Here is a 70,456-nt window from a genome sequence, read left to right as displayed (position 1 = left end):
GTGTCCGAATGCATCCCACCGGGCCAAGATGAGAAGGCCGAACAGTTCTGGTTTTCCAGAAATTAGTGGGAGATCTCCACCCAAACATCATCAGTAAAGTTCATCAGTGCTTCCACCACGTGTATGGCTCGCTATGAGTGTCAGGGCTTCAGCCTCCTGCGGAACAGGGGATCCAAAAAGGATTAAATAACTGCTTTAAACCTGGGCTGTTTGTGACAGCAGGCTTAGCACGAAGGCATGTGGTCACCTCGGGAGCAGGTTTCTGACTTGCGTTTTGCTCTTGACATAAGAATCCCAGAATGGATTAGGTCGGAAGGGACCTTAAAGCTCGTCCCATCCCACCCTCTGCCATGGGTGGGGGCACCTTCCACTATTTGCACCGAGCCCTGTCCAAACTGGCCTGGAACTCTTCACTGATGAGGCGACCACAGCTTCTCTGAGCAACCTGTGCCAGGGCCTCGCTACCCTCACAGACATAAATTTCATCTCAATACCCAATCTAAACCTACTCACTGTCAGTTTAAAACCACTGCAGGTCATTGCAGTTTGAAGACACCTGCAGGCCCTGAACCAAGCTCAGCCCATGGGATGCTGCAGGACACAGAGGAATGCAATGCTGGCCTTGCTCTTCCCAGTTTTTGTGGCTCAAGGGTTTTCATGCTTGCAGCCTGATATCATTCCTCATCTCTGCCCTTCACAACACTTTCATCCTGTCCCAATATCTCATTCCTGGCCACAGACATCAACTGGTCAGAGAAATCCTAACTTTCCCAGCTTTCTGTCCCTTTGAGGTTACCTGACACCTTTTCAGTGAAGGAATTTTTCCTAATATCCAATCTAAACTTCCCCTGGTGCAGCTTGAAGCTGTTTCCTATGGTCCTGGGTATGTGTTGACACATGTTGCTGCATCAGCCACCTTGGCATTACTTAAACTTCATGCTGAGAACTCCGCATGCCTCCTCACCTGTTTCTCCAGAAATATACCTAAATACTCCAGAGTATTTAAGTGGTGACACCCACATTACCATGTCCCTTCAGTCCCCAGCACAGACTCCAGGTGCAGCACTGAGTGTCTCGTGGCTTCTTCTTTCTCTCCCGGTTCCTGGTGGGGTAAAGATCCATGCAGGCGTTCACAGGGAGGGGAAAGAGGACCAGCACAAAGCCAGTGCTGGAAACAACAACCTATTTTTATACTTCCTTCTCTCAGGCACAGCCCTTCGCCTCTGCCCTGCTCAGGAGCAGCAGCACCAATGGTCAGGCAGCTTCTGGCTGCTGATGCACCTCTGGGAATGACTGTGTTTCCTTATCCTATTTTATACTCAGGGAATTTAACACTAATTACTGCATTTTTCCCCTGCCTTAGGATCAGCAGTGAAGCCACGAAACAAAACTACTTTCCTCAGTTCCACCTCTGTGCCAAAGTGGTTGTTTCCCACCAGGATGTTGGGAAAATCACTGCTGGACACAATCCATGTGCTCTGGGATGACCCTGCCTGAGCTGGGAGGTTGGACCAGGTGACCCATTGTGGCTCCTTTCAACCTGACCCTGAAATGTGGCAGGGACAAGGGTGGGTCCAAGGCTCCTTATCCCGCTCAATGGCAGACCCAGCTCCACCATGGATTTGCTGGCTCCCTGCCACTGTGGAATCAAAGGGGCTCTCTCCCCAAACAGCGCTGGCTTTGCTGAGCCGAGCCACAATGACTCAGTTGCTGGTGCTTATGAAACATCACAGTTTTCCCAGTAATTCAAACTTTGGTGTGTGGGTTGTTTTTTTTTATTGGTTGGGGTTTTTTTCTGCTTGGTTTGTTTTATGTAAACCCACTTTAATAAATGGATGGCTCTTTAACAATGTTTTTTTTCATCAAGGGCCTGCAAAATTGGAACTGTTAGGCAGTCACTCATAGAAGTGAGCATGGCGCATTTCAAACACCACAAGTCAAAAGCAGCTTCACGGTTTCCACACTCAGGCAGCGATTTTCCACCTCAGGGAAACATGACTTGCAAACTGGTCTTGCTCCTCAAGGTCCCCTCATGTGCTGGTCCTGGTGCACAGTTCCACAGTAAGGATTCTCCATCCCATATGCACCATACTGGAGACACACCTTGCATCCAGCACGCCAGTTCATATAGACCTACTTTTAGAGTCCTTAAGCTCACCTGAGGATGTGGTGGATGTACTGCCAGACCCAGCACCTCCTCCACCATTCTGTGCCACCAACCCAACAGAAGCTGCATCCCTGAAAAGCCCTGGCAGCAGATCCAAGCTTAGTAGTTTCTCCCTGCTGTCGCCATATGATCCTCAGCGGGGCAGCTGCCAAGCCTGGGGAACCTGTTTCCAAATCCATGCTGCAAAAAGTAGGAGGGAGGATGTTTAACCCGTTCCATGCAGAGTGGCAAGCTGGCAGTCCTGTGGAAGGACAATGGCATCCTCACTGGGGTGGTGGCTGCTGCTGTAGGGCAACTGGGGAGCGTAGCTGCCTAATCAACGATTCAGCTCCTTCACAGATGGTCTGTAACATTAATTTCTTAAGGCCAGTACATGCTTCAAGGCAGCTTGGCAGCTCCTCCTGCAGTAAGCTGCTTGTGTAGACCCCTGAACAATGCCAAGGTGTGTCCTCATGCCTACGAGGTGTCCTGAGCTGGGTCTACAGGCAGGGTGGTGATGCCAGACTGCCTGTGAGCAAACAGACCAGATGATAGCCAAGCAGAGTGCCTCACCTGATGTCATCCAGGGGAAGAGCTGGATCAGGGCAGCCCCAAGACAGACAGGCCCCCACATTGGGGTGGGAACACATCCTAAAGACAGGGAACTCCATCCACAGGGAACTCCATCCTTGGGGTTGGAGGAAGAGTGACATCCAATGCAATTTCACACAAGCACCAATGGTCCTGGTCTTTTCACCCCACCTGCAGGGACCCCACTGCAATACAGGGCAGAGGAAGGACTCTGGCTCCCCCTCATCCTCTCACACCCCCAGGCTGGGCAGCCACAGGTTTGGGGCATGGATAAATGTGCCCTTGGGGTCACAGTGGGCAGGCAGGACCAGAGACCAAAATGAAGAACTGCCTTGGGGACAGTCTGAGCACTGTCCAGCAACAGGCCATGGACCAACCTTCTCAAATACAAGGCCAATTTTTAAACCATGAGCATCTAGGGGCGTTCTGGTCATGGGAGATGAGGTGTAGTGTAGTCTGGCTGTTACTGCTCAGCTGCCAGGCATTGGCACCAAGACAGACCGAGCTGACCTTTTGTGGAATTGTGACAAGGAGTGGTCAAAAAAATAAAAAAAGTAAATTGCACACTGAGCAATAATGAACGTCCCAATGTTCACCTGGAGCCCACCACCAACATCAGGCATCGTGGGCACAGCACCCCTGAAAGCAGCACAATCTCTACCTTTACACAAAGGGCCAAAAGGGGGGTGGAGGAACCTCGACAGAGTTTTAAGAGTTAAGTGTCTTCCCATAGTAACACCTCCTGCTCCCAAAGCAAAGGGATTCATGAGGCAGGCAGGAGTTGTTATGCCAGTGAAGTGGAAGGTGTTTAGATGAACCGTCACATTGGTGAGCAGTGATTACATGTACCCAGGGCAACTGTAAACTCATTCAGATTAAGTGTATCCAAAACAGCTGTAAACACATCCCCTCTGCCCAGAGCACCAACACTGCTTCCAGCCTGGAGCCACTGACACAGCTCTGGGCCAGGGATGTGTTCATAAACCCACCATGACACCAGGGATGTGTTCATAAACCCACCAGGCTGCCTGGGCTTGCAGCCCTCACGATGCCCCCATGGCCCTGTCCCACAGCAGGGCTCCAAGCAGCCCTTCCTCCCTGCTGAGCCTGTGGAGAGCAAGGGACCAGAGCAGCAACATCCCCCAGGGAAGCAACTCTTCTTTCCTCTCCCCTTTCTTGGGCTTCTGTCCATCAATCCCTCAAACAGTGCCTGCTAAAGCCAGAGGAACTACATTTTAAATATGGATCAAGTGTTCAGCTGAGAACAGTCTGTCCATTTTCCCCCCTCACCCCAATCCGGGCTGGCTGAGCTGGAACAAAGGGTGCCTGCACCGGGGTGATTATCTCTTCCTTCATCTCCTTCACTTGGGAGGATATCCTGGCATCATCTGCTTTTACCTGCTTGGGGCCTGAGATCTGTTCCCTTTCTAGCACCTTCCTGTTTGGGACATTTCTTTGTCTAAGCTTCCTCTCCTACTTGTGTTGCTGAAACCAAGTCCAGGGAGCAAAAGTCCAGGCAAACGACGTGTCATACCCTACTGTCAACATCCTCCACAGCAAACTGCATCCTACACACTCCATGAGCAGACAGACCAGCAGCAAACCCCCTGACCATGGCTTACTCAATCTCAAAGAGAACCTGCATTGCATTAAACCACAGAAATTCTCAATTTAGGAACACTGAGCACGGATCCAGACCTCACTCCTCATTACCCTGGGGTAGCACCATCAGGGAGAACTGTGGCTGCTCAGATGTTTGGAGATGACAAGCCACAAGGAGCAGATACAGGCAGACCTGTATGGTTCATGTACAAATCATACTGAGTTCAAACAAGGTCACCAACACACCCCATCTGGCACAAAACACCAATTGTTAAAGCAGAGAGAAGCCCTTAGATAATATTTTATGCATCTTACTTGTAATCAGGCAGTCCAGAAAATCTCAGAGAATCCAGATGCAAAGGTCTAAATCTTAAAATCTAAATTTAAAACCTGTGGTCTAAATTTAAAGGCACTGTGGGTTTTTTTCGCACTATTTAAATGTGTTTGCACATATTTAACTTATTTTGTAAAGAAAATTGAATCAGTTGAGGAAAAAAAAAGGCACCATGAAAAAGCCTTGCCCCCTGTCAGCAACACCACTCCTGATGCCAATCCCAGTTTGGGTTGCAGAGCACCCAGTGAGGCATCAGGACCGGATGGAGAGAAACCACAGAGCCACACACCAGCTGCCTCTCCCATAAAAAAAATGTGTGAACAGCATTAAATTGCTTGTCAAACTAAAAACACAAAGCCAGGTTTAAGGCCTCACATAAAGCAACCATGGTTCAGAGCACAATCAGCAGATCCCAGATAATTATCTCATTGGGAAGAGTCAGCATGCAGGGCATGGCTTTCCCTTGCAAGGAAATGGTGAGTATGGAGATAAGGGTGATCCAATTAACTGGACTTTATGGGGATTTCAAAATGGTATGTGGCAATGCTCTTAAGCACTTAAAGAATACCCAAAAGCTCTTAAAGAAACTGAGCTGCCATGGGATAAGAAGTAGAGCCCTCCTGGGATTAGGAACTGGTGAAAGGTCAGGAAGGAAAAAGCAGGAACACGACTGCTTCTCTCAAGGGAAGTCCAATGCATCCTGCCTGAGTGCTCTGAAAAGGCCAGGACACAGCACTGTGACAGCACATCAATGCAGGATGGCCACCAAGGGCCACCAAGGGCCACCAAGGGCAGTGACACCAACAGACAAAGGCAAAAAGGCCATGGTGAAACCTGGGCAGGGACAAGTGGGGCTGTGCTCTGAGGCAAAGGCTGGATCAGGTGATTCACCTCCACCCCTCTCTTGTGCAACACCTCAGTGCAAGGAGTTGCTGGTGCCAATCTCATCTGCTTCCAAAACCATCACACAGCTCAAATTTGCGTGCAGCTGTATTTCTTTGGGTTCCCTGAGGCTGCTCCGGTAAGAACCCACCTGGGTTGGTTTCAGAGGTAAATAAAGGGCAAAAGAAACAGATACAAGTGTGGGAAGTGTAGGGATCAGCCAGGGAAGAGGGCATCTGAGGAAGGAAATAACCCCACACATGGAAAGCACTCGCTGCACATGCTGGAGCATGCAAGAGTGGCAGGTGGTCAGAAGTGCCAAGTCTCTGCTCTGCCAGCCACTTTCTGAGCCAGAAGGAACAGGAAACACTGGAGTTTCAGCTGTCTGGAGCTGCCTGAGAGCTGGGTCAGCCACACTGCCCACAGCTGACTGTTGAGGACAGTCACCATGGCTGGAGGGGTTTGTTGGCACCTGCAGCCACGTCCCTGGCAAGGTGCCCCAAGCAGACTCTCCTGTGGGCTGGGGTGTGACTGGTCACGTGCAAGGTTATAGAGGGGTGAGGAGAACAGGTCTTTTTTGTGAGCTGAGAGACAACTCCTGATCCCCAGACAGCAAACCTACAGATGCACCCCCAAATGATCCACGGAGGCTCAAAGCTCAGACTGGCAAGTGGCTGCGGTGAAGAAATGCATGGGAAGGCAGACAGTCCTACTGTGCCCTAGCCAGGGAGCAGAGGAGAGCAACCATACTGCAGCAGAGATCCAATGCTCCCAATATTCCCACTGCCCTTCACCAGCTGCCACTGGCACCCTAAATACAGTGTAAGCAGTGTAGCTGAGGATTGGAGTTGCACCAGGCCATGGCATGACCCAGGGCCTGCTGTCAGCTGGTGAAGGGAGAACCTGGGAGTCATCTCAAGGAGCCCATGGCAGTCCCCCAGCCCCACTGCTCCCAGCCAGCACTTGGGATAAGCCATCTGGAACCCAGCAGCCACAAGGTTTCTGTAGCAGACTGGGAGGCAGCCAGCTCGACCCCAATATCTGCAGCACCAGCATGTGCCTCAGTGCCGGGGCTGACAGAGCTGGCAAAAGCCATCCCACATGCTTAGCTCCAGGGGATCAAAGAAAGCCATGGGCACATAAGGCAGCTCAAACAGAGTGTAAGCAAAAGTGCTCTCTACCCAGCAAAAGCCACACTTTTCATAAGCAAAGGGGACTTGTATGAGGTCTGTAAGGAAAACTTTTCAGGGCAGACCAGCTAGCAAGAGGAAGGAAGGAGGTAGGCTACGTGCTCACAACCCAAGGGATTTCCTAGAGTCAGAAGAAAGGCAGGGACTGTGTCTGTGTGACTCACTGCACCCTTCCGAGCTGTGCTGCTGCCCTGATGCAAGCCCTGCTCCAGCAGGAACCACCCAACGGGCCATGGCAGGTACCACGAAGAAATGTGGGAGTAGTAAGAGCAGGGATATTAAAAAATATCCCTGCACACCAACAACAGTACCCATGGGCTGATGGGAAGGGAGAATCCCCTTCCACCCACTGCTTTGCGTGTAGCTGAAAATATCCATTGGTACCACCAGATGGACAGGATATCCTGGCTCCCACTTTCAGACACAGCTCCATGAACAGCCTTCAAAGGCAAAAATCCCCAACAAGAAAGAGAACAGCTCAAAAATGTAGCCCCAAATTTCTCCAGTGCTCAGTTGAGGTGCATTCACTGCTTACTCACTTCGTGCCAAGTCTGGAGCTGCCGGGTTGGGCCCCCACCCACCCCTCTGGCACAACTACTCCTTACAGCTTGGAAGCTATTTTTTTCCCACCCTACTATCTAAAAAAGAAAAAAAAAGGCGTGAAAGCTTTTATCATCCTGAAAACATGCCAACTGCGAAGGCGACTCTGTGTCTCAGACGCCTGTTTCCTGGCAGATTTTAAGTCCTTTGCTCAACTGCTCAGATGGCGGGGGCAGGAGATGCCTGCAGCAGCAGGCTGTGAACTGGAGCTCTAAACACTCACATGTTTAACTGCTGCTAAGTTCCTGGGGGACCAACAATTCCAAACAGCAGGCTCAGAGCTATACACACAGCCGAGTGGGTGCTGGCCCATCCAAGGTGAAGGAAAGATGTGGATGTGTTGCACAACGGTGCAGGCAGATCAAGGGCCACCAGGAGGGTACAGGAGGTACTGAGGGGGGTCACTGGCCCAACACCCCCATGTGGGGACAGCTACCAAGCAGTAAAAACAGGGGGGTCACCCTGCTCAACGCCTCTATCAGATCAGTCACCCCTTCATGTCCCAGATAATGAGGCTTCAGCTCTGCTGGCTCCCAGAGGTTTGAAGGGAAAGAATGGGACCCAGCAAGCAGACTGAGCAAGAAGAAATGCTGGACTCACAACTCCTTTGTTGGTATCCAAATTTCCACAGCTCTGGCTGTAGCTACCTAAAGGTGCAGTCTAAGGGGTGGGGACCCCTTAGGCTGCCACCCCAGGAAGACCTACATACACACAGAGCCCTTCATGACAGTGATGCCTCTGGGGGTCCAAAGTGCTTGGAGCTGGTTTTGCAGAGGTATATCCAAGTTTTGACTAGGACCAGGGATTTTTCCATACCACCTCACACCATTACCAGGATGGGGGCGTGTTACATGGGGTTGTTGGTTGGAGACAGGAACGACACAAACTCTCAGGGAACCCTGAGACAACAGCAGTGGGTTTCATATGGTTGTCCTTTTTCCTAGGGGTTTGAATCTCCCAGGCTCAGATAGCTGACTGGTTGGGATCTCTCCATCCAGGGCTCTGACCAGTGCTGTGCTTGCATCTGAGCTCAAACTGGGTTGGCTGAGGGTCCCCTGTAACTTGTACCTGAGACTTGTTCTGGAATGAACTAGGCTAGCCCAACTGGATTTGTGTTATGGTCAGACTTACCTTGTCCAGCTCAGACCAGCTGTACTGTGACACTACTGTGACAGGGACTAGGAACTCTCTGGCTTGCAGTCACAGAAAAACACAGCAACATCGTTCATTGTCTCAGGGTCTGGGTGAGCATTTCTGCACATGAATCACCCCCTCTTTTGTTATTAATATTGTTACTGTTCCTTTCCTTATCTCATTCCTGTTTCCAGATTTCCATCCTCCTTTGTACTTGGAATCACAGAATGGGAGAATTATACAATGGCTTGGACTGGAAAGAACTCTTAAAGCTCATCCAGTTCCAACACCGTGCCATGGGCAGAAACACTTTCCATTAGACCATGTTGCTCCAAGCCTGGTCCAAACTGACCTTATACACTTCCAGGGATGAGGCAGCCACAGCTTCTCTGGGCAATGTGTGCCAGGGCCTCCAGCACCCTCAGAGGAAACAGTTTCTTCCCAATATCCCATCTAACCCAGCCCTCTGGTGGTGTGAAGCCATTCCCCCTTGTCCTAGTCCTCCAGGCCCTTGTTCACAGCCCCTCTCCTGCTCTCTTTGAAGCCCCTATAGGCACTGGGGGTGGGGGCTCAGTCTCCCCAGAGCTTACTCTTGTCCAGGCTGAACAATCTCAATTCTTGGATGTCTTTGCCTTCCTTCATCTCCCACCCTCTCTCCTTTCCAGCACAAGAATGGCTGCCCCTGGGGCTGGCCAACCTCAGAGCAACAGAATGAAGGATGGAACACTGTCAGCATCTCTCTGTGGCCTCTGCCAGCAGGAAGCTCTTGCCAGGCCCTGTGGGAAGAGGAGTGGCAGAGTCAGCGACAGTGTCTGCACTGCCAGAGCCAAGAGGCACCAGACAAAGCCTTTGTTCAACAGTGCCAGCCTAGAGAGAGAACAGCAGCAGCAGCATTACTGTTGAGGCAAGACAAGTATGATCAAGGTGCCAGCCACCTCCATTGAAGCTCATTTCAGGCACTAACTTGGGTCAGAGTCAACTGCAGCAGGTTAAGAAGCATCAGTAAACTTTTTTACAGTTTAAAAGACAGCACTGGGTATTTTTGGGTGTCAAATCAGGATCATGTCTAATAGGGAGTGGCCCTGCCTTCAGTTGTCCCCCATGAAAGTTCACTGGGGTTTTGGGAACATTGGTGTTTGGGTACAGGAAAAGCCTGCTCCAGAGGTTCCTAATCACCAAAACAACTGGCTGAAGTTCATAGCCTGCAGGCTGGACACGTTTTGGGATGCTTCCTACAGGGCAGGCCAAACAGTGCACAAAGGCCAGAAGGGACGAGCATCACTCACAGAAAGCACGTGCTCCCAGGGCAGGAGGAAGGCACGTCTGTGAGTTAGATGTGATCTGCAGTCACTTCTTATTGCTTGTAGCAGTCCCCCCTGATTCACTGTACACATGGAAAGAACAATATTTTTAACTCATTTTTCCAAAGAAGGAAATAAACTCATATTACAATTCCTATTTACCAAAACAAGAGCCAGACAAACTCAGTGCTGTATGAAAGTATGTTTATTCAAAAGCTAAATTTCTCACAGAAAACAATGTCTATGAACAGAAGCACTGGTCATAACAAATTCCAAAAGCCTCCTGGGCTCCAGGGCAAGAACTTCTTCTCAGAGTTGTCAGGAAGATGGGGGGGGAATGACAGAACACAGATACATGGCCGTTTGGTACAGTTTCAGAAATCATACCTGCTCACAAGAAGAGCAAATGTATCAAGACACTTGGCAGGGAGATTAATGCCTGCACAAGAATCTCACAGAACACCCTGCTCCATGTGGACTGCTTGTAAAAGAGCAGCTGCCCCTGTCAGGAGAGAGCTGCATTATTCCTGCAGACAGAAAGCAGGGCTGTTGGTTTAACCATCTGCTGAACTGCTTCCAAGGACCAAAGTGGCTGGGATGTCGTGCCAGGGATGTGCTCTTTTTCACAGCCTGTGCATGTCCGGGCAAAGCTGAAGCTCTAAAGGGGTTCCCCTTCTTCCCCCTGCCTCAGCTTCTTGGAGAGGTGCTTGCTGATGGCCAGGAGGGGGTTGGCTCTGTACTGGGGATCGCTGATAACCTCATGAAACCGAGCCACTTCCTGCTCACTGAGGAAAGAAAAATAACACATCAGCTCTCTAAGTGCCTCATGTGAAAGGAACTGAGCAGATAAGGACCAACTCATACAGCAGCAGATTTCTGTTGAGACAGAGTGATCCTGGGTGTAAATCTCAGAGAAAGACAGTGTAAGAATAAACCTAATTTAGCCAAGGGCAAAGCTCAAATTGCTGCCAGCTTCATGGGAGCCAGAGACTTTGATCTCATGCCAGAGAGACACAAACAACCACAATAGTGTCCAGTGTCACTTGGGAATGTTTTTTTAAGAGCTCTTCCCTAGTAAACCAGAAACAAGAGACTCTGGATCTGGTGAATCACCAGGAATGAAAATTACTTCAGATTGCACCAGCACAAAATCAAATTCTCTTTAGAGAGCTTATCTACTGACTCTCTTTATTGCTGAACATTGAGCGTTGGTAATCCTACACACAACACTAGCTGGACACCATGGGAAGAGTATGACAGAATTACCTCTGCATGCCTGGTCACAGCTGCTTCCTGGGGAAATGGCCTTGTCTCAAAAAGCAAGCAAGCAGGGAGGGACAAGAACAGAGCAGGAGTATAAAAAAACCCCCTGAGTTTGCACACAGCCACATCTACCACAGCATCTGAATCTCTCTCAGACTGCCAGGCTCTCCACAGCCTCTCCAAACACTTGGTAGCACACAGCTACCTCCCCTCCCAAGCACAGCCCTTCCCTTCAATGTTCCTGCCAGAGAAACAGAGAGAAGAGCCAATGCTCCTAAAGCTTGGGTTGGGGTAAAAAGGTGAGGCTTAAGGAATCTCTCATCTGAACTAATACCTTGGAAAAGAAACCTCAAGACCTTCCTCCAAACTTTTTCCCTCCCAAGAAGCACAGACTTGCCAGACCATGAAAAAGTAAAGCAAGGCAAAACTGAGCAAGAAAGGCATCCCAGCACCAACACTGGCCTGTTTCTGACAGAGCAGGTATTCATGGAGAGCAGTGCTGGATCTGTAGCCTGACTGTTCAGCCTCAGTTTGAAGCTGACTGGCTCAAAACTGACAGAAATCCAGGAAACAAGAAAGCAAACACTGCCAGATCACAGAGCCTAGCCCCAGGAGACCTGTGCTGAGGGAAAATGAAGTTCTTGATGGCTATCCAACAGATAGAGAATAAGCAGTTGCCAGACCAAGTCCAGGAGTTACTTGGACCCATTTAAGTTCCCCACCCTTGTTGATATTATAAAGCCATGTGGACATGGGTCTTGAGCAACCAGTTCTAGGTGACCCTGCTTGAGCACGAGGGTTGGACCAGGTGAGCCCCAGGTGAGACTGGGTCCCTTCCAGTCTCAACCACTTCATGAGGCTCAGCAGGAAATGGACACTGACAACTGGGTACTTACAGGAGCTGATGTTTCTGAGCTTGTTTCATCAGACAGAAGTCTGCTGGCTCTGCCTTTGCTTTTATGTGGCTGTGGAGAGAAGAAACAAAACAAGTGTTAGAGCATTAATTTAGCAATGGCTGTGTAGATGGAGAGAGTCCAGGGATTCTGCTTCTGCCTTTCCAGAAAGGATAGATAATTAATTGTCCTGCATGGAAATTGTCCTGAAAGGCAATTATTCCCACAGCCAGGCATTGGAGGGAAATGCAAACTCCTTCCACTCGAGGCTGACATAGCAGGAGGCACTACAGGAAAACCAGATCACTCAGTACCAGAACTGGTCATTAGCTGCCCGTGCCTGGATCACTTTCTGCTTATCACTGACCTCCAGGTCAAACCGATCCTGTTGCTCAGAGAAATGATTCCATCAAACCTCCCCACCCCACATGTCACCTCTGTACAGCTCATGTTCCCTGCTGACACCACACAGCTCCAGCCTCTCCTGCCATCCCTTACAGGGAGCACCATGGATACTCAGCAAGAGGAGTAATGGTGTAATGGTGCACTATGTGCAGAAGAGGCACGGCAGAAGATACAGCTGCCACTTCTCTATGCATTCCTTTTTCCTGGGCAAAATGCAAGGAGACCAGAGGTGTAATACCATCCCTCATGATGCCTGATGCCAGGCAGCAGCAGAGATTTACCACTAAGCCCCAGCAAGGGACACACAGGAAGCGCAGAGATTGCTTTTGGGACTTGTGGTGCACAAGGGAAGTTGCTGGTAGAACTGAACATTAAGGAAAGAAGAAGAAATTTCCATTTTTCAGGATTACACAGATATGAAAGTTAACAGGAGAAAGAGGCTGGGAAAAGGCTCTGCCTCTGTGGGGTAGCTCCTCCCCAATTTGCCTTGAAGAGCCCCAGCATACAGGACAAGGGGGAGAAAGAGGGCCTGCATCCCACCTCTCTGTTAGAGCAGGGATCAAGGAGTAATAATCCCAGTGCTGGGGACTACAACCATCCCCATCTGATCTGACACAAAGGTCAGGAAACACAACAATTTCTCACCTCCTCTTCAAGACAGCAGGATCTGGTCTCTTGTTACCAGTGACCTCCTCTTCCTATTTTTCTCTCTGGCATGCTACCCTCCATCCTCTTATTTTGCCTTTTTCCCCCCATTCTTTCTTTCTTCTAACTCCCCTTGTCTCACGTTCCTTCACCTCACTCATCTCCATCACCTGTCTTTTTTCAATCAGTTTCTGCTCATTTTCCTCTCTTCATTTTTAACTGCTCAGCACAGGAACAACTTCTGGTCCTAGTTTGCCTAGAATGCTCACAGAAGCTCAGGAAAATCCTTTCTTAAGCTGGATGGCACCCCTTGGTCACCAGAGCAGGCAAATCTGTGTGTGCCACCAAGTCACCATGGCAGTCCCTTCAGAGGTGAGCAGCTCTGCAGAGGGTGACAAAGCCTAAAGGAAAGTTATTCTAGAGTATATTCCCCACCGGATTTCCCCTCAAAACCAGCAGCATGCTGCCTGTTCACTTGGACCCTGTTAGCAGCTCAGCTTCATTACACTTCCTTGCCTTCATTCATTATAAAACAGAATAAAAACCTCCCTGTAATGCACTTTTACCCTGCAGGAGATCAAATTCCTGGAGAATCTAATCTTTTATTAATACTGCTGACAAATCACCAGAGTATTACCCTTCCTTTCTGTAATGATTCAAATCCTATAAAGGCCTCCTCTGGTTATTTCAAACACTTCTATGCAGACATGCAGGAAGCCAGAAGTCAGGAAGAAGAGCCTGTAGGTCCTCTATGCCAGTACCAAGGGGGGCTGATTTGGGGTTAGCAGGTCACAGGCAATGTAAGTGACATCAGCCCATGTCAAACTCCTACCTCCACTGTGCCAACTTGGACTTCTGAAAGGAGAGACTTTTGGGAAAGGTCTGGGATGGGGAGAGAGGGAGCTGGCAGTGCACAGGGAACAGCCAACTCAGCCATGATCTTGGCCAAAGTCATACTACAAGACAATGAAGATTCTGGCCAGAGCACAAAGAGCAGGGCTCAAAGGGCTTGAACTGCCACAGGATAATGCCTGGATGAAGGTCTGGAAGGATGGAATATCAGGCTGCAACACCACAAGACAAGGTTATCAGTTGAGCTCAGCAGCATTACAGTGTGGACACCTACGTGCCACTCATCCAACTCCCAGGACATCTGGATGCTCCCAGCCTGTCTCATGCCAAGCCTCACCCAAGCAACATGGTTCCCCTCTCAGCTCTGGGTTCAGAAGACACATTTCATCTTTTTTTCTTGTGTCAAGTGAAGCATGAAAAGGGTTAAAATAGAGTTGCAAATGAGACCCTGTTGTCTGACTGCTGCCTGTAGCTACAAGCTGAGCTGAAGGACACTTCACCCCACAGGAAGAAGGGCAATACATAGCCCATCTCTAAATGGCACATACCTTTTGAGAGGCTTCCTTCCCCTCACACCTGTGGTCAGGTAAGAGAGGTCAGGCAGTGCTTCCATCAAGGGCTGCATGTCTCCCACCACAGGTGTTGCTTTCCGTTTCGCTTCAGCTTTTTGCTTTTGCTTGGCCATCTTGACACTTTCTATTTCTGCATCAGAAACAAGGCATTACTGGAAGAAGGGAAAGCGCCTGCAGGAGATAACCCTTGAGCTAAGAAATGCATAAGTTGTTTTACCATTTACAACAGGCCAGAAGATTTAAACCTGGGAAAAAATGAAAAAGTGCAGCTGTGTCATTCCCTCCATTGATGTATGTGGTTGTGACTATATACATCCTTCTGACACTGCAATGGAAAGTGAAATTCCCAGACAGATTTTTGTCTGTTTCCATCCCTTACACCGTCCATTGCTCACAGCAGAATGGCACAGGAGTCCTGGATGTGGCAAAAACCACACTGACCTTGCATGGAATTGGGAAATGAGGGGAAGGGACAACCCAAATACAGTCAACTCCACATCTGGCCTTAAACAGGCACAGTCCCCTCTCTGCATTGCTGTTGGGACTAAACAAGTGTCTCTTAGAGCAGGCAGAAAAGATGGACTTAATGTCAGTTGTTTACTTAGTTTGAAGTGAGTCGAGGTTCCACCTCCATGACTCACTCTGGAGTGCAAGCAGTCAGATGTTGGATAAACTGGACCCTTGGAAAAGCACTGCACCAAGTGGCAGATGCAGATGGCTTTTCTCTCTCTCCCACCAGCAGTTCTGACAAGGGTGTGGGCACAGAAAGCTCCATAAATGTTACATCTGTCTCCTTCTTTGCCTTAGGAGGTAGGCATTAAAATCCACAGGCTTCTGCCTCAGTCCTTGAGGCTCCCTGATGTAGCAGTATGTCCCACAGCTGCCCACGCTTCTCAAAGCCAGCAGCTTCCAGGGTGAGCACCAGCAGAATATGTCCTTCAGGACAGCCCACAAAAGCCCAGCACTGCTGCAAGCCTCCAGATGCCCCACCTGACCCACAAGTCCCTTGGACAACTGCAAGGATGCACCTCAGTGCTGAGCTACAAACTCCTTGTGTGGATGTGACAGTGAGCCAGAAGCCACAGGGCTGAGTTGGTGACACAGGGAGGACAACAACTCCCAAGGCATCACGGCCACAGAAGCCAGAAGTAATTTTTGGTGGGAGCACAAAAGCAGACAGTCCCACTTACAGACCACAATCCTGGGAATAATCCTGCTCCCACAGTCAGGGAAGCAGAACTCAAATTCAGTGGCTGACTCCTTTAATACCTTTGCCTTGCTTGTTCTCCAACTCAGCTGAGTCGAAGAGCAACAGTTTTTCATGAACTACAGTTCTGCTGTACATGGATGTTTGTGACAAATCAGGATTAGAAACACTTCTCCTCACAGCAATCCCTGCCAAGAACACAGCTTTCTGTTCTGCATTACTTCTTTTTTTGGTCTGGCTTTATGAAGCTGACTACTTCAGTGCTTTCATAAACAGTGTGTGCTCAAAATTTTCAGACACCTGATTCTGCGCAAACATCCCAAATTCTTTTCCTATGAAATCTTGTTCATCCGAGGAGCCACGCGATATATGTATTTTTAAATGTGCATACTTCTAATGTCTGAAGCATTACACAAGTTTTTTTTTCCCCTCTAGTCTCTCCTAAGATTACTTATTGGAATGGAAGAGAGTTTTGCATTTGCACTGATTTACACTGGGCTGATCTTTGGTTCCCAGGGTCTTGGCATCCAGTGTCACAAAAGCAGCCCAGGGATAAGAAGAAACAACAAACTCAGATTTAGGAAAACAGATGTAGAGATAACTTCAGCAGTCAAAGCTAGGTTCTCTCTGGGGGCACAAAAAGCTCTTTCTCCACAAAGAACTGGCAGAGTTTTTAGGTACTTCTGTGCCTGTAAAGCACTTCTAGAAGTTCTCCTAAATATAGATAATCTGGCCTGGAGTTTACTGTCTTGGTGCTCTCCTCAAAGCAAAGCCTCTGCATTTCACCTTAGTAATTTCAGAGCCAAGAGAAAGGGAAAGAGACTACAGCAGGGCCAAAATAGCACACATGATCTTGGGAAAGATTGATGCTACAAAGGCATCAGGAGGCCTGGATTAAGACCATGTAGGGATCCTGGGCTTTTCCAAAGCGGCTGACCTTGACTAGCACAGCCATCTGCATTTTGTGTCCAAGCAAGATGTCAAAGCATTCATAAACTGTTGGCTGGTTGCTTGGGAGGAGGTTTCCTCCACATTCACATGTGTTAAATTTGTGTCTTTTTACCTAAGAGCCAGACACACCTTCAATACAACTGGTGAAATCAAAGGTTAATGAACTTGGGCTCAGAGCTCAGGCAGAGAGAGTGTTTGGTGTAGCAGAGAGCTGCATCCCTCTGCCCCAAACACAGTCTGTATCCAACTCTGTTGGGCAAGAAGGTGTAAGGAGAAAAGCCTGTCCCAAGAACAGCTTCAGGTGACACAAAGAATCCCACTGGGTAGGAGAGTATAGTCCCCTACTGTGCTAAGACACTCAAAGCAAAAATAGGGAAGAGAAGCATTTCTACCCATGGGCTGGGTTTGCTTAGTTCATATTTCAGTGCCTCAAGAGAGGCCAGACTGTCTAGTAAAGGTGGGTTCACTGATCTGTAGCATGTAGGAAAGAGCAGTAACACGACCAGCAGTGTCCAGAGTTCTCACTTACTGAGGGGGCAGGACAGGCCACTGTAGGGTCTCACCACAGATGTTTGGGATTAGCTGGTGGCAGCATGGAGCTCAGCTCCAGCATGTCCTGCCATCCCCACAGCTCCTGGGTAAGAAGGAGGTCCACTAGACAGCTACTCACATCTGTACCAGAGTTTTAAAAGATAGAAAAATACGCTAAACTTATATGGGCACAGTGCCCTTCCGGGTTAACAAAGGGTTTATGCAGTCACATATATTACATATGGTGAAAAATCAAGAGTAGAGCTGGGGCAGTGACTAAGTCTTGGTGCTGAACACTGAGAAACAATAACTGGAACTTTTATCCTAGTGCCGGGGAGGAATGAAGATTTCTGAGAGGTGTTCAACTTCTTCCAGCACTGTCACCCAATGACAGAGATCAATCAGAACTATGCTCTGTGATGCCATGTCACAGGAATACTCACTCTGCAGCCATCTTTCCTTCCTCAGCTTCATCTTCTCTTTCTTGGAAATAACTGGTTTTTCTTCCAAACCTGGAAGAGAAGAGACATGAGATGGAGCCTGGCTCCTGCATAACAGATTCTGTTCAACCCTTGCTGCTTTTGAACTTGCTGGCATGGTAGGCAGGCTGCAGGCAGATCCAGAGGCTACCCTGCACCCCAACTTTTAGCCATGCAAATCAAATCTGCTCTCTGTGAGTTAAAAAACAAGAAACAAGCAAGTAAATCAGATTATCAGCACAGGATCACAGAATGGTATGGATTAGAAAGGACCTCAAAGCTCATCTCATTTCCAAGCCCCTTGCTGTGGGCAGGGACACCTTCCCCTAGACCAGTTTGTTCCAAGCCCTGTCCAACCAGGCCCTGAACACTTCCAGGGATGGGGCAGCCACAGCTTCCCTGGGCAACCTGTGCCAGGGCCACCCTCACAGGGAGAAAGTTCTGAAATATATCCAGGGAAGCCCTAGGGAGCAGCTGCTTGCCAGCAGCTTGTAAAAAAGACTAGTACCTACTATTTACCAAATTCAGTGTTTGGAAAGCAGCTGTTGGGCACTGATATCTAATATAAGGTAAAATACCATCACAAATATTTTTACTGGAGATCTGTTGCAAGTGCTATAAAATTATATCTTATCTCACATGTTTAAAACAAAATTGACTTTAGCCAACTTTTGTCCTGAAATGTGCTGAAAATTCCAGAATTCCAATAGAGTAACAAGCTCCCCAAAGATCACGCCATTCACTTTAGCTTATTCTTAAGCCTGGGGAACAAAAAGTACCCCTTTTCCTGCCTCCCCCAAAATAAAGAGAAAAGGAACTCAACAGACTTATGAAAACAACTCACTAAGGATAACTTCTCTGAAGCTACAGATCCTTTAGGATGATTTAAACAACAGCATGCCTTAGTAATTTCTTTAGAGCAGAAGAAACCTGCTGGGGCTAAGGAGACCTTTCCATAAAGCCAACAATCACCACCATGTTTTGAGACAGGGAGAATGAAGCTGGAGCTTCCACAGCCTCGTTTCCCAGAAAAATAAATTCCAAAAAAGCACTTACTAAAACCATGTTTGTTGAGGTATCAAAGCAGATGCTTTGATACAACAAATTGCATGGTCCAATAACCAACCCTGAGTTATGCCCACCCCCCATCACCCCTCATTTCTGTGGTTTCAGGGGAAAAAAGGACAAATTATAGTCAATTATCACATATGTATAACTATTATGGAATTGTTATCCCATCCCAATGATCTCCAGAAGGCTGCCTGCACAGGACACCACAGCTGCTCCAGACTGCCCAGATTTTAGCCATGGCAGTGCTGGAAAGATCTGCCCCTCATCTGGAAACACACTTATGACTTCACTGGAAAAACATCGCCTGGCAGCATTTGTTAATGAAAATAAAAAGGCCCAATTCAGCCAGCTGGCAAACTCTAGTAATAACAGCAATTCAGGTTTGGGTTGGTGTTTCTTTTCCCCAAAACGGTAGTGGAATATTTAAGGAAACACAAAAGCTGTTTTCCTGGCAGGAACCCAACCTTGCTGCTGGCCAGGGGAAGGTGGCCACAGATATCCAGAGGGTGCCTGAGGGAAAGGAGCTGCATCCCTCCTCTGCCAGCAGCCAGTTCCTGCCCTTTTCCATCACTTGGATCCCCAGACACTCCAATTTCCATACCCCAGCCTGCCCTCAGAAGGCTGTTCGGCTGCTTGAAGGTGCAAAGTTGTGCTTGGCAGCTTCCAGTTGTGATGTCAAGTGCCAAAACTGCTGGAAACCCGCTGGAGAACAGTGAAAGCAGAATTTAGCTAGTTAATTAACAGCACAGACTGTCCCCAAGGTAGCCTTTTATTTTTATTTAGCTTGCAAGCACCTCTGAGATCAAGCCAAACTGCAGCTCTGTCTTAATTATTTTCCTGTGAAATCAGAAGGGTTTGAATCCTCCTCTCCAGCCCATTCCACAGGTAATTTAACAACAATTTGCCTTTGAAACTCTATGCACGGTGGAAAGGTAAGCAAACCCCATTACATTAGCTAAGGATAATTTCCATAGTATAAACTTGACAATTATTAATTTCAGTGGGAACATGTTTTTTTTCTTTCTTCCCTCTGATCTGTGCAGTACAAGACATGCCAGATACAAACAGGTTAAAAAAAAAACCACAATAGCTCTTTGCCACCTACATGAAGCATTTGGTACTACTCTTGGCAATCCTCAGGATCCTGCTTTCATGACAGAGAAGCAGATTTTTGAGGACGGCTTTCAGCAATCTTGGGATTTTAGAAATCTTGAGGGTTTTCTGGTAAAGGACTCAGACTAAAAATAAAAATTGAATACATATATATATACACACATATATATATATATGACTATTTTTCATAAAGAACTCCTTAGACTAAATATATCTATAAATCCTACCTTAGAAATCCCCATTTTATCCTTTCTAGGCATCCAGAAAGAAGCTGGACTGAGTTAAAGCTGTAACACTACAGGCTTCCCTGCTCCAAGATCCCACTATTTCATTTTGGCTCCACAACCAAGAGGGTTTGACAGTTCCAGGAAACTACATGACTTGGAGCATTTGGCCATGAGCAGAAATATTCAATAAACCTGTGCAGTGCCACATGGACAGAGGAGCATCAGGCATTTGCTCTGCCCTGCAAAGCTCCACTTGGGCTATGAGACATTAAAAAACAACATGTAATGTTAATTATTATTCCAAAACCCCAATGATACATAACAGTAAAGCCGTTGCTGCTCAAAACATAGTATTTTGGCAAACTGAAATTAAATAACAACAGATGTTTTAATTTTAGCCTCAGTTGTGTAACAACAAGAATGAGCATATGCCTACAGCTGTGGGATGAGTTCATGAAGAAAGTCAGACTACATCCAAAAGCAGAATATTGGGTGTGGTTTGGAGTTGTTTTTTAAAATTACATAGTGTCACTCTTAAGTTGTGCGCTACTCTTGTCCAATGAAAGAGCCTGGGAAATGGTAAGGACAGTCTCCTGGGGCACACACAACAGTGCTGTGACCTGGCAGCTGTCAGTGCACAACCCCCAAAGGTGTTCTTATTCCTCTAGGAACAGAGATGAGGGACAACATGGGCCAGGCAAAAAGCCAGCCAAGATGTCCTCTGGCAGAGAGGATGCTCCACAGCTCCATCCCCTCATCCCACTGACAGCTCCCAATCACTGACTCCAGCTCCACTGCTCCCAAAAGCAGTGATGGATGCAGAAGGGTCACTAGTGTGACCAAGGCTTGGGGGAGGCAAGGACAGAGGCAGGGGGCTGTATCCAAGCCCTCTGTCCTCTGGCTGGTAGGGGAGTCCCCAAGGACAGCTTGGTACCTGTATGTGGCCACAGAAGATACGTTTGGGTTTACCCAGTCCAAGCCCTGCTGTATCCTGAGCAGGCTTGGGAACCAGTGCTGGAGGAAAAGGTTTCTCCATGGATACAGCATTTGCTTATCACAACCTAAAACAAGCTACATTATTTTTGTTCACACTTAATAATTACACCAGCACACAAGTGCTCCTTCTGCCCCAATATGCAAGGCATCCTACAAAAAGCAGGATCTGCATTCCCTGCCCCTTCAGATCCCCTAGTTATTTGAGGCAAAGCCTACTTCCAAGCCTGGCTTCCAGTGGAAACCCAGAGCAGCAGTGCAGCTCGTGTCCTCACGCCAAGGTCATGGCTCTGTCAGGCCTGGTAAACATCCCGAGGCTCCAAGCAGCCCCAGCAAGGGCACAAGGCCTCCCAGTGCAGCAGAGCTCAGACTGGGCTCACAGAAGCACACAAGTGATGTTCCATTAGAGGCAGGACCACATCCCCTCAGGAGGTGACCAGGAAGTCACAATCTGCACAGCAGGCTGTGAAAGGCGACTTCAGACACAAAGTCTGTGCTTCCATACGGCGTCTTAAACACTGCTGGCACACTCAGCCTCTTCCACAAGGTAAAAGCACCTCCTTCTCCTCCTGTACCCAAGGTCTTTTCCACTTCAGGTCCTCATCCTTCCCAGCTGCACATTCTCAGCCTTCCCCAGAACTGCCCTTCAAAGGCTCAGTCACAGACAGGCACACAGAGGATGCTCAAGGTGGCCCAGTGTGTCACTGTTCCTGAAGCCACTTGTGCAGCTGAAGGTTATTTTTATAACCAAGGCTGAAAATGCCGCAGGGAACCCGGATTTCTGAGCCAAGCATGCCACAAGGACTGCAGAATGCCTTGTCTAATACAGGAGCTTGGTATTGCTATTTCAGAGGCTCAGAGAATCAAAGAAATAGAATGGTTTGGGCTAAAAGGGACCTTGAAGAGTAACTCATTACAAACCCCTGCAGTGGGGAAAAAGGGAGGGGAGGGAGAGAAGGATATGTCTCAGTACTCCCTGATGTGGAAAACTTCAAAACCCACAAAACAAACACAGAAAGGCTCACCCATAGACAGGTGCCCTGGGAAACATACACCATGTCAGGGACTTTCAAAGACCTCCTGTGTGATCTCCTTCAAAAAACAGGGCTTTCCAGCTTTGGGAGAATGAGTCTGCTTACAAGAAAAGACATTTTAACCCACCCCTTTCCATGTACATGCAACAAGTGTGCATACACTTCTTCCAACAAAAGAGTTCTCCAAAAGTATCATAAATTACAAACTGCAAATATTCTTATTTGTCAAGGAATGGCATGGGAAAAAAGTTGACTTTTTCCTTGCTATCTCTGGCATGTATTTTGTCTCTGTACAGCCCCATAAACAATTTAAATACCCATGATCACAGTGAATTTAACGTTATGCCCAGCAGCTTTCAGCAAGCTCTGCTGCAGCTTCCAGCCTTCCAAAAGGTCACTCAGCCACAAGAGCAGCAGAGGCTATAGCATCAGTGCACCATCCCTGAAAGCATTCAAAAGGGGTGTGGATGTGGCACTTGGGGACATGGCTTAGGGCTACACCTGGCAGTGCAGGGGAATGGTGGGACTCAGTCTTACAGAGCTGTTCTAACCTGAACAATTCTATGATTGTATGAATGGCAAAGCCTTATTGCAATCAAGCTGGTCCAAGGAGCTGCAGGTTGGCAGCAGCCTCATTTTCCACACTCAGCCAAGAAACCTGACTATTCCAATATCCTGCCTTAACACTGTGAGCAGAGAAACCCCACCAGAGGCTTCTGAGGGCAACTTCACAGCCCCAGCCCCCTCAAGAGAGGAGAATCAACCATGCTTTCATTGCTTCCACCACCCCATATACAAGCCCCAGTCTCCAAGAAGTGCAGATGGTGGAGCTGAGGCCAAATGCTGCTTCAGGCAGCACCAGGGACACCTGGACCCACCCTCACCCAGAGGAAACAACACTGACTGGCTCAAGATATTCCTGAAGAACAAAAGTTAGTGAGCTTGTGGCATCAAGCATTGCCATCCAGTTAAAGCAGCTTCCTCTGCTGCAATTCAGACACAGGGGAAGATACAGAAACACACACACATATACAAGGGTATACATTCCTCAAGTTCAGACTCTCAGGGGAAAGCTTCCATGGGAGCACAGGCAATCCTCACTTCCCCAAAGCCCAGCCTTCCCAAGGGAGCAGCACCCAGTCTGCAGCACAATTTGGATAGCTGGCAAGATTCCCTTCACACAGGATAAAAATTTATATTTTAGGAACACAGATTCACACACCATATAGTTATTTGTGTGGATGTTGCAGTTTCAATAAAGGCCAGTGAGAAGAACAAAACACCATTTCTATAAAAGCCTGAACAGCAACAAACCTCTGGAATGAGATTTATTCTGAGACCAGGAGTAATTCATGTTTACCAAAGGGGAAATTCTGTCCTTAGGGTTTGCTAAAGGAGGCAGAATATTGAAACATTGCTATGTTTTTTGACAATGCCTTGGAGGTCTGCATTTGAAAGAGATTTTCCCCAAAATATCCTTTTCTTTCCTGCTAGTAAGATTATCTTTGACTATCCTGTCCTTTGAGAAGCTTTAAAAATCAGTAGTTCAGTATCTCTTCAGTATTACACAGTGAAAGATCTAGATCTGAAATAGTTACACTATTGAATTTTATCTGGTACTTCTAATTTATGCAAAAAGCAAGAACAGTCTACCTTAATTTTCTTGTCTTTTAACTGCATATTATCTAGTAGACAATTAAATTGGCATTCCCTAGGGAAGTTTTCCATCTCCAGCCACTAGTTCCTATAATCCTTCTCGTACTGTTTTTGTCACCTGGCATTTCTTTTACCTATGCCTTCATATATGTTCTTTCAGCACCTTTGGGGAGGCAGCTCTGCTCTGCTACACTTGCTATTACATTCCCAGTGGATGGATTCAGTGGAGACACTGCATTTTATCATAGAATCACAGAATGGTTTGGGTTGGAAGGGCCTTTAAAGATCATCTAGCTCCAACCACATGTGCCTCAGGCAGCATTTTATGCTGCATTTCCCCTCAAAGCCAAAGCAGTGGCCTGATGGGGTGCTGGGGAAAGGTGAAGAGAGCAGACAAAAATAGGGAAGAGAGAGAAACAAAATACAGATTTAAATATGCTCAGAGGGAAAAAAGCACAAAGGGACAGACTTCCAAGGCAAACAGACAAATATGTCACTGTCAGGTGCCACAGCTGCACAGGCAGCAGACCAGCTGCACACAGGAGGAGGTATGAGACACTACCTAGAATGATTTTTGGAGTTGTTTGCTGTTTCTCAGGGATTACAGCAAACACCTGAATCTGTTATGTGCAGAGCACCACCTTCCCCACCCACTCCTACATGCAATACATTTCATAGATTCATTTGATTGTTTGTAGAAGTACCAAATTTTCCTAATTTTTTTTGAGTCAGGTTTAGCATTCAAAGCCATCTTCCTGGGAAAAACAGGACATAGAGGGATTCAGACAGATTGTATAATCTGGAATCATTTCTTTAACTGAAATGAGAAATGACAGGCAACCAGACCGACCCTTACTCACTGTGCAACTTGGTGAAACAAGTGCCCACAGGAACCACTCCCTTAATCATCTGGATTAATCATCTGGACCTTTCCTCAGATGGAGATGGAAAAAGAGAGGCAGGAGGAATCCCAAGGCTCAGCCCTTCCATGCTGCTAAGCAAAGACAGTGCACACTTCACTTGGGAAGTGTTGGGGAGAGAAGAGAAACTAATAAAACAAATAAAACAAACCAGCATTGCAAGCCAGTCAAAAGAAGGGATTGTCCCACTCTGCTTTGCATGTTGTGGCCTCATCTCAAGTCCTGTGTGCAGTTTTGGGCACCACAATACAAAAAAAGACATCAAGCTGATAAAGAGCTTCCAAAGAGGGACCACGAGGAAGGGAGAGGGTCTGGAGGGGAAGCCTTATGAGGAATGACTCAGGTCACCTTGCACAGCCTGCCAAGACTGAGGGGAGACTTCACTGAGGTCTTCAACATGCTCCTGAGAGCAAGCAGAGGGGCAGACACCGATCTCTTCACTCTCATGACCAGTGACAGGACCCGAGGAAAGGGCTGGGAGCTGAGTCAGGGGAAGTTTAGGTTGGGTATCAGGAAAAGACCTCTAAGATCATCAAATCCAACCACTAACACACCAGTGCAGGTTCCACCATTAGGCCCTAAGCTCCACAAACGCCTTCTGAACACTTCCAGGGATGTGACTCTACCACTGCCCTGGGCAGCACTTTCCAATACCTGACCACCCTTACAGTTCATAACTTTTCCCCAGCAGCCAATCTAAACCTCCTCTGGTGCAACATGAGGCCATTTCCTCTGGTTCCTTGCTCCCTGGGAGCAGAGCCTGAGCCCCACCTGGCTGCACTCTCCTGTCAGGGAGTTGTAAAGTGTGAGAAGGTGCCCCCTGAGCCTCCTTTTCTCCAGGCTGATCCCCCCCCAGATCCCTCAGCCACTCCTCATCAGGCTTTTGCTCCAGACCCTTCACCAGCTCCATCACCCTTCTCTGGACACATGAAGAATCTCCTCACCACGCTGAGGTCAGGCTAATGTTTTACACCAGCTGTGGCACCAGGGAAGCTGGCAGGGACTGTTTCAGGTTAATCACACAGCTCCTATTAAAAGCTGCCGTTGGCCAGAGGTTTTCAAAGATTTTTAATGGACAGAATCCAATGAACTGGTAACAAGACTTAGCAGCAGAGAAACATTTTTTTCCACATTAAGCCATGCTGAAGACCACCAGGGAGCAAGGAGAACAAGGTAGATTTTTTTGCACTCTCTGTGATGTGAAGGCCTGGCAGAGAGACACATCTTCCAGCCAGTAGCTACCTAGCTCCTGAATCAGGCCAACCACTCACCTGACAGATAGTCTGAGTAAGGGAGGCACTGCCATTTCCCAGGAAGCCCCCAAAAGCAAGATGTTAACTGGGATTATTCCAGCCTGGCTTCCAACAGAAGTAACCACTAAGGTAGTGTAAGGCTCCTGAAAATTTATGATCAGCGGAGAGCAGTGAGCAGGAACAGGCAAGAAACATCACCACCAGAAAACAGCAATGCCCAGACCACCATCAGTCAAGGGACTCAACCATGAAAAGGCAAAAGAGAAAGCAAACACCACTCCCAAAGTCCATCTACATCCTCTCTCCCAACACACACGATGTCAGCCAGTACATAACAAACATTACTGGAATGACATACACTTACACATAATTAATACATTAACTCATTTGACTGCTGAATGCCCAGTAATCAATATTTAATTATATTTCCAGGCAACAAAGCCAGCCAGAAACTGCATTGAGTAGACTCTGCAAATATGTAACTTCAGGGTAAAAACAAAACCATCACAAGATCAGCAATAAGTGGGAGTTACGTACAGGAGCTTCAGCAGCACAGAGAGGAGAAAAAAGATCACATCACAAATGTCTCCACAGTGAAGGGGAAAGAATTGAGCCATGAAGGTCAAGAGAAGACTGTCAAAACTGGCTGAAATCACAGTTTCAAACGACAGGAGCATAAGGACAAAGCTCTTGCAGAGAGAAAATGGGAGAAGTGGGAACAGCGAGGGAAGGGGCAGAAACAAGGATATTAAAGGGAGCCCACAGGACACCATTAAATGTTCAGTCTTCCAGTAGGAAGGTGTGGGGCTGTCACAGCAAAACCAAAGCCCATCTGGGTAGAAAGTGAGAAGGGTTGGCAGGAGGATCATTTCTGTTCCTACCCCGGTGACCTGAAGCACCCACCCACTAAGCCCTCTCTTCTCCACAGGGCACACAAGGCACAGAGTGCACAGATCCTTCTTCCATCAGTTGAGAAGAATAAGCACTCAGGGGCACAGCAGAAGGCAGAGAAGAACTGGGAGAGGAGAGAATTTCCCCCTACCATTACTTCCACAGTGTCCAGTTTGCTAGAAGGGCATCAAGTACTTCACTCCAGCAACTTCCATTTGGGAAGCAATTGTGCTTATGCCAATCAGTGCTTTACAGAAAAATCTGAACCTATGACTTTTCATCAAACATGACAGCTTACCTGAAAGTAACATCCTGATCATATTGATCTCTGCACCCCTCCATCTCCCATGGCAACTATTCCAACAGCAATATAAACTTGCCCAAAGTAGGAAAAGACTGCCTAAAATTTATTCCTGAAACCCTCTCTTTGTCACAAGTGTCAAGAAATACAATTATACATTGAAAGCACATGTTCAAAACCATAAGAAATCCTAGAAAAACCTTTGAAGATCCACAAAAGTATTCTCCCCAGTTTACAATTTCCCTGTTTCTTCTTAAGAGATTTGTTAAATTAGCATTTAAAGGGTGTGCTGCAATCTAGACCTGAAGAAAGGATTTGCTGGATGGCCCTGAATGCACCCTTCTAACACCAGCAAGTAGCTATCTCAGGCTGCCTCAGCAGAGAGGACACTGGTAGGAAGGACCATCCTGCCACCATAGTTCAGAGATCTCCATAGCTCAAGGACAAGGAAGCTGAAATGTCACACTTCTGCTTCCCCCCACCCCCTCAAAAAAGTTCCATTAATCAGAAATACTGCTTTAGCATCTACAATCAAGCTGGAATTTCACCAAAACACATATTAAAAAAACCCAAACACGTCAGACAGACAACAGTCAAAAAACCTGAGTGTATGTGGAGGCCCAAAGGCCTTTGACCAAAATCCCCATCCCTCAAACATGGAAAGGAGGCCATAAGTAATGCCTCCTAAGGTTGGGGTGGGAGAGGCCTCTCTCCCTTAGACATCAGCAGCTTTACATTAATGCTTGTTCCCCTAGGGGTTTATCTCGTTGACACTACCCAGTTTAGCCCCCACCCACCTTTTATGCACATCCCCCAGAATGTTCTCCTTCCCTTGTTCCCCCATTGGCCCCAGTTTGGTGCATTACTCCACCCCATTATCCTACTGGTTCTCCTAGTTGGTTGCCCCACCTATACACCACCTTTCCCTATTCCCATTGGACCCTGACCCTCTGATCCACCCTCCTTTACTCACATATAATCCTGGACCCTCAGCCTATGCTTGTCTTCCACCCCTGGACCCCTTGGGTGTGTGGCCCCAATAAGCCCCATCAGAACTCCATACAGAAGAGCCTTTCAATGGTTCCTGGCTCCTTTTGCTCTCTGTGGCTGCTGTGTGTGTGTGTGAAGCTGTGTTCCTGCCTACCCAAACGCCTCCACCTGGAGATGCTTTCAGAAGGTAGCGGCAATCACCATCCCCTCACTCGCTGCTGCAAGCGCATTCAGCCACACCTAAGGCAGGCAGATCTCACCTTTGGCTGGGCCACACATCAGGGAAGGGTCCCCCACTTAATTTAATAAATTCTCTGTTCAGTAAATCAGCTCTCCTGGCAAACTGGCAGCCTCTTTCACCACATGCCCATACAGGTAACATCTCTGGACCACTCCAAGGTCTCTGTATGCCAACACCCCGCCTACTGCTAAAGGGATTGCAGACATGCTCTCAAATTCTGCAGTGATGCTGGCAGGATGCTCAGGGGTGCTTTGGGGAGCAGGGAAGAGGTCTGCAAAGTGCTGACTTGCTCCAGGGAATACTGAATGCAATATTGGATTGCTTGGCTCTAATGGAACTAAAGGAAAAAAAAAAACCAACTGTAATCGACTTCTATGTTAATGACACAGAGCCAGGGCTGTTTCCCCTGGAAAGATCGACATGGAATGTGAAGCAGTTATCAATACCATGGACAGTATCAACACATGACATTTGGAAACTTGGCACAGAAACAACAGCAAGCAGGCTCCAAAGCAGCTCAGGGCGCTGGTAAATGAGAGCTTAGCCTTGGCTTAGCTTATCCCCCCAGGTCCTGCACACAATCCAAACTCTCCTGCACCCAGGTCAGCTTCCTGCTTCTTTAACGAGCTGAGCCAAACCAAGGGAGATGCACAGGAGCACAGGGAGCTCTGTGAAACAGCTGGACTGATCTTTTAAACTTCAGTCCCAAGGTCTAAAGTACCCATAATCTATTTTAGACAGAAGTTAAAATTCATCAGTAGCAACATCTCTCTAGGCCAACTGTTGCCCCCCATTCCAGCCCGACATGAAGGAGCACACAAGCACTCCCAAATCCTCAGGACAGATTCACAAGCAAGGACAGAGGGAATGTCTGCAGAACCTCTCATGGCTGGAGGAACAGGGACACTCAGTGGATTTGGCACTGGTGGTACCTACAACTTTCTACTTGTGCAGTTCACTAGTTTGTTTTTTGTAACAGTTACTAAGCACTGGATGTTTTAAATACCCAGCTAAGCATTTTGAGGAAAGCGCTGCTATACTCCCAAGGTTTTCCCTCCTGGCTGCTGTCAAAAGATGGGAGTGCCCAATTTGGATACTCTTTCTTGCTCTGACACAGCAGACCAGCTCCTATGCCAAGCCTTGTGGGTGGGTGGGAATGATCTTGTCACAGTAAAAGATTCAGCAGTGAAGGCAACCAAGCCACCAGAAACAAGAGAAACATGAAAATTACTGGGTGACCCACCCCAACCCCCACCTTCCAAACACAGTTCTCTCACACACAGGAACCATAGAGAAATGTGTCTGACCATCAGAAGGAAGAAACAAATTCCCTGATCAAACATTCCAGCACCAATTCCCACTCTGATTGCAGCCTGGAAGAAAAAAACAGAAGCACCTTCAGAAATAGCTCAGGGGTCAACATCAAGCAGCAGGTTTTGACCTGCTCTAACACCAGCTCATCAACAGCCTGAAAAATCTTCCTTCCTCCCCTATTTCACCTTCTCCTTTAGTAATTCTAGCTACAGATTTCTTAGCTGGGTTCTGCCTCTTCCCAAAGACCTATTTAGAATAACAGCCAGCCAAAATGCAGAGGCCACAGCTCCACTGGGGAAAAAGGCAACACGTGGCATGGGAGAAGGGAAATAACCAGAGGCAGGACTTGGCACAATACCACAACTTTGATTTTTTTGATTTCCCAGCTACACTCTGACATAGGACTCCAGAAGAGCCTCTGTTGTTAGACAGAAGGTAAAGGAGGGGAGCAGCTGGCAGAGGACTCCAACAGAGAAACCTGGATGTACACTCTGAATGAAAAGCTTTTGAAGTGAATTCTGCGTCTCCCACATCTGTCTGTTAAACATTCAGTGAACACTGCTACAGCATCTTTTCCTCCTCTTCTTCCCCACAGACTGAGTTACAGCTGTATAGTTTAGCCTGTCATGGCAGAAGTGCTTCCTCTCTCCTCCTAAGGTACCACAACTGTTCCAGGAACGAGCTGCCCACCATGTCTACAGTCCTCCCTTACTTTCCTACTCACTCTTTAGGGGTACTGGGATGTCAACACCTCTGCCTCAAAACCCAGAAGGGAGATCTTGGTGAGCTAATCTTTTAAGATCTTAAAATTTTAAGATTAAGATTGTTGTGAAACTACACAACAAAATACTATCAGGGAGCTGGTGGTAAGAGGCTGTGCAAGCCCACCAAGGATGCAGCAGCCTTCAGACACACATAACAAGGAAGTGCCTGAACTGGCTCCTGGAAAGCTGCTGACATGAAAAAAAATCAGGCAGAGATGTCTGGACACTGGACTTTCCCCCACAGGGGCCTCAGGAAAGATAAAAAAATACAGCAGATATGCTTAACATTTGGAGACACACATCTCTGTGTCCTGCAAGTTACATGGCCCTGCAAGTTACACGTTTGGTGTTTACAAACAGCAGATTCCTAACTGGTCCCAGGCACGTGACAGAGCATAGGATACACATAAAACCAGTGCTATTCCTCTGCCCTGTGTGGCCCAGAGCACATATCCAGAGAGGAATATGTGCCTCTAAATTAAAGACACAAACATGACAGAAATGTCCCTTCAGATGCACACATGGGAATTGTACAAGGAATAAACAGATACAGCCTGAATTGTAGCATAAACAAACAAATAGAAGAAAACAGAATTAGAAGAGAAGCCCAGGAGAAGACTCAATTCTCTGGTCTGCTTTATGAATAGGCATGAGGTGAGACAGAAAGCTTGGGAGAAGGCCACACGATCCAGGATTCTGCAGTGTGCAGAGACCAAGCTCCAGGAAGGCTCACGCTAGGAGCACAGACACATCCTCTGCTGGGACAAAGGGGCAGAGAGAGAAAGTTCCAGCCTCCTCTAAGGAGCTCCCAGTGCCTAATCCTGGGCAAGACCAATGAGAAGTTAAAAAAAGCCTTTCACCACCTTACTTTCTTTTTGATGAGCTTTCAGTGGTGCCCTAGTTAATCCAATCAGCCTCTGACCTTGGCCTCTGCTTTCCAAACAGCAGCTCCTTCCTGGCCTCCAAACAGTGACTTCCCAACCACTTGGGCTCGAGTTACCCCTTTCTGAGGGCAGCAGAGCCAGCATTTCTATTGCTTACCAAATTCTTGCCCTGTTTGCTTGCTGAACTGTAATCCCTCTTCTCTGGCCTAGTGCTAAGTAGCAAACATTTCCCATCTTGGCCATAGGCCTTGTTCTCCAGACCAAATCTGCATATCCTATTTTGAAGCAAGAAACACGGAGCAGATGCCTGCTATCTGACAGAAAGGCATGTTACAATTCTGTACTTTACCTGAGATCACACCGCCAGCTAAATTCCTGCCATGCGCACTAGGCAAATTTCTTTCCCTGCTCTTTTTTCCCCACCAATTATTTCCATGATGGATCTGAAGGACAGCAGGAAGCACAGGAAATAAGAAAGTACAGACAAATGATTGCAAAACAGACTGGGAAGATATACCAATTTTCTGGCTGTTACAAAAATGTTACAGGCAGAACAGACAAAAAAGCCCAAAGCTTAACTTGTACCCTGCAAGTATTTTAATCAGCTATTCTCAGTTCCAGCACAATTGTATTAAAAGCATGTACAAGGTCAGATTTTTAACACTTTCATTCTAGTTTTTAAAATGCAATAGAAATACTGTAGTAGCAACTTTATGGTAAAATAGCCAAGGGGCAGAGTGATTGAATGAATGTATTTGGAACTGGGATCAGGATGGGAACAAAAAATTCCACTTTGGCACTGCTTAGCTGTACCATTGGCAGCCCCTCTGCCCCATCTCCAGTTGTAGCTTCAGGAGACCCAAAAAAAGCCTCTGAAACTGGGCTGGAGGGAACACCCACTGGAGCACCTCTGGGCAGCCCCCCTGGCCTTTCACCTTGTCCAGCTAGCCACAGGCAGAGCCTACACACCAACACCTCATAAAGCATTAACAGAAGGCACTTTGAGGACTTCAACTAGAGTCCTGGTGTTCAGCTTTACCACCAGCAAACAGCACCACTGAGCTAAGAACATACCACACCTGACCACAGCTTTGTGAAAGTAAAGAGTGCCTGCATGCAGTACCTCCAATGAATTTTTATTTTGGAAGATCTGCTTCGAATCCATGCGGGTACCAGACATTCAGAACAATGATGTGCAAGGGGAACTGCAACTTAGCTGCCATTTTACTGAAGGATCTTTGCCCACCTTGGACCCAGCATCTTCTAGTTTGTTTTTTCCCCACTTACCTTACTGGAAGACACTGGAACAAGTTTAGTTCCTGGGGCAAGCTTACTTGATTAAACTTCATCAGCTCCTCTTTTCTCACCGTCATCTCTTCCAAGCAAAAGAGCTCTGATCAATTGAGTCATTACTCACTCATATTCCACACTTCTGGCATCAATGCCAAAATCCTGATCTGCAGATAAATGTGAGAGCTCAGGAAGGACAGCACTGACTGCAGACATTGCTGTGAACTCCTATACCTCCTTTGAGGTGAGGCACATGTGCTTTTCCTGCCACTGTGCTAAGGAAGCTCGGTGAACCTGGCATCATGTTCACAGCCACAGGGACCTGGGCAATGCCTACACCCCAGCAGTAAGAAAAGCAGAAGGAGAGTTTCTAGAGACATTTCCCGACTGCTCTAATCAATTCTTTTTATGAAGTAATTACTCTCAACCTTACTCAGAGCTTTAGGACCATGGCAAAATTTCCACTGTGTTATTTTAAGTGTTGATTAATTCTCCTCTCCTGGCACTCCTCCTTGGATTCTTTAACATGTCTGGTCTCAGGCTCCCTGTGGCATCAGTTAGTTTCCCCACTCACAACACTCCATGCATTGACAGTGAAATGAAAAGAGTAATCACATGCCAAAGCTTGCCCTTGATTTTTAAGTCAGAGCAGCAGATTAGCGTAGTGCGGTCCCCCTCCCCACGCTGCCCTATCTATTGCACAACCATACGTCAAGGAGTTAATCCCACCATCTGCAGCTGTCAGAGCTCCTACACTCCAGGAAACCCACACACCTGCAGCTTGGGAGCACTGAGGAAACACTAAGTCCAGCCACATCATCTACCACCGAGCAGCCACATATTAAATGTAATCATACTCATTTCTTTTACCTGACAGTCTGTTTAGGCAATATATACAAAGTAATTTTAGATTTAGACATAGAAAAGAGCACCACAACTCAGCCTGTATAACACCAGGAGACTTTCATTATTTACATCATTTAAGAATTATTAGCTTGATCGGGTCACATTCTGATAATCAGTTCAAACACCACTTGCATCATAAGTGGCTTTATAAACTGCTGCACACACAGAGGACTAAAACACTAACATAAAGTAAGGAGGGTGAGAATACCCAGGAAAGCTTGCCCAAAAATTGTGACAGGCATATATTTGATCTCCAGCCCCCTGCTCAGCTGGGCAACAGCTGACACACAGGATTGGCAATGCAGAACACCTCCCATTCTCCCCCATTTTACGGGCACATATAGCAGATTTCAAAATTGGGAAGCATTTGAAGAATGGAGCTGGAAAAATAACTGCCTGAAGTAGTACAAGGCATAAAATCCTTGCTCTTCTGGTCTGTGATTGGGGTGGGGATGGAACTCGAGCCCATTCTCAGCATATATTGCAGCTTAGCATCTGCTGAATCCAGGCACTCCCTCCTGCCTCACATGAGCACACAGCCTTCCCTGCTCAAAGGGCTTATGTCTAGACCAGAAACAAGATGCCTTTTTTACCACATCACTGACAACTGAGTACCATCGATAAGTAACTGTTTCACCACAAGGTCAAGGCTGAAGCTGCCAAGCAGAAGCCCCTAAAGGACAGATCAAGGTGATCCTGTGTCTCCATGAAGCCTCTGTGTGATCACAATGGCACTTTAACCTTGAAAGGTTTGCTAGCTCTAGCATTCAAACAAGACACAGTGAACTACCAGTTTTGATGGGGTTTTTTTCACAGTGGTGATGTTGATTAAACAATTCAACAAGCCTAGCCCATGAAAACACTCATTCCAGGTGGTGCCCAAGCATGTCAAGTCTCCTTCCCTCCTCCTGTGAGCACGGACTGCCCTGTAAGTGGATCTGGTCCAAACACTGCTTCACCATCTCTTCCAGCTGCCACTGCCACTTCTGGTGGCTGCTTTCATGCTGTCTCAACTGCTCTTCCACTTCAGCTGACAATGCAGAGCTCCCAAAAGCCCTGAGGCACCAACAGGATCACCAGTTCTGTCATCTTACACAACACAGACACACAGCATCCTCCCCCCTGGACAGACCTACATCCACTCCCCGCTCCAGCCCCTGTTCTGGCTCCAGGGACACAGGGCACCATCCCACTACCAAGCCCCTGAACAGACCCCACCATCACCTCACTCCAGACCCCCACAGCATTCTTCATCTCCTGACAAAGCTAGGATTGCCCCCTGTCAGGGAGCTCTTTGTGTCGTCCACAGCGATTCTCACACAAGACTTGTTTTTCAAAAATGGTCTTAGAGCAAGCCCCTCTACTCCAGTATACCCATTTGGCTCACTTAAATGCAGAAGAAACCTTTTTTAAAAGGAAAATCAATGTCTGGGCCCCTCTAGAAGAGTTAGAAACTGTTTTGCAGTTTTGTTTTTTTTCTCCATCCCATCACCTCTTCACCTTTACTTTATTTCAACCCTGCAGGTCAGCATCTGTTACCCATCTTGGAGTGATATTTTCCTGGCAGAATCTATTTTAAAAGCAAGTGAAATTTTAAAAAAATGATAGGGCTCTGCCACTTTGTACTTGATGCTCCTGCCTGCCAGCAGCACAGGCAGACAATAAAGTCTGATCTACACTGTCTGCACTAGCATGAACGGGTCCAGCCCCATCCACCCCACACAGAGATGAGATCAGCAGCTGCCAGCACAGAGCTGTGGCAAGAACACCCATGATGTTAGAAGAAATAACAGGGGATGGCAAAGGAATAAACTACCATGAGTAGGTGCTTCTCTGACACTCCTTGTCAGTTTTCAAATCAGCCTGCCAGACATTTGGCATTGCCTTGATCTTCTCAGGTCTGGGATTGCAGCAGTAAACCTTGAGACTGCCCATCCATCCCCTCACCTCTCATTCAGTATCCTTACACTTACAGGGCAACAAGGACTGGCATTCTTCCTGTGAAGAAAGTGTTCCCTGAACAAAAAAAGCTACACTCCCCTTACCCAGTAGTATCTGCAATACTTAGGCTCACCACACCCAAGAAAAACCCAAAACAACACCTACTGAGAACTCCTGTATCCCCAACAAAATACCATGTTAGTTCCCAGGAGAGACTTTCATTACACAAGGGAAGCCAGCAATCTTCCCACATTGCACAGATGATGCTGGCAGGAAGAATGTTTCTCTGCACGAAGAAGGCTGTGGCATGAGCACCGTGCCTGCTAATTTCCTAATATGGATCACAGTCCAATGGATTTAAATCCACACGCCTACAGACTCATCATGTTTCTCACTTGGTGTAAGACTCAATTTAATCTTTTTACCCCGCTGACAGGATATTAATTTTACCTAATGGCTCAAGAGCTGCCAAGAACTATGAGCCATTGTTCACATTTTTATGGCTTTGTTCAGCTTTCCTTCCCTGATGAGGAGCTCCCCATTAATGCTGACTTTGCTGAGGTGTCGCAGCATTACGTGAAGAAATGCCAGCTACACGGTGGATCCCAAACCAGGAGTGCAAAGCACAATCTGGACTTCTCCAGGAGGCAGGACTGATCCAAGCCACCGTGCCAGGATCAACATTTGCTAGTATCAAGAAGGTTGCTCCATTTCAGCAGTCTGTGGGTTTGGATATTGCCACTCTAAAAATAATTGAGGGCAGAAAGCAGCAACCAAGTGTATGTTGGTTTGGTAGAGCCCCTATGCATGTGAGGAAGACAAGGCACTCACAAACCCCTGAGGGACCTGTCCCTTTGGGTGGACACATGCACCTTTAGGTAGAGGACAGGCAGATAAAGAAGCCTGCAGGATGTCAAAATACACACAACACATTGTGGGTAAAAGAGAAAGGTGTCGTGTCTCTTCCTGCCAACCCTCCCACCTGCTCCATCACATCAGGCCACGGAGCAAAGACTAGCTCATGAACATTTACTTCCACTGAGGACCTTCCAAAATCAGTCAGCTGTTGGAAATCAATGGCTGATGCTGCTAAACTTAAAAAAACCCCAAAAATTTCCTGCTATTCCAGCTGTCTTGAACCAGCTTACCTCTTCCAAAGACAACAGCATGCAAAACATTGCCAGTAAGGTGTGTATGGGAGATGTTAACTCCTAGCTAGGACTTGTACCCTGCTCTTTCAGAAGCCTGAAACACGCTGGCTATGAAGTCAGTGCTACAGCCACCTCCTATGAATGTTACATAATAAATAATGCATTTTAATATTGTGATGCTGGACTCCAAATCCCAGCCTTGCTTAGCCTTTAAAGACAGTGCCATAATTATTTTTAGTATTTACATTCTGGAGGATGGTGGGCTGTGTACTATCAGATCTCATTTAAAGATTACTTTTGGATAAAGCAAGACTGGTTCTTTAACATTTTCTTCAAGCAGAAAAAGGTGGCAGCATCAGCTGGAGTGCAGCAAACAAATCCATAGATGCATATGGACATATAGGTCAAATAAGAATTAGGCTGAGCAAAAACCAAGTTAGCTGTGAAATATTATTTTGGCTGTTTTTCTACATACTGTGCTAACCATTTGTGGTTTAATCTTAATGAAGCTCTGTCATATAAGCCTGCAACCCCCCTAAGCTTCAAAGAGGCAAGTTTTACTATAAATACTCCATATTTCTTTATACAGGCCAAGGTTTTCATATGAGCATTGCTGCTTTGTACACTTAATGCACCAGGAAAAACTGACGGAGGAACTGGAAAATTTTGTTCTATGCCCTACAGAGATGAAAAATATTCAAAAATATAGACCTGACCTAGAAAAAGGAAGAGTTATTCTGCTGCCCTCTAATGAGCACATCTAACATCTGAGAAAGAACAGTCTCAAAAGAGATCTGTTCTGCTCTGCCACAGGTACGTCCTCTTGTGCTACAAAGCTGTCAGCAATGCAGACACAGCTGGAGAAGCACCTCCTACACTGCAAAGACAGGCAGAAGAAACACCTAGATAGACCCAAGATCTGTTCTGTACTTGCCTGAACTCAGACTGGAGTATATGGCTGGGTCCTGTTCTGTTCCCTTTCTTTGCCTGAATAGAGGGAGGGGAGTGGTCCCCAATTCTGATGCTCAGGATGCAAGGGCCACAATGTTGTTACAGGTATACAAGTACCACAGACATGTGGAAGAATTACTTGCTTCAACACCTGTGAGCCTCAATTAAAAGCAAAGGAATTCAGTTCTCATGCAAGGGTGTCTCTGCACCTGCACAATGCTCAGAAAACATTCAGTTGAAAAACACAGGAAGGCAGAGGAACCACCATGGAGAAAGTTCCACCTAGTACTGAGTTTTATCTCAGTTTTTACTGAGCTATTGTGTGCCGACCTTGGCCAGCTGCCCACCCAGCTGCTCCCTCCCTCCTCAAAAGAATAGGGGAGAAAAATAAGGTGAAAAGTTTGTGGGCTGAGGTAAACAACAGGGAGATCACTCAGCAATTACCATCACAGGCAGAACAGACTCAGGAAAAATTAATGTAATGTATTGCCAATTAGAATAGAATCAGATGATGAAAAGCATACACTAAAACACCTTCCCTTCACCCACCCCCTTCTCAGCTCTGCTCCTTCATTCTGACTTCTTCATTCCCGGCTCCCTTGAGCAGTGCAGGGGCCAGGGAATGGCATCACAGTCACCCTCTGCTGCTCCTTCCTCCTCACACTTACCCCACTGGGGTCCTGGAGGCTGGAGCACCGCCTTTCCTCCTTTTCTGTCCCTGGTCTTCCTAGGGCTCTCTCACTTTTTTCCTACTCCTTCTTAATTCTATGTTTTCCCAGAGACAGCACCACTGTGCCTGACAGTGCAGAGAATGTGACAGCTCTGGCTTCTGTCCTGCTACCAAAACCCTGCCATTTCCATCCAATACAGGTGAACAGGCTGATGCCCTCTATTTTGGAGGAAGAAAATACATGAAGTTATAATAACCCCACACAAACAATATCTAGACATCTGTATGCTATTTCCATAAATAAAAACCCACTCAGGTGCAGACACTAAAACAACAAGCACACATGCAGCTGCAGAGGAGCACATCTAAGCCCAGCCCTACCCAAGCCCAGCCCTCACAAATTACTGGCATGAATCAAAAGCTATAGCCAGAGGCTCTGCTGAGCAAAATACAGAAGTGGCATTGAACAAAGCAATTTAAAATTGTGATTTCTAACAAGAGAATTCCCACAGCGTGGAAAAGCCTTCCCATGTCTCCCTGTCGTCAGGCACACCAGGTTATTTCAACTCAAACCACATTGTGAAATAACTGCTGCGTGTATAGACACAGCCTGTACCCATGGCAGCTGGAAATGTCCTTTCCATGCTAAAGAAGCCCATTCCTGTTACATAAGAACACTCAGTGACCTGAATTTACAAATAACCTTGGAGAGGAAAATAGACATAAGGAAAAACAAAGTTAAAAAGCCATGGAGCTGGGAAATGCAATAGGAATCAGCCCAGGGCATGCACGTGCACAGCCACACCACGCACAAACATCCACGAGCATTCATAGAAGCCAAAATTCTTTAAGAAGATCTTTTGATTTGCTGTGTGTTCTCCAAGCAATCAAGAACACAGCACAAGTGGGTCAGGAAACAAGTTTGTGTGCCCCATTTTCACTCCGATTTCCTTCCTGGGACTCTCTAAAACACCACATTTCATTGGAGTTGGTTATCACTATCACTACATACCTTCCAACTCACAGTCCCCTCTTGTTAGAAGAACTGCTTGGATAGCCTAATTTTCTGCAGCAGGATTTTCTCCAGAATGTTCTGTGGTTTGCCTTACGGGACATTTGCAACACTGCTTGTTCAGTCTAAATCTGTCCAAATTATCATTTCAAACAACCTAGAATATTCCAGTAACCACTGCACTTAATCCTTGCATAGCTGTGTTTCCCACATTTAGCTCAGACAATGTACACTGAGATTTACTGTGTTAAAAGCTTCATTAAAAAAACCAAATAAACAACAAAAACTCCTTTCTATAAGCCACCTGACTAAAAACCTAAGCCCAAATTAGATGTTATTACCAGTTATGCCACATATGAACATCAGTAGTGCCACTCTGAAATGCTGAAGGGGATAAACAGATCTTCAGCTGACACATGCATTTCCACCCAAGCATAAAGAAAACCTTGGTCCATAAATTGCTCACAGAGACCAGAAATAAAGGATAACTTGCATAGAATAGAATAACACTATAGATCCCACTAGGTCTGAATGACAGACATGAACTTTTGAGATCTCCCTGTAACACAGCCTGTAATTCAGTAAGACCCACATCAGCAGGGCAGAGATTTATCTCTCAGTAAATCAGAAATGTGATTTATATAGCATAGAAGTTTGTTTAAAAAAACCAAACCAAAACAAGCAAAATAATGTTTTTCATGGAGGCATTTCCCAGAGGGGTTAGCAGGAGAATACTCACTTATTCCTCCACCTCAGAAACTTATCAAGACAAGTCAGAAGGGGCAACCCAGAAGAGGGAAACCTTTCATACAATCCACCTTTAACCAGCCTCCACCGAGTTTCTAAACAGAGTGTCTATTAAACTCCCAGGACACGTATTTCAGAGAGACATTTGACAGTTTGACACACCACCATACCACTGCTGGTGACAAGAAAATGGCTCTGACTTCCAGAGCTATCAATGTCCCCTTTCCACAATTGCTTCCTCACCCCTCTTCAGCTTTGGTCTCTTAATTCCTGCAGTGTTGAGCCATCCCTCATACAGCCCATGAGAGGTTTGCATTACTGGAACTTGTGCTGGGAGGCCCCTGTGGCACCAGTGCAGAGCCATTCTACCTCTCTCTTTGTAGAATTTATAATTTTATAACTTAATTATGTTAAGGCTTTCACATTAGTGCAGCAAAGACAAGGATTTCAGTTCATAACCCTCTTTTGTAACACCGCAGCTTCAGTACTCTCCTAAGCAGTGCTGATCTATTTTTGTGTAAGGATGTCCAACCATTTTAAAATCATTTCACAGGAGAATACTAGGCTAGATCAGTATCTTTTTAAAACTCCAGGAATCATGATCACACAGAGCAAGACATGGCATGACATGCAAGTGCCATGCCCCACCACTCCTGGCCAGGAAGGCAAGGGGTTACCCTGGCCTCAAATTCAGCAAGCCCTTCAGTGGCACAAGGCACTGATATGTCTGACCTAAAAAGCTCAGGTTTGAGCACACAACTTTTACAAAATCTGGAAGAAGGCTATGCAAAAACACAGAGCAGCACCTCAGGAGCTTCTCCAACGAAGTCTCCAATCCCTCACTGAGCCATATCCTCCTCTCCATCCACTCAGCAGCACAGAAAGGCTGCTCCAGGGCAGGTACCTTCCACGAGTGCTACTGGTGAGCATTACACAGCAGGCACAGCCAAGGAACCAACAACCAAAATAGGAAACTGGAGCGATCTGACACATCCTTCAAACTCCTAGGACTCATTTCAAGCTCTTCCCACTGACAGCCTCCTCCCCTGGAGTAGGCTGCAAAACATTTTGGAAGCTTTGGGCTCTCTGGAAAATGTTTGTGTTTGTGTCGTGCTCAACCACGAGCTAATTGGAGTCTTTTGGTTTTTTAATGTTAATTTTAAGAGCAGAGACTTAGCCACAGCTAGAGGGAGGGAAAGAAAACAAAAAAGTTAATTAGTTCCATAAATATTAACACAAGTGATTCCTGTGATCTGGCAGAAGGCACTCACAACATGGAAATGCTCTATTTGCAGAAGGGAAGTAAAAGCACCAAAAACAGCGCGAGCTTCAGACGCTTATTTACAGTTTCTCAATTAATTGCATTTACTTTAATTAAAGTGGAGCTTCCCACAGCTATTCTCACAGCCAGCACCACACTGCACAAATTGTTAAAGCAACATTAAGCAGCATGGATTTTTAACCTTTTTTTTTTTAATTATTATTATTTAAGGCACCAATGTCTTGAGCTTTCAGTAGGATCCCCACTCCACAGTTGCCCAGAGACCACAGCGGGTCTCCGTTCTCCATTTCAACCAATCCCCACAGCTGTTCACCACTGCTACAGAACTTGGTCAATCTGACTGAGTAAGATCCCACTGGACCAAAGGAACAGAAAAACTCTCTAGCTTTGAGGCAAGTTGTTGGGAACTACAGAATCTCTTTGAGGTGTCCAGTAGGCTGAGGTCATCTAACCTCACTGGAAAGGCTTTCCAGATGACAAACCGCTATCTCAGCTCCTCTCAAACACAGTGAAGTTTTCTAATAGCCTGTTACAAAACTCTCAGACACCAAATCTGCCCTTAAAAGGTGATCTGGCATTGTCAAGATAAAAGCAGGTCCTAATGATGCAGTCAAAAAAAAATAAGTAAATTTCAGCCAAACAGCAAAGAAGAAGAAATGTACAGCAATTTGCTGTACCTAAAGCAATTTACCCAGATAAGGTAAACTGCCATCTGTCACTTTATCAAGCTACCAGGGTGGCCAACCTTGGACCTGGGGGAGAGGTAAAGACTTTAACCCCTATACAGCATTTTCCCTTCCCTGGCAACTCTCCTTTCTTGCAAATTTTGTTACTGGAGGTTTCAAACACTTTCACACACAATGTCAGAAGCCACATCAGCTTATGCAGGGAAGTTTCCCCTTCGAGCTGAGAGCTGTACACTCAGTCCTGGAACACATCCTGGACCTGTGCAGGTGACACAATGGATACAGACACATTGCAGAAGGTATGGGGTGGAGGGAGAGGGGATCTAAAGCAAGAATTCCCAGCTCAGACACCACTCAAACAGCTGCTCCTTCCAGGGCAGCGCCCACACGCCCATCAGATACTTTCAAAGGCATTAAAATAGTTTCAGTGCTACACCACCAAGGGCATCACTGAAAGCATCAGGGACAGAGCATTTCACCACTCCCCAAATTCACACAGCCCAAAGCTTGGGCAGCTAATAACAAAGCCAGATGGAGGAGGAACACCTCATCACTTGGGTCTAGCACAGCACACAGGCATTTCCCAGGGAAATTTCACGAACACGTTGGAGGTGCTGCAGCCGCTCCCTGCCATCCTCAGCATGTGGAGCAGCCTGTTTACACCCCTTCCCATCTGAGCAGTGTTACTGTGGGGAACAGCTTGAGGAAGGCGTTCTGCACAAAACAAACAAAAGACAGGCCTGACAACTGCCAGCACAGAATGATAAGCTGAAGAAAAGCAACAGCAGCAGAATTGTGAGGATCCAGCAGCTTTCTACACCAGAGATGAGAATGACCAACACAAGCAGATTTCAAAATTCCCCAAGCATGCATTAAGAAAAAGCAGCAGAGGTTTAGAACCAATATTCAGAACAGATGCATTCATTAAAACAAACAGGATTAATTTTTATTTTTTTAATCCTTCAATTGTTAAACACCCCGGTATTCCAGAAGAGTGGAAAAAAACCAAAACATAAAATCAAAACAGAGGAAGGTGATGAGGGATGAGGACAAAAGAGGAGGAACCTTAATATTTAAAGGCAATAAACACACAGAAATCCAATCAACAGTCAAGAATAAACCATAGGACACAAAGATTGGCATCCTGTCAAGAGCTCCTGAAGAGTAATGGGGGCCTGCTCATAGCTGCAATTTTTCCAGGGTGGTGTGGATCCTCTGCAGAGGTAACTGTGAACCTAGACACTGCAGGAACAGCAATGCTATCAAAGAGATGTTACAGGAACTCTAACATTCTGGTACAACATCCATAAAAAAATCCCCAAAACTGGACAGCAAATTATACTGCGTGAAGCTAATGCAGGACCATAATGCCAACCAACCACAGCTTTTCTGCTTCTCTTGGAGGCTAAAAAAGGAGAACAGAATTGGACAAGTAGATGCAGAACCCAAGCAGAAGCAGATAAGGTGACAGACCCAGCAGATCTGAAATTTTAGAGCAGAAACTGAGGTGCAAACCAGAAGGGATCTGTCAGCGACTCTGCAAAAAGACGCTTAGTAACAAAATAAACTTACAGAGAACCTCAGAAAGGAGGAAATCAAGGCTGTACACAGCCTGCAGAACCCAGAAATTCACTGTTGTCAGTGAATTCCTGCTTAGTCTGATTTTATCATCTCCTATCTCCACATTTGTTTAGGAGGAGAAGCGAATTCCTTCTTTGTCAGATGCTCAGTCATTTCCTTCCTCTACACCCCTGTGTGCCACTGAGAGTGGCTCCCATGCTGCAAGACAGTCCTGTTCTTCAGAGCACAACCTCTGCTCAGGCTCACGACCCACCTCACTCTACCAGCTTCACACCCTGGTTTAGAATCACAGACACACAGAGTGGCCTGGGTTGGAAGAAACATGCAGATGGCCCTCCTTCACCTGTCATTATCCCAGGTTATTCCAAGCCCCATCCAACCTGGCCTTGAACACTGCAAGGGATGGGGCAGCTACAGCTTCTCTGGGCATCCTGTGCCAGAGCCTCTCATCACCCTCATGGTAAAATGAGAAGTCTTTCTTTATGTCCTATCCAACCTCAGAAATCAGGATGATTTTGCATCAACTTTTGCAAAAAATTATGAAATTGCTGCTGTTGCGCTTCTGTTTTCTCAACAACACAGCCTGTCACCGTTCCCTTCAGGAGCAGCTGAAAATGAAGCAGGAAGCTACCAATCCAGTCGTTCATATCAATTCCACAATTGGTTCATCATCCACTCCAAAAAAAGAGACATTCATAGGCAACTCCTCAGCCAGAGCCAAGTTTGACTAGGCCCTTGCTTCAAGGAACAAACACTGACGAAGGAAAGCTAAAGAAAACAACATAAAATGAGCAGCAGCAACTCCGATATGACAGGCCATTATTTCTGACTTGGTAGGAAACATTTAATTCCCACGCTACAGAGGCTCACCCAAATGAGATTTATCCACTCACTCGAGTCACAGAGGTCCCTGCATGGATTAGATTACGGCAAAGACTTTGGTTTACATTACGTCAGTGGCTAAGTAAACTATACTGACAGGAAGCAATCACTGAGCATAAAGTAACTCATGGACTGAACTCCAGCATTCTCGGGGATGGCACTGGCTTTTCTCACCTACACACGTGTGGAAATCATCTGGAATCTGGTGTAAAGCTCAGCTAATGATTAAAGACAAAAAGCAGAGCAGGGGAAAGCAGTTGCAGCAGGTCTGCTTCTAAGCACGACACAGCTTAGAGCTACCATATTAAAATACTTTCCTTTTTAGACCACTGGCTTTTTATATCACAGAACGCAAGACTCACCTACAAGGAATTCCATTTTGGTGACATTTTTCATTACAGTTCCACCCTCTCCTTCTCATGCCACAGGGATTACTGATGCCAGAACAGCCTGTGCTGGTACCTCACACTAATCACAAGCACACTGAATCAGCCTTGTATCTAAAGGAAGCAACAGACCACTACCATGAGTAGCAGATACTTCCCCAGGGCACCCTGCCCCAACCAGATGCACCAACAATCCTCAGAAATCCCCAGAAAAAACAGACCTTCAGCTCACAAAAATCAACACCACCAGTTAGCTCCCCCACAAAAAGGGGCCTCACTCCTTTCAGCTCCAGCACACAGAAGCACTCATGTTAAATGGGATAACCCTGCTAGAGATGCTGGACTTTCCACTTGACACATCGTGTTTCCTCCTGCTCCCTCAAAACCACCACAGCCAAAAAACCAGCAAAAGCTGGTCACTTACAAATTGAGGAAAACTGTGAGGAAAAAACTGCAGAGATTGGAAACCACAGGCAACAGCCCTCAAGCCCAAGCACAGCAGTGGATTGGTTTCCTACAGGACTGCACCTCTTTGGCTCTGACACATGAAAACAGCTGTTCCAGGTAAAGCCCTTTATCCCATGGAAGTAACCATGCTCTGCTGTTGGTTAGTTAGCCCCTGTGATGGTACATGTAGCATCAAAGAGCTGCCTATACCATGGGTTTATTTACAGTGTAACAATGCTCTCCATGTTCTCTTTCCCTCCTACTTCCCAACATCCAGCTGGCTTTTTTGACTATCGAGCTCCAAGCTGACATCCTCTAAAATCCAACCCAATTCCAAGATCTCCCTCAGACTACGTTTTATTTGGAAGAGAGTCACAGCATAAGATCAGATCTAAACACAAAACACAGATACCAGCAATCTTGGACAATGTGAATAAATCTGGGAGAATGTGAAATATACACACACACACACAGGACAAATACCTGTTTTCCCAACTGCCACGCAGCAGCCTTGGCAGAAAAAAATAAATCTTCTCTAGCTACAAAAAGCACAGGAGATAGTGAGCCCACCTACAGTCTGCCAACTTGACCTTCTCAGAGCTTGAAAAGCAAGTGGGAGGGAAGCATGCTTTTGTCTTGTTATTAAATCTTAAAATAGCAATGTGTAGGAGAATCCTACCCTCCTGCCCTGTGCTCTAAGCTGAGGGGAAAAGGGAAGAAGAGGTAGAGGGAGGGTTAGAGTCAAGTTTGAACTTCTTGCAGAACTGGCTCTGAGCTGACCAGAGATGCCAGGAGACAAAGCACATCTCTTTTCTAACTCTACGGTGTCTGCCATTGTATGCACAGCTTAGTTACAGTTCACTGAACTAACACAAAAAACAACGAACTGATTTCCATAATGAAAAAGCCTCTGCATGGCTCCAGAGTGCAACAACAAGAAAGGGCATAACAGCTTGGGAAGATGTAAAAAAATAATGAAATCACTTTTTGCCTCGTTGAATTGCAGTTTTGAGCCCCCCAAATGAACAGTTATTTTTAGCCAATCATCTGGACAGTGCGTGAGAGCACAAAGCAGTGGGGTCAGCACGGCTGGCTACAGGAAGCCAGCCCATAGCCCAGGGAGAGGCAGCCAGGCACTGCACATCTGCATCATCAGCACTGCACAGGGACCAGCAGCACGGCTCTATTTATAACCCAGACATGTACAGCTGTAGCCTGCAATGAAAGGCTGGGACTGCAGGCTGCCAGCCCCCAACAACATGCTGTCCGATTTAATTAAAGAGATGGCAACGTGCACATGCACACATAGATGCATACATGTCCTTTTCCCAGGAGAATTACCAACAATGAGCCCAGTGTTTCAAAAGCAGTATGTTTTGCCAAGGTTTCTGTACAGAGAGCAGGCAAATGTGTCCTCACACAACCTCCTCACTTCCTCACTGTGCCCAAATGTCACTGATGGGCAGCTCGCCATTGCTCAGGCAACCACTTTCCCTTGTGTGATTGATTTGTTTATAGCCCTGGGCAGGAAAACAAAGTCACTATAGTATTTATCTACATAAAGAAAAGAAATTAATTTAGTTTGCAAAGAAGGTATTTGGGAGTCACATGCATCTTCTGCACCAGGACAGCTTGCTGTGCTACCAGGATCTGCCTGGTGGTTTGTTCCTTCTGGGATTTTTTAAACATTTATATAGTTTGTGTGGGGGGGGTTGGCATTCAGGTTTCAGATAAATTTTTTGAGACCTTGCAGACATTTGGAACTGAAAACTGCTTTCAGACACAAAGCTCTGTCTCACAGTGAGCAGTTAAAAGAGAGCATTTCCTTGTTCTGGGACTGAAAATCAAAGGGCTCTGTCATGTCCTCCCTTTTTCCCCTCTCACTTTCCATACTTCCTATGAGTTAAGATTCTCTTGCCCAGGAACACTCAAGCCACAGACGCCACAACAGCAAAAGGTGGAAGAAGACTTGCTGCAGACAGGCTGCTGTGAGTAAAGCACTGCTGGCACTCAATGAGAGCCTGCTGACAAAGCACTGGGTTTCCCATAGCAGCTGCTGGTGAGGCAAAAGCATCCACAGAGCAAGCCCAGAGATCAGGTCACAGCCTGGGCTCTGCTGTGCTCTCAGCCCTGGCAGTCTCTGGCTGCACGAGAATATCCCATAGATAGCCTGAAGCTAGTCCCCCACCTGGCTATCACTAAGCACATCCATGCAGAAGCCCAAACAAAAACAAATCTCTTCTAAAAGCCTTCACAGGAGCACAGGAAGCAATGTTTGCTTTGTAGCCCCCTGAGCTTCCTGGGATAGCCACTAAAAGCCACTGCAAATACAGTTCTCAGCGTCTTTGCTCATAACCTAATGCAGGACGCATTCAAAATACAACAAACCTGTTCTGGAGGAAATTATGCTTCTGGAGTCCAAGTCAAGCTTCTTTACTAGGGTATCAGGGTCAATTTTCACCCCAGAAAATACACCAGAGGATGAGAAGTCCCAGTCCTTATGCAAAAGAAACAAAGCAGGAATCAGTACGTACACCACCAGGCAACACACATTCAAAAAAATTTAAAAAATTAAACCCAGCACCATCCAGATAGGAACAGTGGTAGTGAGCAGGTGACTCTCTTGAGCAGGTAAGGGCACATAGGGCACCCTACCATCCTGCTCCCCCTCCCACCTACCCCCCGGCTCTTCCACACAGAAGGAAGTTTCACAAAGTCTCATTTTGGACTGGTCTGTTGCTAAGACATTCTTGTCTCACTCAAAGGTGTTCACTCCCAGGAGAGCTGCGAACAGCATCCTTAGGAAAAGACAGATTTGCTACAGGTACAGAACAATATAGATATGCAACAAATGAGAAGATTAGGGGACTAAAGCCTTAATCAATGGACATTAAGCAGATTCAGTAATTACTAGCAACTCACCAAATCTTCAGCATCATGCTTTAAGCACGCAATGCCTCCCTAAAATCTGCAGTAGCTACTCTGGCTGGATTGGAAATTATTACTTTAGCCAACAGCATCTACCATCACCAACACATAACTTCACAGTGGTATAAACCCAGCTGTATTTGGCACAGGTAGGAGTGTGACAGGTAACTCCTGCCTCCTCACAATGAAAGCTTAGGCACATAAAAAACCTTTACTGGTGTTGTGTCCTTGCTGTGAGGGGGCTAGGTGGAGGCACCTAAACCGTATATTCAAAACACAGCTGGTGAAAACCAGAACATCCTAAATATTTCTGTATAAACAGGTCTTCTCCATCTGCCCCAACCTAAAACTGAAGAGCGGCACTGCTCCACTCCTTCCCACGCACACCCCCGGCAGGCAGGACAGACCCACAAGAGCTCGAGTGGAGCCGGGGGTGCTCTGGGACCGGCCCCTTCCGCAGGGGGAAGGCGGAGAAGCCATTGCGAGGCGGCCGCTGCCAGCCCCCGCCCGTCGCCGCCCCGAGTGTCCCTGGCCCCGGTACCTTCCCGGCCGCCGCGCTCCATCCGCCCGCGGCGGGGCCGGGCCCGGGCCCGGGGAGCGGCGGCGGCTCCCGGGCGGGCCGGGGGGCGGCGCGGTGCAGCCGCGGGCGCCGGGCCTTGCCCACCATGGCGCTGCCGGGCGGAAAAGGCCGGGCCGGGCGGGACCTTCCGGCTGGAAATTTGCCTTCCACGGGCGGAGCTCTTCAGCCGCCCCGGCTGTGTGGTGTGGTGGCGGCTCCAATGAGTGCCTTGTGCCGCCAGGCTCTCTGCTGGGTCATCGCCTTCCGAGCATTGCGGCCTGCCCAGGGTGGGTCCTGTGAACGGCCTGAGGGTGTTCTGCGTGCTTAGGTTAAACCCAGACACTCGGCAACAGTTTAAAGCCAAGTGTGCGCCTCTGTAAGAGCTGAGAGCCTCTTGGTAGCGTTGGAAATGATAGAACTTTCCTAAACTAATTATAATTAGTTGATCAATTACTTGTAAGCAGTGCCCACTTTTTAAGTTTCTTCACAGGCTCTTAATGTTACTTTGATCATTAAAACCTATAATTGGTTAACCTTAACAAGCTTCAATAAGCAGAGCCAAAGTGAGTTGAAGATCAGATATCTGAGATCCTAAATTCATGGTCCTTCAAGGAGTAACCAGAGGATACCAGAGGAAATAGAAGTGTAGAAAGTTGGAGATTCCCTGTCTGAGAAATAGATAGAGGACTAGGAATAGAAAGAGGACTAAAGAATGTGGGCTAAATTAGCATGAAGGGCAAGAAATCAATAAGCAATACAGGATAGAATACTAATTAAGATTATTATGTCATTTACATCAATTTATATATATATACAATGTATAAATAAGTGAAAAAAAATTTGTGCTGGGGTCAGTGTGGAGCTGAAATGTTTAGCCACACACACCCTTCGTCCTGGCCAGGAATAAAGCCTTACTCACTGACACTGAAAAGACAGTTTTAGAGAGACAGCTTTATTTATCCCAATGATTTTGGAGATTTCTCAGTAACAGTAGCACCAGCTAGTGACCAGGCTGCCACGTAGGACAAAAAACAACTTTAAAAATTACTGCCAGCAATTATTTCTACAGTTAAAACAGTAGAAAATACCCAGCAAGCCCCCAGGGAGGGCAAACACCTGCCAGACTGCAGTCATGGGCCCAAGTGGATACTGCAACAAAGCTACGCAAGCCTTGGCTGCACCTTTCCACACACAGGAAGGGGTGAAATGCAAAGCTGCTTCTCCTTGCTCCAAGATGAATAAAAAGCTCCAAGCCTGGAGCCACAGTATGTTTGATCTTAACAAGCCCTGAGAGGTGCTCCCTGGTTAATGCATCTGTGTTTTCCACGTTCTCTGCTCTCCCCGTTTCGCTCCAGGCTGTGTTTCCCAGGGCCTGATATTGGGCCATAGAAGTGCACAGCTGTAAGTACACTGCTTGTGGAGGAGAGGCCTCTGGGAAGGTACTTGGAAAGATCACAGAATCATGGAATATGCTGAGCTGGAAGGAACCCATCAGAAACATTGACTCCAGCTCCTGGCCCTGTACAGGACATCCCAAAAATCTCAGCTCACAGTGGTGGCCAAACAAGGAGCTCTTGCAGCCTTGGGACTGTGACCATTCCCTGGGCAGCCTGTCCAGTGCTCCACCACCCTCTGGGGGAAGAACCTTGGAAGATCCAACTTAAATCTCCCCTGACACAGGTCCCTGTCATTTCCTCAAGTCCTGTCACTGGTCACAAGAGGGAAGAGATCAGTGTCTGGCCCTCTGCTTCCCCTTGAGAGGATGTTGAAAACATGGAATCACATAATGGTTTGGGTTGAAAGGAACCTTAAAGATCATCTTGTCCCACTCCCTCGCCTCTAGATCAGGTTGCTCCAAGCCTATTCCTGCCTGACATGGAACACTTCCAGAGATGGGGGGCATCCACAAGATTTAATGTTCAACAGGGATAGAAAATAACAACAGGATAATTTCCCTTACCCTTCTGTAGGCTGGGTGAGCATAATTTAGGAGCAAAGGCACAAAATTACAACTCTGATCATCAAAGTCAATGACTTTGTGAAAAAAAACACTCTGACAGTATCCCAGGTGGATGCCCAGCTCCCCACCTCAGCTGCTCAAGTGCATCCTGCATAAACCACAGCAGTCCTGCAATTAGTGGTGGGGGGAAACAATTGCTAGTTTAAATAAAAAGATGAACCAATAAAAGTAAAGGCAGTTAAAATAGGAAAGGGAATGTTTAGCAGCTTAAAATGCTTACAAAACAGGCTGGGGAGCATATGTGCTGTGACCAAACATATTCCCAATGGTTGGGCAAGCTTCACCTGCAGCGCTGAAGGCCAAAGCTGCAGCAGAGCCTGAGGAACAGCTGGAAGGGACTGAGATATGCCAGCAAGTTTCAGCTTTGGCTGCAAGGAGCCATGGTACACCCTCTCTGCTCCCACCATTCCAACTCTGGGGGCTCCCAGCCCTCCCACCCTGTTCCTGCAACTTTGAGTCAGTTGAAGCAAAGTGGTTGGACGAACCCCATGAAATAACGGGAGAAAAGACCCATACATTAAGGACCTAATGCATACAAAAGGAAAATTACGGCAGCTCATCTCATTCAACCACACTTCCTTCCCCCAGATCTGCAACCCCCACCACTGGCAGGAACTCCACCAACCTTCCCATTTTTATCTACCACAGCTCACCCACTCCTGGGAGGCCTGGGGAGTTCTCTGCAACATCCAGCCTCAGCCATCCGGGCTGGGTGAGTGTCCCAGCTCCAGCTGGCTCACTCTCAGGGTCCATCCCCACCATATCCTGCATCAGATGCTCTGATGCTCCTGTCCCATTGCCAGGATTACTGTGATGCTTTCCTGCTGCACCTGGCTGTGATGAAACCAAGCCAGGTTTGATATCTTCTTTAATAAAAGCACCAATCCACAGAGCAAAGAAATTTTATCAATTGTACAATCCACAGGGCTTGGAAATTTTCTGCTGGCACTGCAATCGCTTTTCTTACTGCAAAAATAAACCCATAACTGTAACACAGCAGCAGGTGAACAGCATCAGGGTACTGTAATGCCTCCAGTTGCCCTGACAATGGCAGAGAATTGGAACAAGATAGTCTGTAATTTCCTTTTCAACACAAACTCTTTTGGGATTCCATGATAATGCAACATGGTGGCTCAATATCAGCTTGCTTGGAAGGAAAACCTACAAAGCAATTAATAAAGACTCACATTTATTATCTTTAAAAAAACCCTACAGTCCTATATGTTTTCTAAATTACTTTATTTTTCTTACTGTAGTGCCCTGAAGAGGTTAAGAGAAAATTGCCAGAAGCTCGTTCCTCTCTGCTTAGGGAAATGCTGCTGCTGGGAGGAGTTATTGAAGCCAGCATAAAAACAGTAAAAGGCTGCTTAAAAAAAATTCCCCACACAGCCCTGAGCTTTGCCAGAGGACAGCACTTGCATCCTCTGTCATGTGAGGAGGCCTTACTACCCTTGCAGAAACATTTCAGAGCCCAACCCACAGTCTAAGAGGAGCCAGCTCCCCATCTTCTCCACACCCAAGGACTGCCAATAGCTCCCAAATTCACTAGTTTCACCCACTCCTAGCTTTGTTTGCCCACTGTGGTCAGCACCGGTCCCCAGCAGGGCTGTGAAAGCTGAAAAGCTCTCATGAAGCGTGGGGGTTTGGGTGGGTCCCTCTCCTAGGTGCAGTAGGAGGGTTGCAAGCCCCTGGGTATCCCAGGGAGTCCGGTCCCAGTCCCACAAGGCAGGATGCTGTGAGTTTGGCCAGGCTGAGTGGGGCTGGCTGAGGTTTGGGGAAACACACCCTCCCGCAGGGCACCACTCGACTTCCTCTTCCCCTGCAACTGCAAGACAGAAATAGGAAGGAAAGATTGCGGTACATCACAGAGCTCCTGATGCCCAGCTGCTTTTTCCAGCCAAACTTAAGAAGCTGAGACCATCCTCATCCCAGCCCAAGTACAGGATAGAGATGAGGGCTAGAGGCCAGGCAAGTACAGCGTCTCAATTTTTATGCTTTTGTTCCTTCTTTCTTGGGGGGGGAGGTAGGCAGGCAACGAAGAGGTTTTGTAGCTCTGGTCTTTCAATGGCACATTTTTATTACTCCTGATCTAACATCTGGTTACCTGAGTTCAGGGAGCTTCAGGGAGCTTGGCGTGGTGTCCTTCCCGCCAGCGGGTCAGTCTGTGCAGCCTTTGCAAAGGCAGCTTGCCTGGTCTGTGACAGTTTTGCCTTTGTAGATAGCATTGAGCCCAGAAATGCAGGTGGTTATTGTGAGGACGATGCTAGACTTCCAAAACTCCCTTTTCTCACACCCTGCAGGCTCGGAAGGCAGAGCAGAGAGGGTGCAGTGTGCTCTTCCCACGCTCTCACACATGGTACTGGGCAGGGTGGCATGGGCTGTGTGCTGACGTGCAGCACCAGGGCTGTGGGCTGCCACCGTCCCCTCCCATCACCCTCTCTCTTCCTAATGGGATCTCTGCCACTGCCAGCCACGGGTTGCAGTGGGAAGGAGGGAAGTGGCATGGTGGCATGGCACGAGGATAGTAGGGATGGCTGCCTGGAGGACTCAGCACAGTGTCACCACCTGGAATGCCTGTGCACAGACCCTCCTGGCTGTCCCTGCACCCCTGTGAGCCTGGGGGAATAGCTGGGAGAGGGAGTGAGAGCCTCGCTCTTCTCCATCTCTCTGTGTGCTGCACACATCAAATACTCTGCAGACATGTGGCCCTGGGGAGAGCGGGTCCTTCCTGACATCTCAGTGGCTCTTGGATGCAGACGGAATGTGGGGCACACCCCAGGTGTCAGGGAAAGCAGCTGGGTCCCTGTGTTTGATGCTTTTTCCAGTGCCACAGCTACAGCTCCCAGCCTCCTAGCAGGTGAGGAGTAAAGGTGTGAACACATGCAGTGACATCATGTCCTGTGGCCAGCACAGACCCTAGAACGGGACTATTGCAAGTTGTGGGAAGTCTCTAAATGGTGCATTTTGCTATCCTAGCTGTGGCAGCTGTCACATCCTGCTTCACAGCGGTTTTGCACTTTTGGTGCTGCTCCGAGTGATCTCAGGCAGGCTGGAGGGTGTGGTGTTCCCAGACTACCCAGGGCAGATAGCGGGCAGCCCCTTCCCACCCAAGCAGGACTCTGACCCTGGCAGACCCAGCAGCACAAACCCCCTCCTTCCCTTCATCCCAGGGCAGGGCAAGGGTCCCACGGGCACCCAGGGATCTTGGTGCCCATAGCCAAGGGATGACACCAACTAGGCAGGGACTTGGTGCACATGGGAGAGAGCTCACCCCACAGGTCTATCCTCTGCAGGCACTGGAGGCTGCTGGAAGTAAATATATATAAAATATATTTGTATTTCCTATAATAGGACATGGGAATACATATATATATGTGTGTGTTTATGTATATACTTTTTATTTAATTATATGTATTCTTAATATATGAAAATATATTTTTATATATTTATTTTTTATATTTTTTCCTGTGATTTATATATAAAATATATGTATATATATAAACACACACACACACACACACTGAGTATGATATTCTGCATGGACTGGGAAAGACCTGTGTGTGACCACCTGGGTGGGATCTCACACAATTGAGTGACAGAAGAATCAGCCCCAAGTCAAGTGACATCCATTCTCCCATCCTCACCATACCCCACTCTGCTCATTTCCCCTCTGCACAGGGGTCTGGAGCTGCCCAGATCGCAGGGGTGGGAAGGAGCAGCTCTGCTGGGTGCAGTACCTGGCATCTCTGTCACAGCATGATGGTGACCTGGCACCAGGGATGCTTGGCAGTGTGGAGCAAGCACCCATGGGCAGTGGTGCTAGTGGAACCTCATAGTTACAGGTGGATGGTGCAAACACCACAGGAGTTGCCCCGGGATACCGGGCATGAGTGCATATCCCCCCTTTTTGTGGGAAAACAGATGTTTAGCAAAGCCCTGATGGGAACTTGTGGCTAACAGACTTCAAGACTCATCTCTGCTGTTGAACACTTGTTTTATTTATAGCAACAGGATCACTGCTGGCATCAACACTTCCCCTTCAGCCTTATTTATAACTCCCAGCTTGCTCCTCCATGAGCACAGCAGCCGGCTTCATCCCAACAGCAGCCCCCAGCAAATCCTGAGTGCCAGAGTGCCCCAGCTCTGCACCCTGCCCACAGGCAGAACAGCAAGGACAGCACCCAGCATTTAACTTATGCACCTTCCCTGAGGCCATCCTCACATCTTCTGGCATGCAGACCCTTGGGGGGCACCCTGCCCTAAGGGAGATGCTCCATTGGTGGAATACCCTGGTGGCTTCTGCAAAAGGCTTGCTGAAGATGAGGCTTGATCCTGAGCCACCCAAGTCATGTGGTGAGAAGATCAGAGCACAGGACCAAGAAGGACCCTGGTCCTGAGGTGCGTCTTTCTCCCCCTGATGCCACCTTGCAGTCCTGGCCAGGAAGCAGAGCCTGGTGGCAATGTGTCCTGTCCTTAGCTGGGTTGCTCCATCTTGGCACTCTACTCCCCACCATGGGATGAAGGCAATTGTAAAGCTCTGCAGTTCTGCTCCTTCACAGAAGGGCAGGAGGATGGACCACATGCACCCTTCTGCTTGCCTGAATTTGTGGGAAAGAAGGGGAAGAAAACAATTGCACAAGCAGAGCTCTTGTGGGAGTCAAGACCCAGGATTGGTGGTGCCTGCAAATCTGGGATGAGCTGAAGGGATCATCAAGAGGGTTGAAGGAAGTGCTGCTGAGGCCTATGTCAGTGCCCTGCTCATGCAGAGTCAGGCTGAAAGCTTGCTTTGCCCTCCTCTGAAGGCTGTAAGGAGGCAGACAAAGGCAGAAACCCCATTAGTACTCTTTGAAAGCCCTGTGCTCACCCGCCCACACACCACAGCGTAATTTCCCTCCATGGCAGAAGAGAAGTGTTGAACTTCCTGCTGTTGCTCACTCCAAGTATCAGGAGATACTCTTGTGACAAGGGCAAGAAGCCACTGTGGGGGTGAAATAAAGCATCCAAATGCAGCTCACAACATGAGCCTTACTATACAATATTTGATAGCAGCTAGCACTGGGGGTGTGTTGAGAGTATTTCTGTATTTTTGGAGTTCGGGAGCTTTTCTAAATCCACTTTCAGGGTTGCTCTATTTTCTGAGATGAGCCTGTAAACAGGAAACTCCAACCTTCAGCAAGAACGAGGAGCTCACAGAGCTTCATCCCCTCAGCACTGCACACTTTGGCATAGCAGTGGGAATGAAACACTTGGAAACACTGGGCAGGTGGAACAGCAGGAGCTCATTGAGCCCATGGGTTTGGTCCTCACAGCATGTGTGGGAACTTCTGGTTTGTAGCAGAACTGGAGCTGAATTAGGCACATATGGGGTGTCAGTCACTGAGTTCTACAGGAAACAAAGGCAGGACCCACTTTTCTTTCCTTCAAGCTCAAATTCTGCTGGCAGAATGTAGAGGTGATAGGAATGTATTGGGCCAGCTGAGCACAGCATGACACACAGGCAGGGACATTGCAGCTGTGACAATAAATTATGCACTTAAAATCTTACCATGGGGGAGGTGGTGGAGAGGAACTTGCAGAGCTCTTTGTCCAGGAGGGCTCTGGCCACCCACCATAGGATGGTGCAGACGTGGCAGAGTGAACTTGTCACCCTGAGGGTTTGGCTGGGTGACCACAGCAGTGCCTCTTGTTGGCTGTGCAGCAATGTGATGTTGGCTGTGGAGCTCTGCCAGGGGGACTGGATCCAGGGCAGGGTGGGCTTCCAGATGGCCTCAGCCATAATCAGTGATGGCCACTACCTGTATCACAGCTGGGCACCAAACCTCACTGTGCAAACATTACCCACTGACCTACCTAGACCCTCTCTCTGCCTTTGGGAGAAGACCAGACATCCTTTCAAGGCTGACCAGTGTCATCCTCAGCTGGTGTGGTGTCTTACAGAGGCTGATGAGCTAAGGCAGCACACCCTGATGCCTGAGAAGGGGACGGATCTGAGCAGCCCTAAAGTACTAACCTGCCTCAGTGTCTTTTGACAGTTTGCCTTGTTTTCTCATTTCCACATCACTCTGAGCTGTTTATTTGGTAAGTTCACAGGAAGAGGCAATGGCAGGAGTGGTTCTTTTCTTACTCAGGGCAGCTATCAGAGCTATTTTGAAACTGATGACCTGGTTTTCAGGCACTGTGTCTAATATTGCTAAAAAAGGGAGTGTTTGTTGTTCCTTTGTACTTTCTTATTCCTTTTTCTTCTTTTAACAAATTCCTCTTTTCTGACTTCCTCGTGTTCATCCATGTTGCAAGGCCATTAGACTGTCAGGGTTTGCTCCAGGGCTTTGCTGGGGAAAGGTGTGACACATGACAGTTTTAATGAATGTGATCTCAACACAGGTTGTCCAGGGAAACTGCAGCTGCCTCATCCCTGGGGCACATCCCAGGTGGTCACGAGAATGTTTTTTGTCTTGCAGAAAATGTGTCATGACTACTGTCTCCAGCTGTCAGCAGTGACCTGGGTGCTACTGCTGGTGACAACAGGTGAGCATGACCTGCCTTCCTCCCAGCACCTTTCACAGGCAGTGAAAGGGTGGGGGGGATCCGAAATCTGCCCAACAGCAGAGGGGACACAGCACTGAGAGGTGTGTAAAGGCAATGTCCTTACACTTCCTGGGATCTGGACTTCACACGAGCCAGCTCAGCTGAAGGACAGCAAGGCAGTTGAGGGCCCTTCCAGAGCCCCCAGCATTGGTTTGGGAGGCAGGGCAGGCTCAGGCCAGCATGAGTGCATGGTGTTGGGTGTCTTCCCCCCACACCAACTCTGCCTTCTTGCCTTTCCAGCCTTTGCCATGGAGTGCCCCAAGATCAAGGTGGGGACGTGCAAGGACTGCATTCAGTCTGGTCCAGGATGCGCCTGGTGCAAGAAGCTGGTAGGTCCATGTAGCCTGTCTAGTTGTTACCCCCCAGCAGTCAGCTAACAGGCATCAATCAAGGCAGTCACCCTGCCTGCCTGGCTCTGCCTGACTCCATTGTGGGAGTGTTTCATGTCCTGCCTGAAGGATGGGGCCACGAGGGATCCAACAGCTATAACCTTTCTCCATCAAAGGCTTTCTTTTCTTCATCAATGGCCTGGAGACCTGGATTGGGGGGCCAGGTCATCCTGTATGGTGCCTGTTCACCTCCTGCTCCTCTGTTTCTTTTCTTTCCTGCTGGTGTTGTCACACGCAGAATTTCACCAAAGCCGGTGAGCCAGACTCCATCCGCTGTGACACCATTGAGCAGCTGAAGCAGAGGGGATGCCCAGAGAATGAGATTGAGTTTCCAGGCAATGAGATCAAAAGGACACAGGACCTTCCCTTAAGCAACAAGATACAGCTGACTCCACAGGAGGTGCACCTGAAACTGAGGATAGGTATGCTCTGCCTGGCATTCCCAACACCCTTCTTCTTGTGGCCTGCCAGCAACGCCCTTCCACTCATCCCCAGACTCACCTGAGACACAGCAACACATTGCAGCTTGAATTTCCACCCCTTTTCTTCCCAGAGAGAGGGGGGGTGGGTGATGGCACAAGCTGGCACAACACAGCAGCTGATCCTGCCATCCCTGTCCCTCAGGCCAGCCTGCTGTGTTTGAAGCGAAGTTTCGCCGTGCCATGGGGTATCCCATTGATCTCTACTACCTCATGGACCTCTCCTACTCCATGCTGGATGACCTGGAGAAGGTGAAGAAGCTGGGAGGGGAGCTGCTCAGGGCGCTGCAGAGCACCACCCCTTATAGACGAATTGGTGAGCCTGTCTTCATCCTGGCACATCTGTTTGCTGCTGGGAAGAGCTGCAGGGCTGGAGGGGGATGCAGGAGGTGGACAGCAGGTGTCCTCTGCCAGGCTGAAGAGTGTGGCAAGGCAAGGGACATGGGCATGTGCGTGGGGGCCAGCAGATTGTCCATGCCCTGTGCCCTGCCCCTGAAACTGTAGTCTGGCTACCCTAGGGTTTGGCTCCTTTGTGGACAAGACAGTGCTGCCATTTGTGAACACACACCCCGAGAAGCTGCAGAACCCCTGTCCCAATAAGGACGAGAAGTGCCAGCCTCCTTTCGCCTTTAAGCACATCCTGTCGCTGACGGACAATGCCAAGCAGTTTGAGAACGAAGTGGGGAAGCAGTTCATCTCAGGGAACCTGGATGCCCCAGAGGGGGGGCTGGATGCCATGATGCAGGCAGCAGTGTGTGGGGTGAGTCCTGCACCTGCCCTGCTCCCAGGGGCTGTGCTCAGTCAGGAGGGCTGCTGCCCACCCACACAGGTGGCACTGCCCCTCTCCAGGTGGGCTCTGGAAGCCCATCCTGCCTAAGTTCTGATTTGGCAGCAGGGCAGGTCACTCTGGAGAGTACAAGAGAGCATCCCACCCCAGAGCCTCCTAACCCTCATCTCCCTTAACCCACATTCCTCGTGCCCCCTGCCCCATGCTGGGGCTGACACAATGGGTGGGGTCACTGTCCTGCCAGCCTTGCCCAGGGACAGGGGCCACTCTCTGTGCCACTTGCAGGATCTGATCGGCTGGCGCAACGTGACCCGCCTGCTGGTGTTTGCTACTGATGACGGCTTCCACTTTGCCGGGGATGGCAAGCTTGCGGGCATCCTGACCCCCAACGATGGCAAGTGCCACCTGGAGGACAACATGTACAAAAGGAGCAATGAGTTTGTAAGTACCTGGGAGCTGCTCAGCATCTCCAACACCCCCCACCTCACTTCCCCAGGCAGAAAAGATGATGTCATGTAAATAACAGCCTGTTTCAGAGACCAAAATACCACCTTAATCACCCTAAGTTGTGCTGCCACACCCAAAGTGTCTACTCTTTTGCTGGTGGGGGAGGTTGTGCTGAGTGTGCTATCCCTCTCCCCATCCAGGACTACCCATCTGTTGGCCAGCTGGTCCAGAAACTTGCTGAAAACAACATTCAGCCCATTTTTGCGGTCACCAGTAAGGTGGTGGATGTTTACAAGGTGAGAATATGTCAGATCCTCCATCCCCTTTCCAGGAGGACAGACACAGCTGTGTGTGTCTCCTGCTGCTGTCTCCTGCTCTGCTGTCATGTGGTAGGAAGTGCTCACTTCTTTGCTCTCCACTGGCAGAAACTCAGTGAGATGATCCCAAAGTCAGCGGTGGGAGAGCTGAATGAGGACTCCAGCAACATCATTGAACTCATCCAAGTGGCCTACAATGTAAGTGTGGAGTTCCCACCTCTCCAGTGACATCACCTGCATTTCCAGAACCACCCCAGGCAGCTGAGATCCTGACCTGTGGTGCTCTCTGGCTCATTTTCCTGACCTGCAACCCCATACCCTCTTGGTTCAGTCTACTCTTGGACTGATGACACCTTCTCCACCATTTTTTCAAAGAACCTCTCCTCGCGGATAATCTTGGACCATTCCTCCTTGCTGGACACTCTGGATGTCAAATATGACTCCAAATGCAAAAATGACAAGGACTCTGTGGATGAAGCAAGAGGCCAGTGCGACAATGTCAAGATCAATGATGAGGTATGCTCTCCCATACCAGGAACACCCCACAGCTTGCATGGTTTCTGTTGCCCATCCTGTTTAATGACAGGAACCCTGGTTGCTCTTCCAGGCTTTCTGTTTTTATTAATTTAATGCCAAGAGTGTCCAAAAAGCTACGGAATGTGGGAGATCTGCCGTTGTTCTGGATGCGCATGTCCTCAGCCTAGGGCCTGCACACAGTGACATCTGGCCCTTCCCTGTCCTACTCTGCACTTTCTAGGTCATCTTCAAAGTGAAGGTCACAGCCAAGGCGTGCATTCCAAACTATTCCTTCACCATCCGGCCACTAGGCTTCACAGACACCCTCACTGTCCATGTGGCCAGCAACTGTGACTGCCGCTGCAATGACCAGCCTGACCCAGCCGCTTGCAATGGGCAAGGCATCATCGAATGTGGCATCTGCAGGTATGTGCTGTCCACCCAAAACACAATTTCAAATGCTGCCAGAGCTGGGGAATTGCTGGGAGAGGGATGTTGGGCCAAGCCTTGGCTGGGCTCTGTAGCTTTGCACAAATTTTTTTTGTTCAGAGGGGTGGATCCGTGCATTTCCCTTGGAACTGTCCCCTGTGTTGATGGAGGCAGGGGACACAATGAGCTGGCTCTTCTGTTGGTGGAGGTTATGCTGTTTCCCTAAGGGCCTCAATCCAACTGTCTACCCATCCATCCCAGTATCAAATCATCCACCAATCCACCGACCAAGCAGACACAGATTTCTGTAGTGGGTGAAAATCCCATTTCTTGGCTGCAGCTCACAGGTCTTTAAGTGTAATTATTGCTTCATGGCCTCTCAGTGACAAAGAGAGGCAAAGACTGGGTTCCCTCAGGAAATACTCACATCTCCTTGGCAAGGGCTTAGAAATCATAAATATAACAATAATTTTTTGGCATTTATTTGGTGTTGTGAATACAACTGGTGGAAAAGCAGCATTTCTGAGGTTTGCTCCCAGTCAGCCACCCTGCTCCAGCATGGAGTTAGCACCAACATGCTGTGATTGGTTTTTGGTGAGGCTGTCCTGGATTTGCTCCACTTTTGTGGAGGTCTGGGCCCTGTGCATGCCCCATGGCCACTGACCCAAGCTTGCTTGTCTCCTCTGGCGGCAGCTGCAATTCAAGATACACAGGGAAGAACTGTGAGTGCGACACCAAAGGAAAGAGCAGCAAGGAGCTGGAGCGCAGCTGCCGGAGGGACAACAGCTCGGTGATCTGCTCGGGGCAGGGGGACTGCGTGTGCGGGCAGTGCGTCTGCCACACCAGTGACACACTTGGCAAGTACATCTACGGCACCTACTGCCAGTGCGACAACATGAACTGCGAGTTCTTCAACGGCTCCCTCTGCGGCGGCCCAGGTGATGTGCCTGCGACAGCTTTTCCAACTGGCCACTGCTTAGAAGAGTTAAATGCCCAGGGAGATGCGGCCTTTTTGTGCCATAAGCCCAGTGGGAGGGTTTGGGGCTGCTGGGTCCCACCACACCAGCTCCTTGAGCATCCCGTGAAGGGTGGTGTGGTGGGCGCAGGGTGGGTGGCGCTCTCCAAGCGTGGGCAGAGGGAAGGTGGCCTGGTTGCCTGCAGGATCTGAAAGATCTTCCTCTGCAGCACGAGGGCAATGCGACTGCGGGACGTGCAAGTGCCTGCCTGGATACGAGGGCAGCGCCTGCCAGTGCCAGCAGTCGACGGAGGGCTGCCTCAACAGCCGCAGACACGTGTGTAGCCTCCGCGGGACCTGCCACTGCAACCGCTGCCAGTGCTGGGGAGGGTACCAGCCCCCCTTCTGCCAGGAGTGCCCAGGCTGCACTTCACCCTGTGGCAGATACATGTGAGTGATGCCCACAGAGGCGCCACGGGGGCAGGGGGGATCCCTAATATCCCAGGGAAGGATATTGGGCAGAGCCCAGCTGTAGCCAAAGCCAGGTGAGAGGGTTGCTGCCCCTGCAGATGTGAGCTGTGGCTGCTTGTTTTGCAGCTCCTGCGTGGAGTGCAAGTTCTTCAACAGTGGTCCCTTTGAGAAGAACTGCTCCCAGGCCTGTCCCAACATCCACCTGCACACAAACTCAACAGAGGTGAGCATAAATGATAGGAAATGCAGAGAAAAGGATTCCCAGAACTGCTGGATGTCCTTCCGTATGGTCCAGGAGGATGGCGAGGATATGTACACCATCATCGTTGATCCTGATAGAGGTATCCCATCCCTGCTCCCCCTGCCCTGACACAGGCAGGCTGCCAACCTTGCTATGGCAGCCTTGCTGCTTTGCCAGGGGCTGCAGCCTGACACTGTCTGTCTGTCCCAAAGAGTGCCCACAGCCTCCCAACATCCCACTGATCGTGGGCAGCACCATCGCTGGCGTGTTCCTCATTGGCATTCTGGTCCTGGTCATCTGGCGGCTCTTGATGGAGCTGCTTGACCGTCGGGAATACCGCCGGTTTGAGAAGGAGAAGACCAAAGCCAAGTGGAATGATGTAAGAGAGCCCATCCATGCCAGTGGAGTGTTGTGGGGTGCTCAGATCCACTGGGAACAGTCGGAAGGGACATCCTTTCCAGAGGCAGCCATGTAGACCTGAGCTCTCCCCACTGCTTGTTTTTCAGCCCAGCTGGATTTTGCCATTTAGGGGCCTAAACACCCTATGGGCTCTTCTTCCAGTGCTGTCTGTGCTGTTGGCATTGGGATGGGTGGGATGGGTAATGCTCTGCTGGAAATCAAACACAAGGCTCTCACTTCTCTCCCTCCAGGCTGATAATCCCCTCTTCAAGAGTGCCACCACCACTGTCGTCAACCCCAGGTTTAATGAATGAGGCAATACCTGGCAGCACTGGGACGCACTGTTAAAAAAGGAAATGCCAAGCTAAGGAAAGATCAAACCAAGGAAATCTGAAACTAAGGCTCCCAGCCCTTCTTCTTTATCCTCATGTTTTCATCCCTTCTTCCAAGAGCCCTCATCATGTCAGGTGCTGACTGAAGGACTGCACCCACGCCAGTCTCCTGGCCCTGCTTTCCAGTTGTGTTGGTGGAGCTGGTAGAGGGGAACACCACAGGAATGTGCAGTGGGTCCTGCCCCATCTCCTGATGCTAACTTTGCTTTCTGGCAGCAGTCTTGGACACTGACCCCAAAGCCAGAGTACAGAGTGCTTCCAGCTTTTGTTTTGAGCTGGGATTTCAAAACTACCATCTCTCCTCTGCTCCAGCAGGATCTGCCTCCAGGCTGCTCCATGCCTTCCCCTGCTGCATTGGTCTCTACCACTATGCAATGTTTTCCTGAGAACTCACTGCCGAGTTGGACATAAAGGGTTCAAGCAACTGCAGTGATATGATAGGCCCTAAGGGCTAGTGAGCACCTGTATCTTGTGATGAAGAGCAGCTGGAGAACATGCACTGGATCTTTTTCCCACATCACCAACAGCTTCCTGACATCGCTCCCTGCTCAGACCTACCTCAGGCCAGGTTCTGCCTGGGCTTCTGCATGCTTGCCTTGTCTCCATCATGCCTTGAAGTCCTCTGTGCAGTAAGGAGCCACTGTTTGATCTATAGAACTTGGTCTATGATCTATGAGCACCTGGAAAATGCAGGTTGGAGGTCAGCCATAGCTTCTCCCACCCTCTGAGGCATGATCTTTTCTCTGCTTTGCAAGCATGTCAGTCATGCCAGGAGCCAGCTGTGCCAAACATCTGGCAGTACCCAGAGCCTCTCCAGCTCAGCACTTATCCCAACCACACATAGCAGCCAGTTGCTCTTACATTGTGGGTCATTCCTGTGAAATAGTGGTACAATTCCTTATTTGCTTTAAGTTTGGGATTAATTTGCATAGAGTTGTATTGTGTTGAATCTTTATTTGCTCTGTGAAGAAGTTTAATGTGAATAAAGATTAATATATAAGGTAAATACATCTGTCCTGCTAAGAATTAGGTGCAAGGGCAGCAGCTAAAGCATTCATTGGAGAAACTACCGTCACACCTTGTCATTGCTGCCACCATCTTCCATAGGTACAGTGCCTGGGAAGGATCCAAGCTAGAGAAGCAAACTGTTTTCTACACAGTTTGCCATCTATGCCCTGAATGGTGCTCCCTTGCGAGTCAAAACTGACTCACTGAACAGGACAGAGCAGTTCTCATCCCTGCCCATGTGCTGGCAGCTGTCCACAGACCACCTCAAATGAGATTGGCGGTGCCACATCAGATCAGGGATCAATCTGGGACATTTTATTGTTCTTAAGCAGTGACTGTGAGGGTCCAGGGCAAGGTAAGAAGGAAAGTGTGTCTGATAATCCACCTAGTTCTCTTCCAGACTGCAGCTATTTTTGGCTTCAGGACCCTCAAAATGTTTGCTTGTTTTTGCTCAAAGCAGTCTGCAGGCTGGGACACACCAGTAAGGTTGGAAAAAAACTCTTAAGATCATTGACTACCTAACCATTAACCTAGCACTGCCAGCTCCAACACTAAATCATAATCTCTAAGTGCCAGATCTACACATGACATCCCTTGAGACCAGGCTGCCAGGGTTACACACCTGAGCCCCTGGAGAAGCTTTCTGGGCACTGTGCCTGACGGGCTCCTCTCACCTGGGAAAGGGAGAGAGGCCAAACTGCTTTCAAGGGGCTGCAGGAGCTGCCAAACCTCATCCCAAGAGAAACAAAATCACCCAGCTGAGCCAACAATCTGGGCCTTCATTTTTATTACAACAAAGAGATCCCCATACATTTAAGCCACTTGTGAGCCAAAGGGAAGATTTCCAATATTCTTCAGATAATGGGACCAGCCCCACAAGTCTTCCAGGCAGAAGCTGAAGCTCCGTGCCAGACGCTTCATCAGCAGGTAGGTGCCACCCAGTCCTGCTGCTCCCACAACAAACAGCCCTCGATTAATTACCTGCAAGTGCAAAGAGAAACCCCGACATCATCAGAGGCTGGCCCCTACCCTGCAACACCAAGCAGTCATCACACCTGGTAATATCCCACCAAAAAAGCTGTCCCTCCCCAAGCTGGGCAGTGCTGGTGTGCAAGATGCTCCCCAGGCTCACGGCATGGGGAGGATGGGCACCACCCTTGACCAACCTTTGTCTGCCACTTCCAGCGTAGGAGGGCCTCATGGTAGCGAATTCTGGTGAAGGTCACCTGGGAGGGGTTGCAGGAGAATGTCACCACCCCAAAGCCAGGCAGGAGGAGCTCACAGCAGTGGGAGATGACACGCTGGCTTACCATGGTGTACAGCGGGACGATGGTGGAAGGCATGAGGGCGTGGAGAAAGTTGTCTACGTGCTTCCGGAAAATGAACCATGTTGAATTCACGTGCTCACGCATCTGCAACAGAGCAACAGCCACCCCTTTGCAATGGGTTTTGTCAGAGCTCCCCTGTGCTTTGCTACCTCTCCCAGGAGAGTGATGCAGGGATCAGTGCCTCCTCAGCCCCAGTGACATTCCCAAGGAGCTGTGAGGCTAAAACCTGCCAGGGTGAGAGCCCAGCCAGGGATTTGCCAGAGGCACTGCCTGCTGCATGCATCCTGAGAGCACTACTGTGTGCATGGCCCACAGAACCACAGGTCTGTGTGGGGCTCTCACCTACCTCTACATAATTGTACATGGCTAAATCTGAAATTGCATGGTCATCTGGCACCCTCAGTCTGGAGAACTCAGGGAGACAGGCACCTGGGAGAAGAAAGTAACAGTTCACAGGCAGCTCCTGCAGGGTATCCAGCTGCCCTCAGCTGCAGAGGGATGTTCCTCTGCTCTCACATGTGCCCAGCCACCTCACGTACCAAGGTCATTGTGGAACTGGTCCATTAATTCATCAAAGACCAGACAATCTTCAAAGCCCTGGAAGGAATATTAGGGGTTTAATAGGCATAAATGACCCATACATTCAGAAGTGCTCTCATGGATCCTTGGCTATTGTAGCTGTTTGGTCCCACTGACCACAGCTTCAGAGCAGGAGCCTTACTCCAGGCCCTGCTGACAGGGGTCTTGAGAGAAATTGAGGGGATTGCTGCTGATTTCCCAGCTGCCTGGACCCCCCTCTCATGTAGTCTTCTGCTCCATGGGAAGGTGCCATCATCACCCTGTCCCCAGTTCTTCAGAGGACATCAGGCTGTGGGACAGCCAGCCCATGAGCTCTATGGAGTTAAACACTAAAACCAGGCATTTGTGGGTGAAAGGAGTGGGATCCCCACCAAGAGGGACAGGCCAGCCATGAACTTACTGCATTCATGCCCTGTCCGTAGAAGGGCACAACAGCATGCGCGGCATCTCCCATCAGCATGCACCGGGAGGAGAGGTTGTAGGAAGAGCACTTCACAGAGATCATGGCCTGGGCTGGCAGCAAAAAGTAATCGTGCTTCAGCTCTTGCCTTCAGGTAAAACAACAGATTTTGTTGTGTGGAGCCACAAGAGAGAAGAGCAAGCCATGCCACATCCAAGCTCAGGAAGCCAGGCCACAGGCACTGTCAGCTTTGGTGTGCAAACCCCAAGCCTGTGCACTAGGCTGTTTGTGCTGGGAAAAATGTGGAAGTCAACTTCCCCACTGTGGACCAGATATTTTGTCTGTAGGTTTTAAATTCTACAAACAACTTAATTATTGACATCTTAGTCCTCTCACTGTGAGCTGCAGTAGCTGTTGGCCAATGTAGGAAGGACCAGAGAAGATCTGAGTTTCTCAGTTAATCTGAAGCCCTGGGATAATTCATTCTAAGAGGAATCTGCCTAACACAGCTGAGACTGTTGATATCATCCAAGAGAAAGCCCATCCCATAATAGATAACTGTTGATGAGTGAATAGGGGAGATGGGAACACTCACTCTCCGATGAGGGGAATGGCATCTGGGAAGTAGGTCTGGAAAAAAGCCAGCACTTGCTCGCCTGTTGTGAGCTTCTCAAATTCCTCAAAGGGCATGAAGAGTGTGCAGGTGAAGGACTTGTCCTGCCATCCAGGAAAAAAAGGTCAGTAAGAAGCCCAGAGAACAGAGAGACCCTGAGGCAGCAGTTCAGTGCCCAGCCACTGGCAATCCCTGTGACCCACTGGCACAGCAAGGGATGAATGTCTGGCCACCCCCTTTCTCATGTTGGGCAGGAACAGGGAGGCAGAAACTGTGTGTGACTGGCCAGCATGGGCCTGGCACACTGTCCTGGTGCTCCTGGTATGTAGTTTATAACATCCAGCTGCAGAGTGCTGGTTTGTGGGGGTCTGGGGCACAAATCCTGTGAGGAGCAGCTGAGGGAGCTGGGGGTACTTAGCCTGGAGAAAAGGGGGTTCAGTGGAGAACTTATCACTCTCCACAACACTCTGACAGGGGGATGGAGCCAGGTGGGGGTCGGGCTCTGCTCCCAGGTAACAAGGGACAAGACAAGAGGAGGCAGTCTTAAGCTGCACGAGGGGAGGTTTAGACTGGACATTAGGAAGAAATTCTTCACAGAAAGGGTGATTAGACATTGGAACAGGCTGCCCAGGGAGATGGTGGAGTCAGTGTCCCAGCAGGTTTTTAAGGAAAGACATGGCACTCAGTGCCATGATCTGGTTGACAAGGTGGTATTGGGTCATAGGTTGGACTCTGTGATTTCAGAGGTCTTTTCCAATCTAATTGATCCTGTGTTTTGGTTATTCCATGACTCCTGACCCTCCCAATCCCTGCCACCCCATCTGTTCATCCCCACCAACCCCCTCCTGTGCCCCAAGAGAGCATGGCCCTGGGTTAGCACCATGTTGGGCAGTGCAATCATCATGAAGGTGTTTCTCGGCCAGATATGGAGGTAGTTTGGTTCCATGGCAAACTGAAAGAGAAGGAAAATTGCCTTGTATTCTTGACCTGCCTGCTCAGCTTCCCCAGCCCAGGCCCTGGCTTCCCTCCACACAGCACAATAATTCCTATGGGAAGACACAACAACTACAGGGCCCCTTTCTGGTCCCTGATGCTTCAGGGAGACACACAGCAAGGTAAAGAGGAAAGGATAAGAAATATGGGTAAAAATCTGATGCTTTGCAATTGCTGATGTCCTCATAGACAAATTCCCATACCTCCAGGACCTCTCAGAGCCAGAGTTAATCTCACCACTCCAGGACAGGTTTTAAGATTCTAAGATTTTTGCATGCAGGTACCAACACTGGCCCCACTTTTGGAAGAGAAAGAGATCTATGTCTTCTCTTAGGGAAGGTTTAATCCCTTGCCTGAACCCCAGGTGAGAAGTGAACTCTTCCAAAGCTGTTCTAGCAGAGCCAGAGTGAGAAGGGGGTGGGATATCCAACCTGTGAAGGTTGCAGCAGCCCCTGGGACAGGCACACTCACATCTCCATCCTTGGGAGGGATGGTCAGCTCCATGTAGCCATGAGGAATGTACTCGTGGCTGTAGTTGAAGCGTGTTTGCCTCATGAACTGTTTTCTGACTGTTGAGAAGGCTCCATCACACCCCACAATGAGATCATAGGTCAGTTCCAAGATCTGCTGATCGGATCTGAAAGCAAGACAGTACCTTGGATCAATCTGATCTTCAGGGTCCATTCCCACCCTAACCATTCCATGATTCTGTGGATAATCCTCCTGTAACTCCGGGCCAGCTCAGCACCACTGTGCCCAGAGGATCTGCCTTTTACAAAATGTGTTAGTAATCTTCTAGGGAAGATCGGCTCTCACTGCCTGGGAAGCACAGCATTAGGATAAATAATTATCCTGTCAGCATTGCAGGAGGCATCTTTGGGATAACACTGCTGTTTTGTAGAGCCTACAGCACCTGCCAGGAGGATGGGGGGTAGGACCAGAATTTCCATGAAAGACTGTGAAACAAGGTCGTGGAACCACAGAATTGTTTGGGTTTGAGGGGACCTTAGAGCTCAGCCCGTTCCACCCCCTGCCATGGGCAGAGACACCACACCAGGGTGCTCAGAGCTCCATCCAGCCTGGCCTGGAACACTTCCAGGGATGGGGAATCACCAGTTATCCACCCTCCCTGATGAGCAATCTGTCTCTGGACCCAGTGGTATGTTTATCCCCTGCACAAGTCAGGAAATGTGTGCCTGCTGGCAGGCTGGGGGGTTTGTGAGTTATTTAAACCTTCCTCAGTCTCTCCCTGAATGCTGTCTTGATGTCTCTCCTTTTCAAAACTGGCACAAAGTTTTGCCTGCACAGTAGTTTCAAAACTGAGATTGCTCAATTGTTTGAGGTTTTATGAATGATTAAGCAGAAACTAGCTGACCACAATGCTTGATCCCACGCTTGGCCAGGCATTACCTTTTTATAGATAATGTCCCCGACTCTGCATTGCACCCGAGGAGCTTGTGTCCAAAGAACAGTTTAGTGTTGGAGTACTTCTCAGCAGCTGTGAAAAGAAAAAACAACAAAATGTAGAGGGGTTTACTGTGACCACAAAAAATATTTCCAAGAGATCCCTAAATTATAGGGATTTTTGCCATTACAGCAAATAATTTGCTGTGTTGTGTGAGGGCCAGCAGGCAGGGCACACTGGGACTGGTCAACTATGGTTTAAACTATTTGAAAAATGCAAGCAATCCTGCAAGGATTTTTTTCTTCCCTACAGCTTTCCACCACCACTCCACTCAAGTTCAGGATGGGGTGAGGTGCCTGCAGTCGGTGGGGAATTTGCATAAATTTGGTCTAGTCTGACTACATACTTGGCCACAGAGCTCCAACTTCTCTTTGTCTCTGTACAATCAGGGGTTATGGAAAATGCCACAAACTGTGACAAGGCTGGGGAGGTCTCTTCTTCTTTAGCTGGGGAACAGCACAGGTTTTCCTCTGCTAGTTCAGGTTTGGACTTCCTAAGATCTGGATAAGGGAGCTTGGGGCTCAAAGTCTTCTAGTCACGGGGAAAACCCAAAATCCCCAGCAAAAAGTGTGTTAGAAGAATTTGCAAACAGAAGTTACAACCTACCTGTCAGCAGCTCTTTGTTTAAGTTTGCTCTGTCCACAGAGATAATGTACTGCAAGGCAAACAAACAGGGGGTTCAGAAAGCTTTGCTGAAGGACACTCTGCGTGGCCAGGAAACCCTCCCTTCCAAGTAATCCCCTTCCCTCATTCTCTCCAGCCTCTCCCACACCCATGAGCCCCACACTGTCCATGACACAGAGACACAAATGCTAACAAAGACCTCTTGTGCTCTGCAGAGCAGCTCCAGTACCTGGTTCTTCTTCCCATAAGGGATAGAGTATTTTTTCCCTGAAGGTGTGTGTATCCTCCTTGCCCGCATAGGAATGCCCTTGGCCACGATCTGAAACAGCAGGGAAACACAAGCCATGCTTCTGGCCAAAACTGTGGGATT

At 48.2% G+C, this 70,456-nt stretch overlaps 3 protein-coding genes across 5 annotated transcripts in view; 1 reads left to right on the top strand and 2 right to left on the bottom strand.

The window, feature by feature from the left end:
- Positions 1-9,967: 9,967 nt before the first annotated feature.
- Positions 9,968-48,772, bottom strand: FAM207A (family with sequence similarity 207 member A). Its single transcript, XM_015635541.2, has 6 exons — positions 48,632-48,772; positions 47,551-47,659; positions 17,543-17,611; positions 14,387-14,540; positions 11,940-12,008; positions 9,968-10,565 (listed from the first exon to the last, which is right to left on the bottom strand). The coding sequence occupies exons 1-6, from the start codon at positions 48,755-48,757 to the stop codon at positions 10,439-10,441; spliced, it is 654 nt and encodes a 217-aa protein (XP_015491027.1). The 5' UTR covers positions 48,758-48,772; the 3' UTR covers positions 9,968-10,438.
- Positions 48,773-52,484: 3,712 nt separating this feature from the next.
- On the top strand, positions 52,485-64,084 carry ITGB2 (integrin subunit beta 2). Its single transcript, XM_015635449.3, has 16 exons — positions 52,485-52,637; positions 57,128-57,194; positions 57,495-57,583; positions 57,882-58,065; positions 58,268-58,438; positions 58,641-58,882; positions 59,195-59,350; positions 59,557-59,652; positions 59,782-59,871; positions 60,049-60,189; positions 60,431-60,615; positions 61,312-61,556; positions 61,804-62,023; positions 62,171-62,385; positions 62,498-62,664; positions 62,936-64,084. The coding sequence occupies exons 1-16, from the start codon at positions 52,620-52,622 to the stop codon at positions 62,996-62,998; spliced, it is 2,349 nt and encodes a 782-aa protein (XP_015490935.1). The 5' UTR covers positions 52,485-52,619; the 3' UTR covers positions 62,999-64,084.
- Positions 64,085-64,854: 770 nt separating this feature from the next.
- KMO (kynurenine 3-monooxygenase) overlaps positions 64,855-70,456 on the bottom strand; it is an 8,952-nt gene continuing 3,350 nt past the window's right edge. For 2 of the 3 annotated variants that reach the window (XM_015635450.2, XM_033515971.1), the window contains exons 4-15: positions 70,316-70,405; positions 70,069-70,117; positions 69,408-69,495; positions 68,469-68,634; positions 67,885-67,956; positions 66,987-67,108; positions 66,392-66,539; positions 65,952-66,009; positions 65,759-65,841; positions 65,395-65,496; positions 65,251-65,310; positions 64,855-65,065 (exon numbers count right to left, since the gene is read on the bottom strand). In XM_015635450.2, the coding sequence (XP_015490936.1) occupies positions 64,898-65,065; positions 65,251-65,310; positions 65,395-65,496; positions 65,759-65,841; positions 65,952-66,009; positions 66,392-66,539; positions 66,987-67,108; positions 67,885-67,956; positions 68,469-68,634; positions 69,408-69,495; positions 70,069-70,117; positions 70,316-70,405 (1,206 nt within the window). In that variant the 3' untranslated portion in view covers positions 64,855-64,897. The remainder of the gene's footprint in view (positions 65,066-65,250; positions 65,311-65,394; positions 65,497-65,758; positions 65,842-65,951; positions 66,010-66,391; positions 66,540-66,986; positions 67,109-67,884; positions 67,957-68,468; positions 68,635-69,407; positions 69,496-70,068; positions 70,118-70,315; positions 70,406-70,456) is intronic. The other variant, XM_015635451.2, reaches the window with a different exon arrangement.

This window comes from Parus major, chromosome 7 (assembly GCF_001522545.3).
Source record: "Parus major isolate Abel chromosome 7, Parus_major1.1, whole genome shotgun sequence".
Lineage (NCBI taxonomy): Eukaryota > Metazoa > Chordata > Aves > Passeriformes > Paridae > Parus > Parus major.
Note: the sequence above shows the minus strand (reverse complement) of the source record. Positions and strands in the feature narration are given on the sequence as shown.

What these genes read in the sequence shown, in the direction of transcription:
- FAM207A (XM_015635541.2), bottom strand. Translation starts at nt 48,757, where the DNA reads ATGGTGGGCAAGGCCCGGCGCCCGCGGCTGCACCGCGCCGCCCCCCGG. An exon ending in GAAGGAAAGATGGCTGCAGA is followed by an intron (nt 14,541 to 17,542) that starts GTGAGTATTCCT and finishes TTTCTGATGCAG; the next exon opens with AAATAGAAAGTGTCAAGATG. An exon ending in GCTCAGAAACATCAGCTCCT is followed by an intron (nt 10,566 to 11,939) that starts GTAAGTACCCAG and finishes TTCTTTCCTCAG; the next exon opens with TGAGCAGGAAGTGGCTCGGT.
- ITGB2 (XM_015635449.3), top strand. An exon ending in AGGTGGTGGATGTTTACAAG is followed by an intron (nt 59,653 to 59,781) that starts GTGAGAATATGT and finishes CTCCACTGGCAG; the next exon opens with AAACTCAGTGAGATGATCCC. An exon ending in CTCCCTCTGCGGCGGCCCAG is followed by an intron (nt 61,557 to 61,803) that starts GTGATGTGCCTG and finishes CTTCCTCTGCAG; the next exon opens with CACGAGGGCAATGCGACTGC.